Source organism: Syngnathoides biaculeatus, chromosome 19 (assembly GCF_019802595.1).
Source record: "Syngnathoides biaculeatus isolate LvHL_M chromosome 19, ASM1980259v1, whole genome shotgun sequence".
NCBI classification, from domain to species: Eukaryota; Metazoa; Chordata; class Actinopteri; order Syngnathiformes; family Syngnathidae; genus Syngnathoides; species Syngnathoides biaculeatus.
Window position 1 is genome coordinate 2294479 of NC_084658.1, and position 72089 is coordinate 2366567.

The 72089-nt window shown below is 42.2% G+C and overlaps 2 protein-coding genes and 1 pseudogene across 2 annotated transcripts; 2 read left to right on the forward strand and 1 right to left on the reverse strand.

Annotated features, from left to right (window-relative positions):
* Positions 1 to 18056: 18056 nt before the first annotated feature.
* Positions 18057 to 55689, reverse strand: slc35b3 (solute carrier family 35 member B3). The gene is made up of 10 exons (XM_061805545.1): positions 55452 to 55689; positions 48449 to 48682; positions 47930 to 48051; positions 47683 to 47837; positions 33837 to 33944; positions 33658 to 33755; positions 28300 to 28392; positions 21757 to 21868; positions 21511 to 21580; positions 18057 to 20824 (listed from the first exon to the last, which is right to left on the reverse strand). Exons 2-10 carry the CDS (start codon positions 48662 to 48664, stop codon positions 20674 to 20676), a joined length of 1125 nt encoding a protein of 374 aa, XP_061661529.1. The 5' UTR covers positions 48665 to 48682; positions 55452 to 55689; the 3' UTR covers positions 18057 to 20673.
* On the forward strand, positions 21878 to 28290 carry LOC133492816 (uncharacterized). Its single transcript, XM_061805544.1, has 2 exons — positions 21878 to 26851; positions 27027 to 28290. Exons 1-2 carry the CDS (start codon positions 25659 to 25661, stop codon positions 27076 to 27078), a joined length of 1245 nt encoding a protein of 414 aa, XP_061661528.1. The 5' UTR covers positions 21878 to 25658; the 3' UTR covers positions 27079 to 28290.
* On the forward strand, positions 34438 to 34556 carry LOC133493095 (5S ribosomal RNA; annotated as a pseudogene).
* Positions 55690 to 72089: the final 16400 nt, after the last annotated feature.

Sequence of the window (72089 nt, forward strand, 5' to 3'; positions counted from 1 at the left end):
AGGAGCTTAGCCTTCGAAGTGCCTCAGCAGCATTGGGCTCTACGCTAAGGGTATGTTACACCTGCTCATTTCCAGCCTGACAGAGGAGTACAAGTGTCCCAAACCCAGACTGGAAATGATGCTACTGGATTCCAACAATCCCCTTGTAGACCAGACTTCCCCCATCCTGATCACTGGGAGAAAGTGGACTCCACTGGCTAAAATTGAACAGGTAAAAGCAGCAATCTGGCACAAAGACATCGTTGGCTGAGTGCAGGAGGGGTGGAGTGGCCTTGGGCTTGGGGCCAGCGGAGCAGTATGGAGCAAAGACACGAATGCTGAGAGGCAAAAGCTGGGGGTCCAGGAGGTACGTCAGGAAGAAGAAGCAAAAAGATGCGCAGGCGGTGTGTAACTGGCCAAGCAAGGGCAGTGGTTGGCCTGGGAAGGAGTGGATTCAAGAAAGAGCTGTGGGAGATGGACGGATTCAGGGCAAGCTTTTCCATCAGAGCTGTATAGACATCGTGCACTTGACTGTTTTTACGGTGCCATATTGCCAGTCAAACAAAGCTGCTCAGAAGTGTGGGAGTCATTGAACTGGAGCAGATTTTTCAAATTGCCCGAAATCTGTTGTGCTGTTGGTTATCACAATAGATGAGACAGCTCTTCAAAGATATCATTCTATAATATACCAGCTGAAAAGACGATCAATAGATTACTGGTCAAACAAGGCTCCTCAGCAGTACAGGAGTCGTTGGACCAGAGCAGATTTTTCATAATGCCCGAGACCTACTGTGCTGTTAGTTGTCACAAAACACGAGACAGTTCTTCAAATAGATCATTCTATGGAATACCATCGGAAAAGACGAGAAAAGATCGAATAATTTCGGCAATTAAATGGGAGCGGCCAATTATATTTACTGATATTAGTTTTTTGAAGTGTTCTTCAGCCTATTTGTGATATCTTTTACACATAGGGAGGGAATGCTTTCAAATGAGTGAGCCATAAATGCCAAATATTTTAAAACATAATTTCAAAACAGACATACAGTATTTTAAAATCTAAAAACAGCTGTATTTGCAGATTTATGTAAAACCAACATTTGTAAAGTACAATAAGTCTCTGAATTATTTTAAATAACATTGTTAATTTGTTGCTAACCAATGATAACAAAAGTACTTCTTAGCATTAATGTGACTTCTGGTGCTGCATGTCTTTGCTGATGGCTTTATAGTCTGTTTGCTGATGAGGAGGCAGACACCTGCGCCTCATTTTTCGCTGATTCACCCCGGTATTTATAGGACCCAGGGGACGACTGATCTTCACCACATCGTCCCAACTCATGCAAAGTTCCTGTAGTCTCGTATTCTTGATCGTGAACCCTGGTGTACCGACCTCCGCCTGTCCACCGACCGACCCCGTAAGCTTGACATCTTTGATACTCCTGCCTTTTCTGATCGGTCTCCCGTGTACCGACCCCTGCCTGCCCACGGACCTGCTCTCTACGCCCGACGTCCAGACTACCGCTGCTCGCCTTGACTGTCTGCCTGATCCCCGACTTGGAAATGAATAAACACTTTTCCCAAACGGCCTCTGCGTTTCCGGAGTCCTGCTTTTGGGTCCTCCTCCATACCGATGGGTCATGACAATGATGGTATGATGGTGAATAGTTCTTGCAGACAAAGGCATGTCTTTTATTTTTTATTATCTTGTTTTTTATGCAAAGTTGTTAAAATGTTCATTGGAAACATCAAATACAAATGCTTTGGCATACTCCTCATCTGTGAATTTAGACATACAGCAGAACCCTCTCTCTCCACAAAGGCTGTCCGTTCTTGTTGAAAACCTCAGTACTCCTCTTTTTCTTTGAGCGACTTTTGTCAAAAGCGTTTCCATAATTAGTTGTCCCACGTTCAACCCTTCTGCAACTGGACACATCAACTGTCACAGCAGACTATGGGTATCCCACTTGGACAGAAAAGACTCAAAAGAGCCAGATATGGCTTTTGAGCCATAGGTTCCTGACCCCTGCTTTACACGATGGTTAGTTTATGATGTCTTGCTGCCTGAGGGATCAAAGGTCACAGGCATTGCCGCTTAAATGCAACGATTTCTTCAGTTTCTCTGAACCTTTTGATGATGAAATCCCTAAATTCTGTGCAACTGTACATTGAGGAACATTGTCCTTAAACAGCTCCACTACTTTCTCATGCACTTGACTTAGTGAAAGACAAATTACAACAAGAGGGTAACGTGCTCAAACTCCAACATTGCAGAAAGACAATACACCCCTTCACTGTGTTTAACACCCAACTAAATCTGTTTGTGTGCTTACATTGGACAATCGGGTCATATTCCATAATTCATGTTGTAGTCGTGTCACCTGTCCATACCTTTAGCTATTAGACAAGATCTGCTTAATTGATTCCATGCCGTTAATTGAGTATACAAGGCGTGAGATCCAAGGGTAGGTGCGTCAACCCCAAAGGGGGCCACAACACTCGAGGGGTGGCCAACCAGTGAGAGCTCAAGAGCCACATTTTTGCCGTGTTACAGCAGAGACCCACATCAAACACATCCAAAAGCTAAAGAGCCACATCAAACACATGAACATCATTTCCTCCTCACACACATACCTTGGCTCAGCCAGATTTATTGTCAATGTCACACACCAACACAAGAGCAAGAGAAATCAACTTCTACAGTGTACCAAGACCACAGGCCAGAAATTTAAAAAAGTTACACTATGTGCTCTTTCTCACACCGACGAACTACCATGTCAATCAAGTCATGCTTTGTATATCATAACTCTCATCTAATTCACGTATTGTATACAACGAGGATAGTGAGTACCAACAAGAAGTTGGACGAGTGGAAATATCAACTTAAACTTGCTTATCGGCCTAGTATTCCTTAGCTTAGCTTGCAAATAACGAGACACATTTGTGATTAGTTCGTGGCTGTTGAAGCAACATCAAATGTGAGTAACTTCATAACTTGTACGACGAGGGCCGTGAGGACTTGGGAGATTTAACAAGTCTGATCTTAGTATCCAAATTAGTGCCGTATCGTTCGCGTTGAAGGTGCTCGGCCCAAGTTATATTTTTTAACACAGGTAGTATGTGATTTGTGTTCATTTTGTGCTGACTGTGTTTATTGTTATTGCTTTCATTTGACCTTAACTTTAACATAGATTAGGTAGTATGTAAATTGTGTATCTTTTGTTCTGACTTGTTTAGTTGATTGCTTCTTTTTGATTATTTGCAGCCCATTGGGCAGCATATTATTGTGCTACCTGTCGGCTGGTCCCAAGCCCGGATAAATGCAGAGGGTTGCGTAAGGAAGGGCATCCGGCGTAAAACTGTGGTGTGTTTGGATAATGTAGGTCAAAGAAAAAAAATGAGGAAGAAAGCGGCTTAGTCAGAAAAAGAAATAGAGGAATGCACATACCGTACAGCTGTGTGCAGGGACTTTGAATGTTGGGACTATGACAGGAAAAGATCAGAGGTTAGCTGATATGATGATTAGGGAGAAAGGTTAAAATTTTGTGCATCCAAAAGAGCAAGTGGAAAGGGAGTAAGGCGAGAAGTTTAGGTGCAGGGTTTAAATTATTTGATCATGGAGTAGCTGGGAAGAGAAATGGAGTAGGGGTTATTTTAAAAGAAGAGCTTGCTAAGAATGTCTTGGAGGTGAAAAGAGTATCAGATCAAGTGATGAGGCTGAAATTTGAAATTATGCCCCACAGGTAGGATGTGACCTTGAGTTGAAAGAGAAATTCTGGAAAGAACTGGACGAAGTAGTCCTGAGCATTCCGGAGAGAGAGAGAGAGAGAGAGAGAGAGAGAGAGTTCTGATTGGTGCAGATTTCAATGCACATGTTGGAGAAGGAAACAGGGGCGATGAAAAAGTGATGGGTAAGTACAGCATTCAGCAAAGGAACTTTGAGCGGCATTAGTGGTGGACTTTGCAAAAAGGATGGAATTGGCAGTGTTGAACACTTATCTCCAGAAGTGAGTGGAACATAGAGTGACTTACAAGAGCGGAGGTAGAAGCACGCAGGTGGATTATATTTTGTGCAGACGGTGTAATCTGAAGGAGGTTACCAACCGTAAGGTTGTGGTGGGGGACAGTGTAGCTTGACAGCATAGGGTGGTGGTGTGCAGGATGACTCTGGTAGTGGGTAGGAAAATTAAGAAGACAAAGGCAGAGCAGAGAATCAGGTGGTGGAAGTTGAGAAAGGAAGAATGTTTTTTTTGCCTTTCGGAAAGAGGGGTGACAGGCTTTAGATAGATAGAGCTCCCAGAAGACTGGAATACCACTGACAAGGTATTCAGAGAGGCAGGCAGGAGAGTACTTGGGGTGTTTTCTGGTAGGAAAGAGGAGAAGGAGACTTGGTGGTGGAACCCCAAAATACAAGAAGTCATCAAAGGTAAGATATTAGCAAAGAAGAAATGGGACACAGAGAGGACTGAGGAGAGGCGTAAGGAATAGATTGATATGCATTGTCGGGCAAAGGTAGAGATGGCATAGGGTAAACAGGAGGAATATGATGACATGTTCTCCAGGTTGGATACAAAAGAAGGAGAAAAGGAGCTATACAGGTTGGCCAGACAGAGGAATAGAGATGGGAAGGATGTGCAGCAAGTAAAGGTGATTGAGGATAGCAATGGAAATATGTTGACTGGTGCCAGTAGTGTGCTAAGTAGATGGAAAGACTACTTTGAAAAGTTAATGGATGAAGAAAATGGGAGAGTTGGTAGAGTATATGAGGCAAGTGTGAATGACTGGGAAGTGGCTTTGATTTGTAAGGGAGAAGTTAGAAAGGCACTGAAGAGAATGAAAAATGGAAAGACACTTGATCCCGGTGACATACCAGTGGAGGTATGGAAGCACTTTGGAGAGGTGGCTGTGGAGTTTTTGACCATCTTATTCAATAGAATCCTAGCGGGAGCGGAGATGCCCGAAGAATGGAGCCCCCATTTTTAGAACAGTGAAAACTACAGAGGAATAAAGATGATGAGCCACACAAGGAAATTATGGGAAAGAGTAGTTGAGGCTAAACTCAGGACAGAAGTAAGTATCTGCGAGCGACAGTATGGTTTCATGCCTAGAAAGAGTACCACAGGAGCACTATTATTTTTTTGAGGATGCTTGAGGAAAAGTACAGAGAAGGTCAGAAGGAGCTATATTGTATCTTTGTAGACCTAGAGAAAGCCTATGACAGAGTACCAAGAGAGGAACTGTGGTACTGCATGGACAAGTCTGGTGTGGCGGACAAATGTGTTAGAATAGTAGAGGACATGTATGAGGGCAGCAGAACAGTGGTGAGATCTGCTGTTGGTGTGTCAGAAGAATTTAAGGTGGAGATGGGACTGCATCGGGGTTCTGTGCTGAGCCCCTTACTGTTTGCAGTATTAATGGATAGGCTGACAGACTAGGTTAGACTGGATTCCCCTTGGACCATGATGTTCGCAGATGATGTTGTGATCTGCAGTGAAAGCACGCAACAGGTAGAGGAACAGTTAGAAAGATGGAGGTACGCACTGGAAAGGAAAGGAATGAAGATTAGATACTTCATATACTTGGGGTCAACAATACATAGTAACGGAGAGTGTGGTAAGAAAGTGAAGAAATGGGTCCAAGCGGACTGTAACAGTTGGCTGAAGGTTTCTGGTGTTCTACGTGATTATCCGCCAGGATGAAGGGCAAAATTTATAAAACAGTGGTGAGGCCGGCCATAAAATATGGATTACAGACGGTGGCTCTGAAGAAACAACAGGAAGCAAAACATGAAGGAGCAGAAATGAAGATGTTGAGATTCTCGCTTGGTGTAAACAGGTTGGATAGGATTAGAAATGAGCTCATTAGAGGGACAGCCAAAGTTGGATGTTTTGGAGACAAGGTTCGAGAGAGCAGACTTCGATGGTTTGGACATGTTCAGAGGTGAGAGAGTGAGTATGTTGGTAGAGGGGTGCTGAGGATGGAGCTGCAAGACAAAAGAGCGAGAGGAAGACCAAAGAAAAGGTTGATGGATGTTGTGAGGGAGGACATGAGGACAGTGGGTGTGAGAGAGAAGGATGCACGAGATGCGCTTGGATGGAAAAAGATGACATGCTGTGGCCACCCCTAACGGGACAAGCCGAAAGAAAAAGAAGAAGAACTCTCGTCTAATGCAACATTGAAATAAAAATGTAATATTATTGGAGGTTTGAGTCCAACTGTGAATCAATAGGCATGCTAATGTCTGATCTCTGGTCAACGCTGTGGCGGATCAGTTGAAGCACTACCATTTGTTTAAATTTTTTTTTTTTTTTCAGGACACAACATTTCAGCAATGTTACTGAGGGATTTTTTGAATAAATTGCCCTTCATTGTATGATGTTAGCATGGAAAGAGGTGAAAATTTGAAGGTGTGAAATCCGATTAAAAATGTCTTACACAAAAGGCAGATTGGATTGCTTTTGTGCTAAAAAAAAAAAAAAAAGCTCTCCAATGTCCTGTGAATGAACTTTTTTCCTTTAACTGTGCATTTATAGAGCAACATTGACTAATTATTCTGTTCAAAGATCATGATCAGATGAGGAAATTTTGAGATTTTTTTATTAAATGCGCATGCCAGTTTGGTGAAAATAAAGTGTTAACCTTTCCTGCTCTGGTCAAGTAACCGTGGTTGGGAGATGCAGGGGAGACATCTTCTCTGGGGATGAGGTTGTCTTCCTCAGGGTTAACTCCCTTCTCTTGTTGCACAGCAGAGCTGAGTGGCGGGAACGATAAAGCACTCTTTCGTGATCGCTGTTGTACTTTTTTTTTCTTTTCCTTTTCATCCTCCCGCTACACACTCCTGTGCAGTCCCATTTTACTCACCCATCGACAGACATGCCCAGACACACTGAGTTTGCTGCTACAATGCTGTAACAACGATCATATATTCAAATGTGCATACAAGTAATCTAATAAGCGCAAGCAAAGCGAGCTTGCAACTAAAGTAATTAAGTCAAGAAAAGTGGGTATGCATTCACAAAAAAAAAAAAAAAAAACAACAACATTGGGCTGGCTTACTTATTAAGAGAGGTTGTGCATCAGGGTTAGGCTTCATGTGTCCCTGATCATATTTTTGCATGTCAGACAAACAATGCATGTTAAACAAGATCCCTGAGGATGTGTTCGTTTATTTCTAGTGATTTAGATGAAGATCAGACCACATTTCCTGACCAACTGACAATGAAATCTAAGAAACTCCATATTTTTTTTACTCCCACTGTACTTGTTTTGGTTTTACATTTCAAGATATTGCACTTGTAAATCATCCTGTTATAAGCATTCTCTCCACTCTGTTTTTACTTTCATCAAGAGGGCCTTTTGTTTCATTTTGCAAGGAGGATTGGGGGTAGAGAGGTGGTTACCTTCTCCCCCATATTGGACCTCTGTCAGCGGGAATCTCCTTCAAAACCCTGCTGCTGCCTGGAATGCCATCGCCTCACAGTGTCTCTGCACATATGCATGTCATGTGGTGTCAGCAGAAAGGTCCCAACTGATGTTATTGGGCCTGATAGTAGCATATTCCCTGCTGATAGCTATGATTGCCAGACTCAGGTAAAGCTGTGTCTGCATGTGTGAGCGTGTACGTGTGTGTGCGCATGCCCTCTGAGCCCGCCCTTCACTTCATGGTCAGTGCCCTGACTTACTGCTTCATCATGGCAGCTGCAGTTTTATGAGGGTTGATTTCCCATTTATCTGCTCTGCTCCACATACTTCTATACCCTTTGCCCTTGTAACTCCCCCTTATTCATCTAATTCTTGCCTTTTTACATGTGGCAGAGCTTCCAAAAGAAGAGGGTTGACTCACCAAGTGTGGCTGGTGAGGACCAACCAATGTGCCATTTTCCCTCAACAACTTTAATTTAAATACATGGAGAGTGAAGCCAAATATTAGTAGAACAAATACAAATGCAACTTTGAATATATCAACAATGAATGTCTGGATGTGTATGTTAACAGTTTAACTCTAAACCCCCCTTCACTAAAAACTGGCATGTCAAAGGTTAGTGGATAAAGAGTGTATATATTTTTTATCATATATATGTATATATTTTTCATTTTTTTTATCATTCAAGAAATCCTTTATAAACCACAGTTGTTTTTTTCATTGAGCATTGTATTCTATTGTTCCATGCTGTTGTTCCCATCCTTGTATATTTGTTGTCATATGAATTAACAAAGTCACAGTTGGAAGATTTTTTTTTTCCAAGTGAAGAAGAAATATGTGACCAGTGCATAAGGAAAGTCAATCGACCGGAAGAAAATCAGGTATGGGTGCCTAGCAAGAGTTTCAAACTGTGCTGGTCACTTCGAATCGGTGTGTTTTGAGAAAGCTCGAGCAGAAAGCTTTGGATATAGAGGCAAAAGCTGAAATTAATTGCAGTCCAACAATTCGGCCATTGGGACTTCAACTGCCAGCTGGAGAGCTAAATTTCCCAACCACCAAGGTGCAGCAGCGAAGTGGCACAGACGTGACACTATCTACGACTATCATGATTATTATGCACCTCACAATAGGAAAAAAAAACACTTAGTACTGTCGTACCATCTATACTTTTACTTGTATGACAAGCCAAAAGACACACGGCAAAGACTTTATGTTATAGCGCAACTCAACCAAGAGGCACACGATATATTGGAACAACATATATTATTACAGAGCTTGTGCAGTCTCATTGAAACATATATGAATATTTAGTAAAACACATGTAGTTCTGCTAAAAAAAAAATTATTGGCACCCCTGGTGTGGGATTATTACAAGCCATGACTATAAAAAGACATGCTTTTGTCATTCCGTCACGTTGAGCCACTGGCTACTCTTTTTGTAACGTACAGCTGCTCGGCGTCACTGTCTGATCGTCTCGCTTTGACGACGCCAAGCTACGTTAGGTGAACCTGTATGTCGAAATCCTCGTATAGTGTGTAGCTCTTGGAATTTGGATATTGTAATTTCACTTATGTTAGTCCTTGCAGTAGATAGTGTAACCACACCCTTGAGTTTTGGGTATGTTCAGGGAGGATTCCATATGCATTATAAAAACCAAGTTTTTAGCTCAACTATTGTTGAAAACTTGCTGGAAGTTATATGTATGGATTACATTGATAGAATGCAAATATGAACTTTAAGTAACTTTATTCTCTGAACTTTAATGGTATCGCCCTTGTCTTTTAAACACAACACAAAGAGGTGCGGACACAGTGTGGTACAGTAGCAATTATACAGTAATCCCTCAATTTCACGATTATTTAGCACTAGACCCACTCGTGAAAAGTGAAAAACCACAAAGTAAGAGTAAATGGCGTTTTTTTTTTTTTTTTTACTTCATTGTTCCTTGTCGCGCTGGGGATGGCGCATTGCCTTCCCCCGTAATATACAGTACAGTAAAGTGTATAGAGTATTATAAATTTATAATATAAATATAAATTATAAAACACTTAATACATTATATTACTGTATACTTACCATTCATCACTCAAAAACTTGTGCTGAAGCCACTGCCGATGTTTGTGTGTATGTGTGTAGTTACCCGACTGTTTAAAATACATACCTGTCAACTTGTACGTTTTTCTTGTATTTTATAAGTTTTTTGATCATTTCAAATTGTGTACGCCGTATAACAACTTTTATACGGGGAAAAACATGTAATTGTCCCCCCCCTTTTTTTTTTTTTTACCAGAAAACGCACCAAGTACTCTCCTGCCTGTCTCTCTGATCACATTGTCTTTCATAGTCCAGTCTTCCAGGAGCTCCTCCTATCCATTGAGAGCCTGTCTCACCTCTTTCCAGAGGCCGCACACCATTCTTCCTTTCTCAGCTTCCACCACCTGGTTCTTTGCTCTACCTTTGTCTTCTTAATTTTCCGACCCACCACCAGAGTCGTCCTACACACCACCATCCAGTGTTGTCGAGCACTCACACTCTCCCCTACCACTACTTTGCTTCAGTAACCTCCTTCAGATTACATCGCCTGCACAGAATATAATCCACTTGCGTGCTTCTACCTCTGCTCTTGTAGGCCACTATATGTTTCTCCCTCTTCTGGAAAAAAGTGTTCACTACTGCTATTTCTATCCTTTTTGCAAAGTCCACCACCATCTGTCACTCAAAGTTCCTTTGCTGAATGCTGATCTTACCCATCACTTCTTCATCGCCTCTGTTTCCTTCACCAACATGTCCATTACAATCTGCACCAATCACAACTCTCTCTCTGTCTGGGATGCTCAGAACTACTTCATCTAGTTCCTTCCAGAATTTCTCTTTCAACTCTCGGTCACATCCTACCTCTGGGGCATAGCCGCTAATCACATTATACATAACACCCTCAATTTCAAATTTCAGCCTCGTCTCATCACTCAATCTGATACTCTTTTGACCTCCAAGACATTTTTAGCCAGCTCTTCCTTTAAAATAACCCCTACTCCATTTCTCTTCCCATCTACTCCGTGGTAGAATAATTTAAACCCTGCTCCTAAACTTCTAGCCTTACAACCTTTCCACCTGGTCTCTTGGATATATCAATCTTTCTCCTAATCATCATGTCAACCAACACCTGACCTTTTCCTGTCATAGTTCCAACATTCAAAGTCCCTACATTCAGTTGTAGGCTCTGTTTCTTCCTCTTCTTCTTTTGTTGACAAAGCCACTTTCCTCCTCTTCTTTGTCTTCGACCCTAACCCTAACCCTGCAGGTTAATGGTGCTGGGGGCGGACGTTGTTCACCCGGGCTACGACCGATCCGGTATGGGAATTTATTTGCTGAATGCTCATTGTGTTTGGTACAGTTTTATGCCGGATACGCAAACCCTCTGCATTTATCCGGGCTTGGGACCGGCCTACAGATTGCACTTGCTTGTGCCATCCATAGGGCTGCAGATAGTCAAATAAAGACAATTAAATAAAGTCAACACACAATGTACACAATTCACATACTACCTCCGCTAACTTAAAGTAAGGGTCCAAACCCACATGTAGATCAAAGAAAAAGAGATTCAAACCACAATGTCCCGGCAGTGTTTCACCCGGCAGGAGTGGAGTAAGTTGAAGTTGAGGGTTGTGTCCACTTGTCCAGCGTCCTCTAAATCCTCACAGTCCTCGTTATAGTCTTCTTTGTGGTCCAATGTAGGCTTCGCTAGCATTACCTCGTCGCTATCACTAGCCCGTCGCTAGCCTTAGTCTTTTCTTCGCATTCAACTTAAAGTGTATGTCAGGACCTTTTTGGTAATATTATTATAGTTTTTTTATTCAGAATTCAAATCTGAAATCCGTTATGAAGAAAACTTTTATTTTTCTATTGTCGGCAACAAATTATTGCACATTGCTTGATCCCGGAAAAAGATGACATCACAGGGGAATTAGACGACTAAACCAGATACGTCACTAAACATGGCGACCATTGGAGTACATTGTGAGAACGATGGTGAATTTTCCGATATTTCGAGTGATGAACACTATTCTCAAGGGTCCCACGGAGACAGGGAAGAATGCGAGCTTTATAACGGTGTTAAAGGTTATCAATTTGAGTCAGGTAGACAGCACACACGTTTGAATGGAGATGAAATGTCCAGTAACAGAACACCACTTGAGTTTTGATTGAGGGGGGAGGGGCATTCTTCCCAATCACGCCCCTCTAGGTCTCACTGTCATTGCCCACGTAGTCATTGAAGTCCACCAGCAGAATCTCGCCAGAGGGGGTGATCTCCAGCATTCCCTCTAAGGACTCCCAAAAGGATGGGTACTCGGCACTGCTGTTTGGTGCCTAAGTACAAACAACAGTCAGGACCCATCCCCCTGCCTGAGAGTCCAACCCCTCTCAAGAGGAGTGGTGTCAGAGCCCAAGCGTTGCGTAGAGGTGAGTCCAACTACATCTAATCAACACTTCTTGACCTTACGCACCAACTCATGCTCCTTCCCTGCCAAAGTGGTGACATTCCATGTCCCTACAGCTGGTTTCTGTAGCCGGGGATCGCCAAGGTCCCTGCCTTTGGCCACTACCCAGTTCACATTGCACCCGACCCCTCTGGCAACCTCTCACAGGTAGTGAGCCCATGGGAAGGGGGACCCATCTAACCCTTTCGGGACCCGGCCGAGCCCGATGGGTGCAGGCCGGGCCCCACCTCCAGGCCTGACTCCAGAATAGGGCCTCAGTGACCCGGGTCCAGGCAAGGGAAACCAAGATCCAATTTTTGTTGTCATCATAGGGGTTTTGGAGACGTACTTTGTCTGGTCCCTCACCTAGGACCTGTTTGCCATGGGTGACCCTACCAGGGGCATGAAGCACCAGAAAAGCTCCTAGGATCATCGGGACACAAAAACCACTTCACCACAATAAGGTGATGACTCGAGGAAGGGGTGAACAGATTTTCATTTATTTAATATATCAACAGGTGTGCATGTAAATGGTGCATTCCTATGCAAACAGAAGGGAGCTTTTGTTGCCATGAGAGTCAATATATTTACCCAAAAATGGCAGCTTATCTACTCAACTACAATGCATGACGGAGCACCCAGGATTTATTGCCAGTCTGAACCCATGGGTACTGGAGGTCACCTACTTACAATTCCAGGAACAATATTGGCAGCGACTGAATTTTCCACAACATGAGTAAGAGTTATTTTTTAACAAAACAATATTGCTCCATATCAGCCCAGCTTTTTAGCATTTACATTCATCCTTCCATTTTCTTCATCGCTTATCCTCACAAGGGTCACGGGAGTGCTGGAGCCTATCCCAGTTGTCATCAAGCAGAAGGAAGTGGAGATCCCACTGGACATCCCAGAGAAAACACACGCAGGCACGGGGAGTACATGCAAACTCCACACATGTGGCCAGGATTGAACCCGAGTCCTCATAATTGTGAGGCCAACGCTTTACAGCTCTTCCTCGCTCGATTATAAGCAGCATTTGTCCAATCAATGCTTGTTCAAAAAAAGTCTCATTCTGGAAAATTGTCATATTTTCCTACTTTTTTGTGACATCAAGTTGGGAAATTTTTGGCAGAAATAACCTCGTGCCACTTCCATCCTGTTGTGTGCCAAAGATTCAGAGGGCCTAGAGTACACAGGATTTAAATGGTCTAATCCTAATTTTGTTTTTCTTTGTGGAAAGGTTGATGTTTATGTTTGTATATGAAGTAAAGATACACCACAGAAGTAGAATCATAGCATTTCTATTGAACTGGATGTGTATATTTTGTATAAACATGTTACATAACATTATCACAGAATTATTTGGTCTTTCAATAAGAGTACTTTGAGAACATCTGAGGTTGAAATACATGTTGCAGTATTCTCTCTGGTGTCGGAAATATGTTTCATCATGAATAGGCACTTCAGTCTGGTACCTTTTGGAATGGACCAAAGATGGAGATTCAGCATCTGGGGGTTCAATGTCAACCTCTTGCAGAAGATGCTTCCTGCATCATTTGCAATTAATAGAAAAATACGTTTCAAAGTTTAAAAAACAAGAAAAAATGTATTGATAAAACAGTGGCCTAGCTGGTAAAGTGTTGGCCTCACAGTTCTGAGGACCCAGTTTGATCTCAGCCCTGCCTCTTGCCTTTGGTGACCAGTTGAGGGTGTACCCTGCCTCCTACCCGTTCACAGCTGGGATAGGCTCCAGCACTCCCCGCGACCCCCATGAGGATGAGCAGCAAAGAAAATGGATGGATGTATGTATTGATGAAGCGCAGATTTATTTCATTCTATTTAATGGTTCACAAAGTGTTTTTGGTGTCGTGTGAGTGACTAGTATGTAATACTATAATGTTATGTAATATTTTAGTAAAATGAAAAAAAAAACATGCAACAAAATTAATACATAAAAAAACTAAAGGTTTGTATCCATTATCCATTTTCTTAGCCACTTATTCTGACGAGGGTTGCGGGAGTGCTGGAGCCTATCAAGAGGTAGGATACACCTGGAGCTGGTTGCCAACCAATTGACCCCTCCGTACAGGGCACTTAACCACGCCTCCTGAAGTTACGTCACCCCACGTGTGCTAACCTCAGACAAACAATTAGCAAAAATGGCAGCGCAGGAAGAAAAGACGAGAGCGAAATTGTCCGATTTACCATCTGATTTGTCACTCACATTCTTAGCGAATAGTGAAATATCATTGAAAAGCAGACAACAGGGCTTCAAGTATTTCAGCGAGGGGTATCTCAATGGTATTTCCATGCATATCGACGGAGAAACCATCGATATTAGCGCGAGATCTTTCCGGAGTCAGAGGAAGACCGAGAAGCCACATAATATAATATATTATAACCCAAAGACGAATTCGTCATCGACAGTTTCCTATTTTCGTGTCACCTATCACACTTGTGTGCAGAATCTGTATGTTTATATGTATAGCCGTTTGTGAACCGCTGTATGAAGGAAAAGAAGGCGAGGCTTGATTTAAGAGTTGTTTCTCTCGTTTTCTTTGTGTAACGTCACGCGCTCCCCTCAATAATTATTCTTGAATTAGTGCCGAAGCTACGTAAGACCCGACCGAGTACGACAATCACTACTTTATTGTCCTCAAACATCCTTCTTTCAGTCTTGGTGTCTCGGTGCACGTCGAAGGCTTTTAGGACTCGCTCGTCCTGTTTAGCTTAGCTCACTAGCCGCGAACAAAGAGAAACGTTTGTGCAGTCAGGTCCTCGCAAAGTATCGCTCAACACAGATCAAGTGTGTCAATCATTCACACGTAGCTATGTTATGCAAGCGAAGAACTGCTAATTAATTTATATGAGACATGTATTGAAAAGCTTGTCGAAGCGTGTCCAGGTTCAGGTGAAATGTTCACTGCATGTGACAGTCTTGACCAGGTTTGGAAAAATTAGCTCTCTTTGTTTTCACAAAGCTTACCCACTCTCTTCTGAGGCTTGGGGTCTTTGGAAAAATAATGCACACTGTGACCAGAATTATTCGAACTGCGACAAAACTGAACCACACACGTGATGACCATTGTTATGGATTTATTTTAACAATCACTGAGGAATTCTCGAAACCAGCGAGTCTCCGTCACAACACCGGTGCACCTTGAGTGATGTCAGAGGCTCTGCCCCCGAAATGAGTCATTTTTCAAAACTAGGTCAAAGTTTGCCGACTTTAATTCAAAAAGACATATTTTTGGAAAAAAAAAACATCTAACAGGATACATATTTTATGGTACAGTTGAACATATATTTTCATCTAGATATGACAATTTGTATTATAAATTACAAATTACAATCTCTTTGATAAAAAATAACTCTGTCTCCACCTAATCCATGGTGCAGACTGTTGATGTCAATGCATTTAATGCTGCTTTGACAAGTGGAAATGCTTAAAAAAAAGTCATTTCCTTTGGCCTCTACCCTATGTTATCCTTTACTTCAGTTGTATTGAATTGTCTTCTTTTAATTTTTGGCGCCATCCCTCCAAACTTGAAACATCCTCACCAATCTTGATCTTATCCAAACACACTGAGTGAAATGGGCATGGTTCATCAAAAATGTAAATTGTAGTCATGAGGCTGCCAGTTAGAAATATTTTTGAGCCATTAACACGTAAAAAGGTGAGAAGTATCATGTACGCATATTTTGTGTCGATACTTACATATTAGATATTAACCCTGCGAAAAATATTCTATAGCATTTCAATAGAAATCTATAGAATTTGTATGTGAATTTGTAATTTGTATAGAACTTTGGCTGTGAATTTCTACAGAACAAAATGTTACTGTAGAAATTCCACAGAAAGGTTTGAAGAACAGAAAGTGGCACTGAGCTTGATCTCAAATTTCTATAGAATTTGTACTCAAAATAATTTCTGTAGAACAATTTTCAAGTAACAACAGAGTTAATACACATTCTGAAGTCACATAATGAAATGCATCAAGTATTTGTGACAACATATAAAGACTGTCATGACTATGGAGATTTCAAAATAGGCCGCGGGGGTGGCATCCAGCAGGGGCCCCATCGCCACCGACGGCCGTGCTGGCACAGGCTTGTGCTACTTCCATGCCCGTTTCGGTGCGAAAGCGAAGAGGTGCCGCGCCCCTTGCAACTACGACGCGTTGGGAAACGCCAAAGCCCACGCTTCGCAGCGGCTGTGAGCGTGGGCGCGAAGAGCCGGCTGGTGTTCGTCAAGGACACCCTTTCCGGGTGCAAATTACTTTGCGACACCGGCGCCCAGAGGAGCGTCCTGATGGCCACTGCGGAAGACGCCGCTGGCGGGAGTCATGGGCCACCCCTACTGTCTGCTCATGGCTCCCCTATCCGCTTTTATGGCATGAGGACTGTGGACTTGTGTTTCGGGAGTCAGCGCTTCACATGGGACTTTGTCACTGCCAATGTCTCATTCCCTCTCCTCGGCGCTGATTTTTTTTGTGCCCACGGGCTGCTGGTGGATGTATCAAGTTCATCATGTAGGACAAACCCACTATTATAAAGCCTAAATCTTGAAAAATCGGAAACCAGTTGTCATTGTGTGGAAGAGTGCACTACGTTCACAAACCTTTAACCAGTTGGTTGAATTCAATTCAATTCAATTGGCCAACAAAAGACCAAGGAGAAGTCATCTTACCAAATCCGGATTTGAACCATGATTCCATAGTTTTAAAGATGCAGGTTGTGAAAACATCTCACCTGGATTTCCTCCCATTACATCTTGAGTACCAACGTGACCAACAAAAATAAACAGCTGACTTGTTTTTTTTTTTCTCAAGATTGAGTATTAAAATTTGCAGAGGTACCCACACCAACATTTCCAACTTTTCTCTATGGGGATAGGTTTGCATGTTTCGCCTGACAGCAGGTGGTGGTGAGTTGTATGCTGATGCAGTTGAATGAAGGAGAAGAAAATGAAGTCATAGTCTCTTGTGAATGGTGTAACATCTGCTGCAGGGAGGCTAGCCAGCTAGCTAGCCAGCCGCCATCTCAATTTGGAGCAAGCGCACGTGTGTCTTTCGCCATGGGGAGTGTGCGAGAGAGCAGTCAGTCCGGCATGTTTTCGCCTTCGGGCGGCTTTCATGGTTAGCTTCTTTGGATAGGAGTGCAGCTAGCTGACCTAGCCAGCTAGCTAATCTAGACAATGGGGCTTTCCAATTGGCTATTATTGTAGAAGTGATTGACAAGTTGGAAAGGTCCATTGGCATGTCTCATTTAAATCTGTCACTGCATACATATCAACAGTGTCATTCATTGATGTTGTATTTTTATATAAATGTATAATTTGGGATGTCTTGCATTTTGCATTGTTCATGTGTTGTTGTTTAGGGTTCCAAAAAAAAAAAAAAGTGCTGACGCTGCTTACTAAGATAAGGGACACCGTCAGGCATCAAGACCATAGGGCAGCACAAGAAGAGGACATCGACATTGAACAGATAAAATCTCTGGCCGACTTCGTTGTCCTTGATTAGAAGGTGACAGGAGACCAGATTAAGTATGGAAAAAGTTGTTGAGTTTAACTTAACAAACTAGTTCCTAATTTTGCCATTCTTTTTGATTTTGATTGAAAATGTTGGTAACCCTCAAGTAAAATATCAAACAGATCCTGAAGAGGTAATTGAATATTATATATTTTGTACAGAATGTTTTTTTTATCAGTAATATAGTTGAGAATCGGGTGAAGATTTTGTACTTGTTTTAACTTTCACACGATATTGCATTTATTAATACAATTGAATGTATTTTGTGTGCTGTTTGCAGACTTCTGAACAATGAGGTCCTTCAAATGCCCTTTCTATGAACAAAATATGGATTCTTGCATTGGATAGATTCCTAACTGATAGTTATAATGTTTGCCAGACGTAATAATAACCAAGTCTCTTAATTTTGAACTGAGAATGTGTCTTGAGAAACCACAAGGGGACCCTGAGTGATGTATGAACTGCAGTCATGTCATGACTGAAATATGCGCCTGACAGATGCAGTGGCAGGAAACAGGACGGGAGGAACCCAGATGGACAGCAAATATGACATATAGTTAAAGTTCACATAGTGGAATATTTTATTTTATTTGTAACATAATTTAAGGAAAGGTTTGTTCTAAATGACAGAAAAAAGTTATTTATTCTAAATGTTAAACATGCATGTATTACTGTGAGCTGAATAACCTGTTTGTAATTGTCTGTATGATTGAAAGACAGTCTGGTTTCACACTGCATAATAAAGGTTTCTATCATCTATGATGTTTTAATGGCTCAATGATTGAATGTATGTGGGATTGTCACATTAATGCAATTTACGAATACAAAGTAGAAGCAATGTCGTTTCAGTTCTTTCGAACAGTTCTCTAGAACAGAACTGTCTTCAGAAAACAGTTCTATAGAACAATGGTCTTAAAGTACTTGAGTACAATTTCATTAGAACAGTTCTATAGAACTTGGGTCCTCAAGTTATATTGAATTTCTACAGCATTTCCATAGATATTTCTATAGAAATGCTGTAGAAATGTTCTATAGAAAAAGTTTAGCAGGGAACTACTAAACTCCAGAACTTTACATCCAAAACAGGTTTTTAAGACTGTAGGAATTATAGTAGTTTTGAAATAAGCCTCCCACTTTCTAAATGACCAAAAGTAATGGGACAAATTCGATGATTACTACTTCTACTACCTCATTTAGGTGCGCCGGCTGCTGAGCCAGTACAAGAATAACTATAGTCGCTAGCAAATACAGTGATAATAATACAAAATTATGTTCATTTACCTTAAAAATAAGCAAAGTGTACATAATGGAAAGAATAAGAAAAACATTTGTTCATCTACCTTTGGCGTTGAGCAAATATGCAAAGTGTGCATGGCGAACAAAAAGGCATTGTCAGGGACAGAAGTGGAGGCACGCACTTAACTTAATTCCACCAAAATTAATAAATTCAACAAACAGCAAATTCAAAAGAAACATTAACTTTCAATGTTGCGTGAAATACCAATCCAAGGACATTTGCCTTTGACGGCTTTTAATAATCTTACATAAATTTACAAGGCAAACGTCATTCAAGGGAGCGATAGCTCGACTAGGTAACATTTTCTGGATGATTCTTTTGAAATAATTCGTAAATGTCATGGAATTTTGTCAACACTTCTTTTATTCTGGCTGACACAATAGTGGCCCCCCTCTATGCCGCAAACTGCTGGTGTATTGCCTGTTGCATCGTCCCCAGCTCCTTTAGCTCATCTGTCGAAAGATCCACGTGGGGCTATTGGACGTGGAAAGATCATCGTGTGCTCCTGCACTCGCTGATGTCCTCAGCCTTTCCGAGCGAAACAATTTCCTTAACTTCAGGTTCAAACTCAACTTCAAACCTTTAAAAATCCTGTGGCGCAATAGCAGCATGAAGCCACAAGGATGCATGTCTTTTTCATACTTCTTGACAATTTCTTGTTTTGTTTTGATGGACAAAACAACTGTGTTCTTTTCACTGGCATTGGCAATTTCTGGGGGCCCATGGTGAAAAAAGATGAATAAATCCGGAAAGAAATTGTATAGTATGAGTGTGCGCAAGCATATGACAATGGATTCGGTGATGAAGATACAGGAAGTCCATCACTGGAAAAGATTGACTTACCAACCCAACAAAAAAAAAGAAAAAAAACTTAGTCATCACTCATAGCCAATGGAGGGATGTGATGCCAGGAAGATGCTGTGACAGTAGCCAATGGAGAGCAGCTCTATCGCGCCACTTTCAAACCAAGATACAGTACAGGATGTTTACGTTCGTTGGAATCCAGCCGCATTTTTTCCCCTTTCGTATCCTGAATTTCTTTCGTAACTACAGACGAACAATTTTCGGTGAGGCTTTTCGTAACCTGAATCTCTTGTTATAAGAGATTTTCCCTAGTAGAGGTGCCAATGTATCAAATCAAATACTGAAAACTTCAGCATGTTAGAGGAGCTGAACACCTCCATCAGCATTGTGTGATGTCTCGTTGTGGTTTGGGTGGAAATGATTTTTTTTTTCTTTTTGAACAAAAATGTAGTTCCATAATCTTTGAAACATTTTGTTTCATTTCAAAACTACTTGGGTGGTTTAGAGACAAAATGTTGAGAACTGTGTCAGTGTCTCAATAGTTAAGGACATTGACACCACCTAATACTTTGGTGAGTGCAAAGTCACGGAAAGACTTGTTCTAACAATACAACATACGGAGATTGTTTTATTGTTAAAAAAAAAAAAAAGATGGTTCATCCAAACACATAATGATAGCACATTGTAGTATTTGAATAGAACACTCCAAAATCATATTTGATGCAAACATTCAAAGAGCAAATTCTTCATAGTTGAAAAACTTTTAAAATAAATCTACTTTTTCTGGCACGTAGTAATTAATAGTAATTAATGTAAAATATAGTTCTACTGAGATGGGGCTGAGGTGGGGGTAACTTCCTACACAACTTTCCTCCTGCTTTGGTCTTCAGTGTCCACGTTGGCAACACTGTTGATATGGATTCAAAAACAGCCTACCAACAATTATTCCTTCTGATACCAACAACCCTTTCAGTTTGAGGCAGTTTCACTCTGTCCCAGTTGTCTCCTGCTAGAGCAAGCCCCAAAATTCCATAAGGTGTTGTAGTACAGTCATTGGGCATGTGAGGCTGATTGGTGGAAAAAGAACACACATCCTTTGCTCTATGTTGATCGTATGAAGCCCAAAGCCCGTGATCGGATCCACCAATGGACACCTCTCATACATTGTGTGAAAGAAGTCGGACTTTCTTTTCATTCAGCAGCCAGCTCCTAAGGTCCTTGAGTGAGGGAAGCTTCATTCTCTCGCTGTTTTTATTGTAAACATTCAAGAAGATGCCAAAGACAACCAGAAGGCCACCCCAGATGTACCTGAGGAGGGGTTGGGGAGAAGTTGGAGGAGGCAACAGAGGTTTAAGATTCTAGAGTGACCCAAATGTCACCTTTCAAACTGGAACAGGCAGTTTATATTTTTTTTGTATTTGTATTTTTGCAAGAACTCAAGTGTTACACGGCACAATATATTTTCCTTCACTGAAGGAAGAAATTTTTTCCATTAAGGGATTCATCTGCAAATGACTGACCAAAAATAATTATACTTGTAACACTTTGTCTACTCTGAACATGTTGGTATGATACTAAGATAAAATGTAGTTCTACATACAAACATGATGATTTGAGATTGTGATTTTATCACTATACATAGAATTATTTTAGTTTTTAATTAGACTGGATCTCATTAAAGACTAACAAATCCAAAATAAAGTCAGTAAGCATAAAATATGAGTTGCAGTTACTGTGAAAGAAAACTCGTGTTGTGTTGGAACGAAATCATGTTAGCAGTAAGAATTATGACCTTTTTGACAGAGCCGATGAGTAAGTCCACCAGTGAGTCATAGATGTGGAGAGCTGTACATAAAGGTACAGCAATTGGATTGAAGACCAGAAAATAAGGTTCAGGGAAGGCAAAGCTAAGTTTTCTTAGTCAAAGCAGAGTTCAGTGGTCACAGAGTTTAACAGAACAACACTGTCCAAAGGGTAAAGGTGGCAGTACTTACTGAAAAGTGAAGGGTTTGGTGAAGAACATGAAGGAAAATACAATTGACATGGCTTTCCGCCCTGTAGTCACTGCAAAGAAAAACAGTCATTGTCCTGGCAACAATCGTTGCACGAGTTATTTTATATTGATTTTAATTTCAAGCAAACAATTTAAGACTTTCTGATCTGTCTTTTTAATAGATAGTATTTTGAGTGCAATTGTACTAAAAATAATTAAAATCATATCCAGATATTGGAAAACTGACCTGTAACTGCAACCAGAGCATCAAACAGCTTAATCAAAGCCAACACAAAAGAGATGCCCAAAAAACCAGAAAGAGAGAAAAAGAACGCATAGCCATACGTCTTCACAGGGTCCTAAGAGAAGTTGAAGAGATTATAATTAAAAATAGCAGATTCATATTTGTTCAATAGTGCATTTTCTTGTGTATATCTACCCATGTAGAACACGCAATCCTAAAGTTGACCTCAAAATTCTTGAAAACCCTTCTACCTCTGTTTAATACATTTGGACGATGCATGATTTTGGTTCTACCCATATGATCAAAACAAAGCACTATCGATACTTTGTTTTTTCAGAATTATTCAGACGTACTTTATTTAATGGAGTATTTTGTTTTTTAAAAATTATTCAGTAGGACTTTATTTAATGCAGCCCTAAAGGGGATACAAGCCAGTGCAATCTGTAGGCCGGTCCCAAGCCCAGATAAATGCAGAGGGTTGCGTCAAGAAGGGCATCCGACATAAAACAACCAAAAAATTATGAGCATTCATCGAAAGATTAACATACCAGATTGGTCGTGACCCGGGTTAACAACGCCCGGCCCGGCACAGTCAACATGCAGGGTATCGGCGTAAATTCAGCTACTGTGGGTTGAAGACAAATAAGAGGAGGAACGCGAATTCATCGGCAGAAGAAGAGGAATGCACTGAGCCTACAACTCAGTGCCAGGACTTTGAATGTTGGGACTATGACAGGAAAAGCTCAGGAGGTGGATGACATGATGATAAGGAGAATGGTTTATATACTTTGCATCCAATAGAGCAGGTAGAAAGGTAGTAAGGCTAGAAGTTTAGGGGCAGGGTTCAAATTATTTCACCATGGAGTAGATGAGAAGAGAAATGGAGTAGGAATTACTTTAAAAAGAAGAGCTGGCTAAGAATGTCTTGGAGGTCAAAAGAATATCAGATTGAGTGATGAGGTTGAAATTTGAAATTGAGGGTGTTATATATAATATGATTACCGGCTACCCCCCACAGGTAAAATGTGACCTCGGATTGAAAGAGAAATTTTAGAAGGTACTAGATGAAGTAGTGCTGAGCATCCCAAAGAGAGAAAGTTGTGATTTGAAGTGAGACAGGCTCTCGATGGACAGGAGGAGCTCCGGAAGATTGGATTACAATAGCCAAGATGATCAGAGAGATGGGCAGGAGAGTACTTCGTGTGTCTTCTGATAGGAAAGGGGAGAAGGAGACTTGGTGGTGGGACCCTAAAATACAGGATGTCATACAAAGAAAGAAGTTAGCGAAGAAGTAGTGGGACACAGAGGACTGAGGAGAGGCGAAAGGAATACAGTAAAATACGACGGACAAAGGTAGTGGCGATGTGTAGAGCTGTGTGAACTACAGAGGAATAAAGATGATGAGCCACACAATGAAGTTATGGGAAAGAGTAGTGGAGGCTAGACTCACCACAGAGGTAAGTATCTGCGAGCAACAGTATGGTTTCATCCCTAGAAAGAGTACCACAGATGCATTATTTGCCTTGAGGGTGCGAATTAAAAAGTAGAGAGAAGGTCAGAAGGAGCTACATTGTGTCTTCATGGATCTTGAGAAAGCCTATGACAGAGTACCAAGAGAGGAACTGTGGTACTGCATGCTTAAGTCTGGTGTGGTTGGGAAATATGTTAGAATAGTACAGGACATGTATGAGGACACCAGAGCAGTGGTGAGGTGTGTAGGTGTGACAGAAGAATTTAAGGTAGAGGTGGGACTGCATCAGGGATCAGCTCTGAGCCTCTTCCTGTTTGCTGTAGTAATGGATAGACTGACAGATGAGGATAGACTGGAATCCCCTTGGACCATGATGTTCCCAGATGACATTGTGATTTGCAGTGAAAGCAGACAGCGGGTGGAGGAACAATTAGAAAGATGAAGGCATGCACTGGAAAGGAGAGGAATGACGATTAGCCGAAGTAAATCAGAATACAGTACCTTGTGAAAGTATTCGGCCCCCTTGAACTTTTCAACCTTTCTCCACATTTCAGACTTCAAACATATAGATATAAAATTTTAATTTTTTTGTGAAGAATCAATAAGTGGGACAATTGTGAAGTGGAATGAAATTTATTGGATAATTTATACTTTTTTAACAAATAAAAAAATGAAAAGTGGGGCGTCAAATATTATTCAGCCCCTTTAATTTCAGTGCAGCAAACTCACTCCAGACGTTCTGTGAAGATCTCTGAATGATCCAATGTTGACCGATGATAAATAGAATCCACCTGTGTGTAATCAAGTCTCTGTACAAATGCACCTGCTCTGTGATGGTCTCAGGGTTCTGTTTAAAGTGCAGAGAGCATCATGAAGACCAAGGGATACACCAGGAAAGTCTGAGATACTGTTGTGGAGAAGTTTCAAACCGGATTTGGATACAAAAAGATTTGCCAAGGTTGAAACATTTCAAGGAGCACTGTGCAAGCAATCATATTGAAATGGAAGGAGTATCAAACCACTGCAAATCTACCAAGACCCGGCTCTCCCTCTAAAGTTGCACCTCGAAGGAGAAGACTGATCAGAGATGGAACCAAGAGGCCAATGATCACTCTGCATGAACTGCAGAGATCTAAAGCTGAGGTGGGAGAGTCTGTCCATCGGACAACAATCAATCGTACATTGCAGAAATCTGGCGTTTATGGAAGAGTGGCAAGAAGAAAGCCCTTTCTCAAAGATATCCATAAAAAGTCTCATTTAAAGTTTGCCACAAGTCACCTGGGACACACACCAAACATGTGGAAGAAGGTGTTCTACTCAGATGAAACCAAAATTAAACTTTTTGGCCACAATCCAAAATGATATGTTTGACGTAAAAGCAACACAGCTCATCACCCTGAACACATATCCCCACTGTAAAACATGGTTGGTGACAGCTTCATGGTTTGGGCCTGCTTTTCTTTAGCAGGGACAGGGAAGATGGTTAAAATATATGGGAAAATGAAAGGAGCCAAATACACGACCATTTTGGAAGAAAACCTGTTGGAGTCTGCAAAAGAACTGTGACTGGGATGGAGATTTATCTTCCAACAGGGCAAAAGCCATAAAGCCAAATCGACAATGGAATGGCTCACAAACAAACGTATCAAGGTGTTAGAATGGCCAAGTCAAACTCCAGACCTGAATCCAATCGAGAATCTGTGGGCAGAGTTGAAGACTGCTGTTCACAAACACATGCTGAGGGTTGCGTCAGGAAGGGCATCCGGCGTAAAAACTGTGCCAAACAAATATGAGCGTTCATCAAAAGAATCCCATACCGGATCGGTCGTGGCCCGGGTTAACAACGCTCGCCCCCGGCACTGCTAACCTGCAGGGCGTCAGTGGAAATTCAGCGACTGTGGGTCGAAGACAAAGAAGAGGAGGAAACCGGATCTATCGTCATAAGAAAAAGAGGAATGCACAGAGCCTACAACTAAGTGTAGGGACTTTGAATGTTGGGACTATGACAGGAAAAGCTCAGGAGTTGGTTGACATGATGATTAGGAGAAAGGTTGATATTCTGTGCATCCAAGAGAGCAGGTGGAAAGGTAGTAAGGCTAGAAGTTTGGGAGCAGGGTTTAAATTATTCTACCATGGAGTAGATGGGAAGAGAAATGGAATAGGGGTTATTTTAAAGGAAGAGCTGGCTAAGAATGTCTTGGAGGTGAAAAGAGTATCAGATTGAGTGATGAGACTAAAATGTGAAATTGAGGGTGTTATGTATAATGCGGTTAGCGGCTATGCCCTACAGGTGGGATGTGACCCAGAGTTGAAAGAGAAATTCTGGAAGGACCTAGATGAAGTAGTTCTGAGCATCCCAGACAGCGAGAGAGTTGTGATTGGTGCAGATTGTAATGGACATATTGGTTGAGGAAACAGGGCCAACGAAGAAGTGATGGGTAAGTACATCATCCAGGAAAGGAACTTTGAGGGACAGATGGTGGTGGACTTTGCAAAAAGGATGGAGATGGCTGTAGTGAACACTTATTTCCAGAAGAGGGAGGAACATATCGTGACCTACAAGAGCGGAGGTAGAAGCACGCAGGTGGATTATATTTTGTGCAGACGATGTAATCTGAAGATTACTGACTGTGAAGTAGTGGTACGGGAGAGTGTAGCTCAACAGCATAGGATGGTGGTGTGTAGGATGACTCTGGTAGTGGGTAGAAAGATTAAGAAGACAAAGGTAGAGCAGAGAACCATGTGGTGGAAGCTGAGAAAGGAAAAATGTTGTGTGGCTTTTCGGAAAGAGGTGAGACAGGCTCTCGATGGACAGCAGAAGCTCCCGGAAGACTGGACTACGACAGCCAAGGTAATCAGAGAGACAGGCAGGAGAGTACTTGGTGTGTCTTCTGGTAGGAAAGGGGAGACGGAGACTTGGTGGTGGAACCCCAAAATACAGGGAGTCATACAAAGAAAGAGATTATCGAAGAAGAAGTGGGACACTGAGAGGACTGAGGAGAGGCGGAAGGAATACATCGAGATGCGACGTAGGGCAAAGGCTAAACAGGAGGCATATAAAGACATGCACACCAGGTTGGACACGAAAGAAGGAGAAAAGGATCTCTACAGGTTGGCCAGACAGAGGGCGAGAGATGGGAAGGATGTGCAGCAGGTAAGGGTGATTAAGGATAGAGATGGAAATGTGTTGACTGGTGCCAGTAGTGTGCTAAATAGATGGAAAAAATACTTTGAGAAGTTGATGAATGAAGAAAATGAGAGAGAAGGAAGAGTTGAAGAGGCAAGTGTGAAGGACCACGAAGTGGCAATGATTACTAAGGGGGAAGTTAGAAAGGCACTACAAAGGATGAAAAATGGAAAGGCAGTTGGTCCTGATGACATACAGCTGGAGGTATGGAAGCAATTTGGAGAGATGGCTGTGGAGTTTTTGACGAACTTATTCAACAGAATACTAGCAGAAGAAAAGGTGCCTGAAGAATGGAGGAAAAGTGTTCTAGTTCCCATTTTTAAAAACAAAGGCGCTGTTCAGAGGAATAAAGTTGAGGGCAAAGTTTATAAACCGACCATGTTGTACGGATTAGAGATGGTGGCACTGGAGACAACAGGAAGCAGGAAGCAGAACTGGAGGTGGCAAAAATGAAGATGTTGAGGTTCTCGCTAGGAGTGAGCAGGTTGGATAGGATTAGAAATAGCCAAAGTTGGATGATTTGGAAACAAGGTTCGAGAAAGCAGACTTCGATAGTTTGGACATGTCCAGAGCCGGGATAGTGAGTATATTGGTAGAAGCGTGCTGAGGATGGAGTTGGCATGCAAAAGAGCGAGAGGAAGAGCAAAGATCTCATAATAATCAATGATGGTTGTTATTCAATCATCATTCGTTAAAAAAAAATCCCAAATTCTGCCAATGTATGTAAACTACTCAGCACCTTTGTACATATATCCAATCAGATATAGTCAAAACCACAATTCAGGGAGTCCTCAGTCTAAAACAGATCTGTTCCTAGAAAAGCGACTTAACTTGAATTTCGACTTAAGTCTGATTCCACCATTAAAGTCAGAACTTATCCCAAAATACTTTATATAAAAAACAAATACATTGAAATAAACAAGATGATGTACTTAGCATTACTGCTGAGAGGTGGATGGAGAAGAAGAAGGGGAGGCTGTGCTTAGCTATTCTGAACCTGGTCCTCAATCCTCTCCATCTCGACAAGTATCAAAGAACCTTGTTTTATGATCATTGTATCCAACAAAGGAACGGAAACCTTCATCAATGTGCTAAAATACAGGCTTTGTCTTAAATAATTCTCACCGCGGTCGACCACTGAATCTTTGGTGGTGTTGGTGTCTCTCCTTTCTCCAATCGTTTTATGATCTTGAGCTTTGTTTCCATGGTAATGGATTTTCTTTTCGCTGCAGAAGCATTGCGAAAAGACACAGCATTCTTCTTTGGGGTGATAATGTCGAAAAAGGCGGGCAAAAAAAGTAAAGATACTCCCGGGGCACAAACATTGACAAGCATTAGCCAGACAAAATGGTGGACGGGAACGGGCGTTGTAAAGTCGAAACATCTTAGGTCGAGATGGTCTTAACCCGAGGACTCCCTGTATTTAGTTCGTTACTGAGATCTCTCAATGCTATTAGGTACATTAGGCCACAATAAAGATTTCTGTAGCGGTGAAATTGTAGAATGAAATTGTACACCTTTCATAACCTCAATGTGGTGATGGCATATTGGAGTCCAAGAGTACACCTTTCTCATTAGTTCTAGGTGGTGGTGGCATATTGGGATGAAAGTGTACATCTTTTTCATAACCTCGAGATGGCGGGATACTTTTATAAAATGTGCAAGATGACACGCTGTGGCGACCCCTAAAGGGACAAGCCAAAAGAAAAAAGTGCAAGTTTTTTCCAATTTCCTTGATATCTGTGTATCAGCCGCACTCCTGATTTTTTACAACTTTGGGTGGAAAAACATTGTATTATACACAAGAAATTACGGTACATATTCCTGATGATGACCTTTTATCATCACATTAGCTTTACAATTAAATTGCAAAGATGTGTGTACTCACCTCTGAGAAGAAAGCCACAGCTGGTCCCAGTCCACCCACACAGAACAGTCCTGTCAATATGTACACGAACCCGATGGAGTATGAGTACAGCACCTGCAAACACATTGCGCACACACCCACGGGCACACAAACACACACACCCACGGGCACACAAACACACACACAAAACATCCACATCCAAGACTCAAATAGTGGCGACAAAGATTACAGTTATTCCTCTCTACTTTGCGCTTCACCTATTGCGGATTCAGTGCATTGTCCCCCCCCAAAAAAAAACAAAAAAAATGAAAAGCTGGATTGGCTTACAGTACGTACTATATTACGTGAGGCGCATTGATACAACGAGGATTGAAACAAGGCCCCAATGGAACATGTTGACCAATGAAGCAAAAATAAAGAAATAAATTGATTGGTTTCCGGCGCGACATCGACCAATGAGAGCATGAGTGGCTTTATCCCGTAAGCTAATTGGTCGTACATCATCAAAGCCTTACACAGCAATTTCCCTTGTCCCACCAATTTCCTTGTTGTGCACATTGTCTCGTCCATGTTATTGACAGTCTCGCATATGTACTGTATCTTAGTGTTGTATTTGTGATAACTTTTTTTTTTTTTTAAAAGCGATAACATTTTTTGATTCTGTAGTTACAATACCACGTCAGCGTTGTGCCCTGGCAAAAGCTTCCTCCGCGGCGCCCAAGAGATGGTGACTTTGCGTGCACATTTATACTTCTAGAGATCCAGCAGGAAGAATGGGCTCCTATGTGGGAGTACTTTCATACTTTTTGGGATCCAGCGGGAGGAATGGACTCCTATTTGGGTGCACTTTTTCCTTTTTGGGGTCCAGGAGGAGGAACCAACCACTTTGTGCAGCAAAGGGCAGGGGAACCGTGGGACCTATTGTGATGTCCTCCAGGGCTTACGACAGGGCACTTTTCTCCTTGTTGGACCCCTGCATAATGATTCTCCCCCATGACGATGACATGATAAGTTGCATGCTTTTTGGCCAGTAAAGGCTGGTTTTAATTTTTTTTTTTTAATATACAGCCTCAGAAATGTGCCTCACTATGGTTCTGCTTGTCTTTACGTGGAGCAAGAGTTTCCGAGATGGTGGGCGCAAGTTTTTAACATGGATGAAAAGGGGCTTTTTTGGAAGAGGACGGCTACGCGTACTTCTTCAAGGACCGTGATTACGATCATCATATTGCAATGTTGCACATGAGTGAACTTAATGCCTCTTTGAGCCTCTCCTTTGCTGTGTGTGTGTGTGTGAGAGAGAGAGAGAGAGAGAGAGAGAGAGAGAGAGAGAGAGAGAGAGAGAGAGAGAGAGAGAGAGAGGAGAGAGAGAGAGAGAGAGAGGAGAGAGAGAGAGAGAGAGAGAGAGAGAGAGAGAGAGAGAGAGATGGGACTGCAGGTGTGTGGAAACAGCGTGAGCAGTTGTGCAGTTTACAAGTTTAGCGAGGGTGATTAGGGAGGAGTACTGTTTAAAGTGTATGCCAGCACCCAATGCACCTTTTTGGTAATATACAGTTTTTTTTTTTTATTCAGAATTCAAATCTGAAATCCGTTATGAAGGAAACTATTTTATTTTTTGATTATCGTCAACAAATGATTGCACATTGCTTGATCCACCGGAAAAAGACGACAGCACAGGGGGAATTAGACGACTAGACCCGATACGTCACTAAAGGTGACAACATGGTGACCATTGGACTACATTGTGAGAATAACGATGAATGTTCTGATATTTCGAGCGATGAACACTATTGTGAAGGGTCCCACAAAGACAGTGAAGAATACGAGCTTAATAAAGGCGTTAAAGGTTATCAATTTGGCCCAGTTAAGAGAGCACACACGTTCGAATGGAGATGAAATGGCTGGCCAAAAAGGTGCCAAGAATGTAGGGAGAAGGATATGCCTCATGTTGGAAACAAAGACTGGTAAGCATTTGTGAAGTTCATGTTTGGTTTAGTTAGTCATAAACTGCTAAATAGTAAAGGCTTCGAGATCCTGAATGTATACACAAAGTTTTTGGTCCTTTTTTAAAAATATGCAAATGCCGTATATGTAGCAAATAGTGACGCGACTTCCCCGCCGTTCATTGTCCAGAGCGATGGATCTGCCTGTGCTTGTAAGATAAACTATCAACAGTACGATGTGCGTCACTATTTTCCGTGTACAAGGCTTGTTTATTATTGTACCAAAACACAAAGAATATAACGTAGTCCACAGTCTAAGTTGGTAAATTTTCACAAATAAGGATTCCAATGAATGAAATCCATTTAAAATGGTAACAAGTTAATTTGAGAGCAAAAGCTGGGGGTGCTAGAGCCTATCCCAGCTGTTATCATGCAGAAAGAAGTGGAGATCTCGACTGGACATCCTCGAGAACGCACGCAGGCAAAAGGAGAACGTGCAAACTCCACACGGGTAGAACCCGGGTCCTCATAATTGTGAGGCCAACACTTTGCAGCTGCTGCCCCGTGTCGCGCTACTTAAAGCAGCATTTGTCCAATCAATGCTTGTTTAAACAAAGTCTCATTCTGGAAATTTGTTGTGTTGGGAAATTTTTGACAGAAATAACCGCATGCTACTTCCATGCTGCTGTGTCAAAGATTCGTGAAACCTTACCTAATTCAGAAGGCCAAGAGTACGCAGGATTTAAATGGTCTACATCCTGATCTTTTTTCCCCCTTTGTTTAAACGTTGATGTATACGTTTGTATATGAAGTAAACATACACCACAGAAGTAGAATCATAGTACTTTTATTGAACTGTATGCTTATATTTTGTATAAATATGTTGCATAACATTAGCACAGAATTATTATTTGTTCTTTCAATAAGAGTACTTTGAGAACACCTGAGGTTGAAATACTTGTTGCAGTATTCTCTCAGCTGTCGGAAAGAGGTGTTCCGTCATGAATAGGCACTTCAGTCTGGCAACTTTTGGAATGGACCAAAGATGGAGATTCAGAATCTGCTGGTTCGATGTCAACCTCTTGTGCAGAAGATGCTTCCTGTAACATCTGTAATTAGCAGAAAAACAAGATTTAAAGTTTATAAAATAAGAAAAAATGTATTGATAAAACGGTGGCCTAGCCAGTTCAATCATAGCCCTGCCTGTTTGTTTGCATGTTCTCCCCGTGCCTGCGTAGGTTTTCTCTAAGCTCTCCGATGTCCTGACACATCCCATAAACATGCATTGATTGGTGACTCTAAATTGCCCCAAGGTGTGATTGTGAGTGCGACTGTTGGCTGTCTCCATGTGCCCTGAGATTAGCTGGCGACCAATTGAAGGTGTACCCCTGCCTCCTACCCGTTGACAGCTGGGATAGGCTCCAGCACTCCCCGCAACCCTTGTGAGGATAAGTGGCAAAGGAAATAGATGGATGGTTGAATGTATTGAGGAAGCATAGGTTTATTTCATTCTATTTAATGGTTCACAAATTGTTTTTGACAAGTTACAAACAGGTATCCTGTGAGTGACTAGTATGTAATAATGCTTGTTTTAATGTTATGTAATATATTATTAAATAAAAAAAAACCTGCAACAAAATCAATAAATAAAAAACAAATAAAAGGTGTGTATCCATTATCTATTTTCTTAGCCACTTATTCTTACGAGGGTCGCGGGAGTGCTGGAGCCTATCCCAGCTTTCAACAGGCAAGCGGTAGGGTACACTGCCAACCAATTACAGGGCACATTGGGACAAACAGCCGCACTCAAATGTGATTTTGAGTGCCGCACTCAAATGTGATTTTGAGTGCCGCACTCAAATGTGATTTTGAGTGCGGCTGTAGGGGCAATTTAAAGTTTCCAATTAATGTTTTTAGGACGTGGGAGGAAGCCCACACAGGCACGGAGAGAACATGCAAACTCCACACATGGAGGGCTGAGAATGAACACGGGTTCTCAGTACTGTGAGAGCAACGCTATTCAGCTGCTTCACTGTGCCGCCATTTGTACAAATTATCATGTTTTTCTAGTTGCGTATGGTCAAAATATTTGTGGTTATAAAATATTTTTCGCTAATTACAAAGTGTGCTTCTGTCATTCAACCATGTAAACAGTGTTTAACATTTTCAGGAAATAAAAGATTATTAGCATACCTCTGCAATTTGTCTTTTAACAAAAGCTCTTTGCAGTTTTGGTCCTTTGTGTGCGGTGGCTAAGCTTGTCGAAGCGTGTCCAGGTTCAGGTGAATTGTTCAGTGCATGTGACAGTGTTGACCGGGTTTGGAAAAATTAGCCCTCTTTGTTTGCACAAAGCTGACTCATTGTCTTCTGAGGCTTGGGTCTTTGGGAAAATAATGCACACTGTGACCAGAATTATTCGAATTGCTACATAACTGAACAACACACATGTTCACCATTGTTGTGGATTGGTTTTAGCTTTCAATCACTGAGGAATTCTCGAAACCAGCGAGTCTCCGTGCTCATGTAAGTCGCACAATAGCCGGTACACATTGAGTAACGTCAGAGGCTCTGCCCCCGAAATGAGTTGTTTTTCAGGTGATGGAAACTCGGATAAAGATTCTTCTTCTTGTTCTTTTCCTTTCGGCTTGTCACGTTAGGGCTCGCCACATCGTGTCATCTTTTTCCATCTTAGCCTATCTCCTGCATCTTCCTCTCTTACCCCAAATTCCCTCATGTCTTCCCGCATTACCATTATACTTTCATATTAAAGTGGAGGCTACAAAATATCATCTCACGGGCTGCAAATGACCCGCAGGCCACCAGTTTGAGACCCCTGATTTAAAGGATCTAATAAAGCCTTCCGAGCAGCATACCGGTGCTTCGTCCCATTATTGTTCCCACCACCAAGGTGTCTCCCCTGTGTTTCCCGACAACGGTTAGGCGACTGTCGCAGGAAAGATTATCAAAGGTTTTATCATTAAATATTTAAGTAAACCTGTGCTTTTCGGTGGCGCGGCTGTAAAATGCTGGCCTCACAGTTCTGAGGACCCGGGAAGAATCCCGGCTCCGCCTGTTTGGAGTTTTTTTGCTTATTTGCTTATTCTCCCCGTGACTGTTTAGGTTTTCTCCGCGCACTCTGGTTTCCTCCCACATCCCACACCAGTTGCTGCCAGGTTTCAAATCATCAAACTCATTTTAATATCACTCGGAGACAACACAAGGTCATAGAACATATTCATGAAGGCCCCCGCAAAACCTCCGAACCTTTCTATTACTATCAATATGAATGTTAAAGTCTCCCATTGTGACAAAATAGTTGTAGTCAGTACAAACAACTGACACCAGTTGTGGGGAAAAAAAAAAAATCAAATACAGCAACATTTAAAATAAGACTGTCCATTTCAAAGAAATAATATGAAATAAACAACCGGTTAAATACCATTTCAGAATTGGAGCCATTATGAAGTTTCATGGCTTTCTCCTGTACATTTCCAATAGCAGCATCAGCACACAGTGCCAGGGAAATGAGGAGAACCCCTGCAGATCAACAAATATTTTAAACATGCAGAATATATAACTACAATTTTCCCTGTTTAGAACGATAGTGACAGTACTTACCTGTGAAATTGAAGTTGGGTGCTACTTTGCTGTCAGCAAGTGTGAACCAGATAAGTCCAAAACTCATGCAGACAGCAGCAGACACATCAGCCACATTATAGCGTTTACCTGAAACACAGGGAACAGAACAATAATCCCACACCACAGCTGAATGAAAATTGAATGCAGATATCCTTTACTCATTGGTCATCATTCACTAACAGTGCGTATACACAGGTTTGTGCTCATGAAGTATGTTTGCACATTTCATGCACACATTTGTGCTTCATCAGTGTTGACACTTGACTTTGCTTGTAGTGTTCGAACAAATTGTGAATTTTGTAACGAATTGACAAATGCGACTAAATACACTAGTTACCATAGCGGTGATAAGATGATTGGATCACGCTGACTGTATTATGATGACAAAATGGGCGAAAACGTCTTGGTAGTCATTCAAGGCTTCATTGAGGTATGTTCATTTACTTTTCACATCTATGCAACAAAATATTATATAGCCTAGTAAGCTAGTGCTCTTACTCATGTTAATAAGGATTTAAGGAATGAAATATGTTAAAAAAGCTGTCACGTTAATTTGAGAGCAATAGTTGCTCATAATTTGGTTTACGGCAATGCTACCCTGAGAACGCCCGAGCTCGTCAGATATTGGAAGCTAAGCGGGTTTGGTCCTGGTTAGTATTTGGATGGGACACCGCCTAGGAATACCAGGTGCTGTAAGCTTCTCTCCCTGGCTAAATGCAGAGGGGTTGTGTCAGAAAAGGCATACGCCTTTTAAGTGTGCCAAAAAATATGCATCCATCTAAGATGACACTCTGTGGTGACCACTGGCGGGACAAGCAGAAAGGAAAAGAAGAAGAAGCTGGTCATAACTTGCTTCATTTGCTTAATCATAAATATATTTTCACATTGTAAATTGATGCCAAATCTTGGTACTTCTTCTGAGAGCCATAACCAGACAGTACCCAGAACCGTCCAAACCACATTGCTCCTCCTGAATCAGATTCGACTTCCCGACGGTCCCTAGTCCCCAGCATCTCGGAATAGAGCTTACCAGGGAGGCTGAGCAGGGTGATCCCTTATAGTTGGAACACACCCTATGGTCCCCCTTCTTAAAAAGGGAGACCACAACCCAATCTCCCAATCCAGATGCACTGTCCCCGATGACCACATGATGTTGCAGAGGCATGTCAACCAGGACAGCCCGACAACATCCAGAGCCTTGAGGAAGTCTGGACTCCACCTACCCCGGAACATGAGAAAAGTTCTTTCGGAGGTGGGAGTTGAAATTTCTTCTGACAGGAGAATTTGTCGGCCGTTCCCAGCAGACCCTCATAATACGTTTGGGTCTGCCACATCGGACCGGCATCTACCATCGGAACCAACTCACCACCAGGCGGTGATCAGGTGACAGCTCCGCCCCTCTCTTCACCAAAGTGTCTGAGACATGCGGTCGCAAGTCCGATGACATAACAACAAAGTCGATTATCGAACTGCGACCTAGGGTGTCCTGGTCCCAAGTGCACATGTAGACTCTCTTGTGCCTGAACATGTTTTTCGTTATGGACAAACCGAGATGAGCACGTAACTCCAGTAACAGAACACCACTCTGGTTCTGATCGGGGTGGCCGTTCTTCCCAATCACGCCCTTCCAGGTCTCACCGTCATTGCCCACGTAGGCATTGAAGTCCCCCAGCAGAATGATGGAGTCCACATAGGGAGCGCTCTCTAGCAGTCCCTCGAAGGACTCCAAAAAGTGTGGGTATTCTGAACTGCTGTTTGGTGCATAGGCACAAACAACAGTCAGGACCCGTCCCCCTACTCAAAGGCTGGCTACCCTCTCATCCACTGGGTTGAAACCCAACATACAGGCGCAGAGCCAGGGGTAATAAGTATACCCAAACCTGCTTGGTGCCTCTCATCGTGGACAACTCCAGAATGGAACAGAATCCAGTCCCTTTAGAGAGGACTGGTACCAGAGCCCAAGCAGTGCCTCGAGGAGAGTCCGACTATATTTAGACAGAACTTCTTGACCTCACACACCAGCTCAGGCTCCTTCCCTGCCAAAGAGGTGACATTCACGAGATGCATACTCTTGAGGCTGTGCAATTGGGAATTTTGTTGAAAGGCGTGGGTTAAAAAAATAGTCTGCTGTTGACTTTACAAACTCAAAAGTATTTTATCCAAACTTTTTGGTTTCTTTTGAAACTGTTTTCTGTCACGTCTCTGGTTTTGCTCTCCATTTTAAGGCATTAGAGATCATTTCATATGAACATCCTATATATTTTTTTGCCATCTCTTCATCAGGTTTCCCTCTCCAATGAAACTTAATCAAAGTTCACTGTTCTTGTGAACAACGTGTTGAACGACATTTTCCTCAGGCTTTTGTGGAGAAATGCATGTTCAACAGGTGCTGCTTCATCCTCAAATAGGGACTACGTGATTCGCACGTGTTGTTCACAAGATTGAGGATCTCATTAATTGAATGAAACACTGGTATGTTTTTAAACACACCCCTTTCAACAAATTGTTTAAGAGGGTGCTAATCATGAAAGCTGCATTTTGTTGTTTTTCTGAGAATCTACTGCACATACTGGTAACTTATTTGACATGTAGCAATAAGAAATACTGTAGACTGAAAACACTGATTAATCTGGTTTAGCACATTGGACTGGTTTTATTTTTAACACTACTGTATTCCTCTTTCCTCTCTTCGGTCCTCTGTGTCCAACGTCTCCGCTGACCTCTTTTCTTGTAAGACTTCCTGTACTTTGGGTTTCCACCACCAAGTCGCCTCCCTTTTCCGAGGGGAAAATCTTGGCTGGAGTAGTCCAGTCTTCTGGGAGAGCTTCCTGTTTCCTGAGAGCCTGTCTCACCTCTTTTGAAAGACCATACAACACTCTTCTTTTCTCAACTTCCACCACATGGTACTCTGCTCTACCTTTGTCTTCTTAATCTTCCTTACCCACCACCAGAGTCATCCTACACATCATCATCATTTGGTGTCTTTCTACACTCTCCGTACCATTACCTTACAGTCAGTAACCTTCAGATTACTATATTTTCAAGACTATAAGGCGCACTTAAAAGTCCGAATTAATGCAGAGGTTTGCGTCAGGAAGGCCATCCGGCGTAAAACTGTACCAAACATATATGAGCGTTCATCATGCGAATTCTACTGCAGTTAGGTCGTGGCCCAGGCTTCCTACACCCGCACCCGGAAATGTTAATCTACAAGGCGCAGGTAGAAATTCAGATAATGTAGGTTGAAGACAATAAAAGGAGGAGGAAAGCGGCTTAGTCGGAAGAAGAATAGGAATGCACAAAACCAATAGCTGTATGTAGGGACTTTCAATGTTGGGACTATGACAGGAAAATCTCAGGAGTTAGTTGACATGATTAGGAGAAACGTTAATATATTGTGCATCCAAGAGAGTAAGTGCAAAGGAAGTAAGGCTACAAGTTTAGGTGCAGGGTTTAAATTATTTTATCATGGAGTACATGGGGAGAGAAATGGAGTAGGGGTTATTTTAAAAGAAGAGCTGGCTTCTTGGAGGTAAAAAGAGTATCAGATTGAGTGCTGAGGCTGAAATTTGAAATTCCCAGTCAGAGAGAGAGTTGTGATTGGTGCAGATTTCAATGGACATGTGGGCGAAAGAAACAGGGGTGATGAAGAAGTGATGGGTGAGTACGGCATTCAGCAAAGAAACCTTGAGCAGCTGATGGTGGTGGACTTCACAAAAAGGATGGAATTGGCAGTGGTGAACACATATTTCCAGAAGAGAGTGGAACATAGAGTGACTTACAAGAGCGAAGTTAGAAGCACGCAGGTGGTGTAATCTGAAGGAGGTTACCGACTCTAAATTAGTGGTGGGGCAGAGTGTAACTCGACAGCATAGGATGGTGGTGTGTAGGATGACTCTGGTAGCGGGTAGGAAAATTAAGAAGACAAAGGCAGAGCAGAGAATCAGGTGGTGGAAGTTGAGAAAGGAAGAATGTTTTTTTGCCTTTCGGAAAGAGGGGTGACAAGCTTTAGATAGATAGGAAGAGCTCCCAGAAGACTGGAATACCACTGACAAGGTATTCAGAGAGGCAGGCAGGAGAGTACTTGGGGTGTCTTCTGGTTGGAAAGGGGTGAAGGAAACTTGGTGGTGGAACCCCAAAATACAAGAAGTCATCCAAGGGAAGAGATTAGTGAAGAAGTGGGACACGGAGAGGACTGAGGAGAGGCGAAAGGAATACATTGAGATGAGTCGTAGGGCAAAGATAGAGGTGGCAAAGGCTAAACAAGAGGCATATGATGACATGTGCTCCATGTTGGATAGAAAAGGAGAAAAGAAGCTTTACCGGTTGGCCAGACAAAGAGATGGAGATGGGAAGGATGTGCAGCAAGTAAAGGTGATTAAGGATAGCAATGGGAATATGTTGACTGGTGCCAGTAGTGTACTCAGTAGATGGAAAGAGTACTTTGAGAAGTTAATGAATGAAGAAAATGGGAGAGAAGGTAGAGTAGAGGAGGCAAGCGTGAATGACTGGCAAGTGGCTTTGATTAGTAAGGGAGAAGTTAGAAAGGCACTGAACAGAATGAAAAATGGAAAGACAGTTGGTCTTCACGACATACCAGTGGAGGTGTGGAAGCAATTTGGTGAGGTGGCTGTGGAGTTTTTGACCAACTTATTCAATAGAATACTAGCGGGAGAGAAGATGCCAGGAGAATGGAGGAAAAGTGTGCTAGTTCCCATTTTTAAGAACAAAGGTGATGTTCGGAACTGTGGAAACTATAGAGGAATAAAGATGAGCCACACAATGAAGTTCTGGGAAAGAGTTGTGGAGGCTAGACTCAGGACAGAAGTAAGTATCTGCGAGAGTACCACAGATACACTATTTGCCTTGAGGATGCTCGTGTAAAAGTACAGAGAAGGTCAGAAAGAGCTACATTGTATCTTTGTAGACGTAGAGAAAGCCTATGACAGAGTACCAAGAGAGTAACTATGGCACTGCATGCGCAAGTCTGGTGTGGCAGAGAAATATGTTAGAATAGTACAGGACATGTATGAGGGTAGCAGAACAGCGGTGAGATGTGCCGTTGGTGTGTCAGAAGAATTTAAGGTAGAGGTGGGACTGCATCAGGGTTCCGCGCTGAGCCCCTTCCTGTTTGCGATAGTAATGGATAGGCTGACAGATGAGGTTAGGCTGGATTCCCATTGGACAATAATGTACGGATTAGAGACGGTGGCCCTGAAGAAACAACAGGAAGCAGAACTTGAGCTAGCAGCAATGTAGATGTTGAGGTTCTTGCTTGGTGTGAACATGGTTGGATAAGATTAGAAATGAGCTCATTAGAGGGACAGCCAAAGTTGGATGTTTTGGAGACAAGGTTAGAGAGAGCAGACTGATTTGGACATGTCCAGAGGTGAAAGAGAGAATATATTGGAAGAAGGGTGCTGAGGATGGAGCTGCCAGGCAAAAGAGCGAGAGGAAGACCACAGAAAAGGTTATGGATGTTGTGAGGGAGGACATGAGGACAGTGGCTGTTAAAGAGGAGGATGCACGAGATAGGCTTGAACGGAAAAAGATGACACCCTGTGGCGACCCCTAACGGGACAAGCCGAAAGAAAAAGAAGAAGATAAGGCGGACTTAAAAGTCTTAAATTTCCTAAAAACGGACAAGGGACAAGGGGGCTTATCATGCAGGGCGCCTTCATGTGTGCACCGAGGTTCAAAATATGAAACTGACTGGGAGCACTTCCTGCCGACACGCTGGTGATATAAAGGGAAGGCGGACGTGTGAGAGGACAGCATGTGGGAGAAAACGCTAAAAGCACGCCGCCCCCCCAAAGAAGGTATACAATGCCGGTCGGTGTTTTGTGCCAACTACATCATTTTGACGAATGACCCCTAAAAACAGCACCATCGAAGAAACACGTCTACAATGCCTTTTAAAAGAAGACTGTCCAAAATTCATATGTACAATAAACCCTCCAATCTGAAGTAATATTGTGATTACATATATTTTGGACATTAATTGAAAAAAAAATTAAAATAAAGAACCCTTCTGAAATCCACGCATTATCTACATCAGTGCGAACTTTCACAGCCAGACCCATAGGAAACGTCCTTGACCCGACCCCGTGACATTACCGGTGCTTAGCATTACAGACCATTCGTTCTCGGTAGGCCAAGATGCCGACGTGTTGTGCACAAAACTGAGAAAACGCACCCAAATGTGTCATTCTTTAACCTCCCGTGGGGTTGACCTGACAGGATAAAGTTGTGGCTGTCGTAGTTGTGGCTCGTTCGCCAGCCATGGAAATTTGCACACATCTAACAATTACCGGTTATGAGCCGCCTAGCGATAGCCTCTCATACCGGTACTGTATAAGCAACAAGATACTTTATGGGTCTGCACAGAGGCGGAGCTGTGAGGCATTGGCCTCATAGTGTGCCGATGTAAGCAACAAGATATTTTATGAGGAGGCACGGTGGTGCAGCTGTAAAGCGTTGGCCTCACAGTTATGAGGACCCGGGTTCAATCCCGGACCTCCCTGTGTGGAGTTTGCATGTTCTCCCCGTGTCTGCGTGGGTGTAACCTGCCTTCTGTCCATTGACAGCTGGGATAGGGTCCAGCACCCCTGCGACTCTCGTGCAGATAAGCGGCGAAGAAAATGGATGGATAGACATAAAACATAACACCCTCAATTTCAAATATCAGGCTCATCACTTGATCTGACACTCTTTTCACCTCTAAGACAGTCTTAGGTAGCTCTTCCTTTAAAATAACTCGAGTTCTTTAATTTACCCAGCTACACCATGGTAAAATAATTCAAACCGTGCCCCTAAACTTCTAGCCTTAGTGCCTTTCCGCCTTTTCTCTTGGATGCACAAAATAGCAACCTTTTTCCTTATCGTCATTTCAACCAACTCCTGAATTTTTCCTGTCATAGTCCCAACATTCAAAGTCCCCACACTCAATTGTAGGCTCTGTGCTTTCTTCTTCACTTTCTGCCAAGGAAACTCTTTTCCACCTCTTCTTCATCTTCGAACCACAGTAGCTGATTTTTTCCCCGACACCATACAGGTTAACGCTGCCATGGGCCATGATCGGTATGGGATCGTTTCGATCAATGCTCATGTTTGTTTAGCAAAGTTTTCACAGGTTCCAAATGATAGGTAGGTGTGTACAGAGCGATTGAAAAAAATAATAGTTGGGGGGGACGAAGTAATCATCTCAGAAGTAACAAAAGACCCGTGTCATAATAATTAAAGCCCAAGTGTCATCCCTATAAACATACGAAAGTAGATATTGTAATGAAAAATACATATAGCATTATTCACTTCAATGTCTATACGAAAAAATAAATGTGAGCGGAGAGCGCATCATCCATGCACAAAGTTGCAGAAGTGTCATTCTACGATATCCAAGTGGTCGCCATATTGGCTGCATCCTCCATCCGTGACGTCACCCAGATGTTCGCCAATGAAAACACGCGGTGCACCCTAACTATGGGAGACAAACGGGCCCCTTATGACACGGGGCAATATTACACTATTGTCTCGACCCCTCGGGGCAATTTTACACTAAACAATATATGTACTATATAAGCATATATATATATATATATATATATATATATATATATATATATATATACACATACACACACACACACACACACACACACAAACACTAAGCCGCCGCAGTACTTGATGAACACCGTCGAGCCAAGGCGCATTACTGCGTGCACGCAGCCGAGTGAGGCATTCTCGGCTGGGTTCTTCAGATTCGCCGCCGTCTGCGCAGCAGCCTGAGGCCGTCCGACACGCACATCGATATGTTTCGTACGCTGATCTTTTGTCGTTATGAAAGACCGATTATGTGGTCCGCCCCAAACTATTATTTTTTTTAGTAGTTGTATACACACCTACCTGTTATTTGGAACCCACGAAGCTCTCGTCCTCTGCACCTGTGCAATCCTTTTTTCACAACGAACCGGGTCCCTTGCAAACTTATGAAGGGTCAATCCATTCTCCTGAGTGTTCAAGCAATCTCCAGCAATGCAATGAGGCAGCATTTTGGCTAACACGAAGGAACAACGAGCTACCTTCCCAGAGGTAAAACTAATGGAAACAAACGAGTCCATTTGGGGGCATAACATACTAAAACTCATCCATTCCATGACAGTAGCCCTTTAATACAGTACATAAATTGGGGTTATAATGAACAACGTCGTCGCTTGCGGAAGTGGATCGGGCGGGTAGGTGGTTTCGCCGCGTGCGGTATGACAAAGGAACCCCCCCTCCCAACCTTCCACCGGCCAGTTACTTCGCCTGGCATGGGTCCTCCTAAGTATGCTACTTACTGTCATACATACTGTCTGGGAGTCTGTTGTTAGTTAGAAGTGATCCGCATATCATCTAAATATGGCTTGAAACAATAGGGAAATATTTCCCCAGTCACTTCAATTGACTGTGACTCGAAAAGAGCTTCCGTGTCAGAAGGGGTGTCGGAAAAATCCGAAAAACTCTGTTGTTCGACTCCCATAGCAGGTGGCACAGCATCTTCTCAATGGAGACTGGACCAGTGTGACATCTGTAAATGACGTTGCAGGCAATATTGCTTCCACTGGGATGTCAAGTGAGACCTCCGCAACTTTGCGAAAGAATGACACACTCTCATCTCATTTTTTTTTTCATATAGACATTGAAGTGAATAATATTATATGTAATTTTCATAACAATATAAATTGTACAATGTACATGGGGATGTCGGGAGACCTTTAAAAAGCTCCTTGGTGGCAGGGCCCTGGCCGGGGTGGATGAGATTCCCCTGGAGTTCCTAAAGGCTCTGGATGTTGTGAGGCTGTCCTGGTTGACATGCCTCTGCAACATCGCGTTGACATCGGAGACAGTGCCTCTGGATTGGTAGACCAGGGTGGTGGTCCCCCTTTTAAAGAAGGGTGACCAGAGGCTGTGTTCCAACTATAGGTGGATCACAATCCTCAGCCTTCCTGGTAAGGTCTATTCAGGGGTACTGGAGAGGAGGGTCCGTCAGGAAGTCGAACCTCGGATTCAGGAGAAGCAATGTGGTTTTTGTCCTGCCCGTGGAACAGTGGACCAGCTCTACACCCTCAGCAGGATCATCGAGGGTGCATGGGAGTTCACCCAACCAGTTTACATGCGTTTTGTGAACTTGGAGAATTCAATTATTATTATTATGCCACTATTTTAATTTACATCAAAATGACTGACCTGGCAGAGTCATCCTAGTTATAGCCAACTTTTTTGACACTTAGGCGTTAAAATAAAAAAAAAAAAGCTTGTGCATTGTGTATTTAAGGCTTGATTTTCATTCCACTTATTGCCAGATTGTTGTGTGGATTAACGTGTGTTCACGAGCGTCAGTCATAGCTTTATTGAGCTATATCAAGTCAAGTTACAATTTCATGTTCTGCCATGTCCGATTTTTAACATTGTTTCATGTTTTTTTGGACTAAGCCTGTTCCCTTGTGAATAGGGTTAGGGTTCATGTGTATGACGATAAACCTTCCGAAAATCCATGCTTACCTTTCGGATTCCTACATCTGGGTACTACCCACCGCCTCGCTTGTGACTAAATCAAGTTTATTTATCATCTCTGCTAATATTCCGGTGTTTTGCAATGCAAGACCCCATCATGAATTTTGATCTTGTTCTGCACGAGAGAGCATGAATTAATGAGAACTGACAAGAAAATGGCGGCACAATTTCTTCTTCTTTTCCTATCGGCTTGTCCTGTTAGGGGTCACCACAGCGTATAATTTTTTTGCATCTAAGCCTATCTTGTGAGTCTTCCTCTCTAACATCCACAGTCCTCATGTCCTCCGTCACAACATCCATCAACCCTTTTTTTTGGGCTTCCTCTCGCTCTTTTGACTGGCAGCCCAATCCTCAGCACACTTCTACCAATATACTCACTCTCTCACCTCTGAACATGTCCAAACCATCGAAGTCTGCTCTCTCGAACCTTGTCTCCAAAACATCCAACTTTGGCTGTCCCTCTAATGAGCTCATTTCTAATCCTATCCAACCTGCTCACTCCGGGCATGAACCTCAACATCTTCATTTCTGTGACCTCAAGTTTTGCTTCTTGTCGTTTCTTCAGTGACACTGCCTCTAAGACGTAGATCATGGCTGGCCTCATCACTGTTTTATAAACTCTGCCCTTCATCCTCGCGGAGACTGTTCTCTCACATAGAACACCAGACACGTTCCGCCAACTGTACCACCCCGCTTGGACCCGTTTCTTTACTTCCTTATCACACTCACTATTGCTCTGTATTGTTGACCCCAAGTATTTGAAGTCGTCCACCCTCAGGATCTCTTCTCCCTCTGTCCTTCTCATCCATGCACATATACACTGTTTTACTTCGGCTAATATTCATTCTTCTCCTTTCCAGTGCGTGCCTCTATCTTTCTAATTGTTCCTCTACCTGCTCCCTGCTTTCACTGCATATCACAATATCATTTATGAACATCATGGTCCAAGGGGATTCCAGTCTAACCTCATCTGTCAGCCTATCCCTTACTACCGCAAACAGGAAGGGGCTCAGAGCGGATCCCTGATGCAGTCTCACCGCCACCTTAAATTATTCTGACACACCTCCGGCACATCTCACCGCTGCTATGCTGCCCTCATACATGTCCTGTACTATTGTAACATATTTCTCCGCTACACCAGACTTACGCATGCAGTACCACAGTTCCTCTCTTGGTACTCTGTCATGGGCTTTCTCGAGGTCTACAAAAACACAATGTAACTCCTTCTGACCTTCTCTGTACTGTTCCACAAGCATCCTCAAGCCAAATAATGCATCCCTGGTACTCTTTCTAGGCATGAAACCATACTGTTGCTCGCAAATACTTACTTCTGTCCCGAGTCTAGCCTCCACTACCATAACTTACCATAACTTCATTGTGTGGCTCATCATCTTTATTCCTCTATAGTTTCCACAGTTTTGAACATCACCTTTGTTCTTAAAAATGGGAACGAGCACACTTTTCCTCCATTCTTCTGGCATCTTCTCTCCCTCTAGTATTCTATTGAATAAGTTGGTCAAAAACTCCACAGCAACCTCTCTAAATTGCTTCCATACCTCCACTGGTATGTTATCAGGACCAACTGTCTTTCCATTTTTCATTCTGTTCAGTGCCTTTCTAACTTCCCCCTTACTAATCATTGCCACTTTGTGGTCATTCGCACTAGCCTTTTCAACTCTTCCTTCTCTCTCATGTTCTTCATTCATTAACTTCTCAAAGTATTCTTTCCATTTACTGAGCACACTACTCGCACCAGTCAACATATTTCCATCGCTATCCTCAAGTGTCTTTCCATTTTTCATTCTCTTCAGTGCCTTTCTAACTTCTCCCTTACAAATCAAAGCCACTTCCCAGTCATACACACTTGACTCTTATACTCTACCAACTCTCCCATTTTCTTCATCCATTAACTTTTCAAAGTAGTCTTTCCATCTACTTAGCACACTACTGGCACCAGTCAACGTATTTCCATTGCTATCCTCAATCACCTTTACTTGCTCCACATCCTTCCCATCTCTAGCCCTCTGTCTGGCCAACCTGTAGAGATCCTTTTCTCCTTTTTTCGTATCCAAACTGGAGTACATGTCGTCATTTGCCTCTTTTTTAGCCTTCGTGACCTCTACCTTGTCCTATGTCACATAATCAATGTATTCCTTTCGCCTGTCCTCAATCCTCCCCGTGTCCCACTTCTTCTTTGCTAATCTCTTTCCATAGATGACTTCCTGTATTTTGGGGTTCCACCATCAAGTCTCCCTTTTCCTACTAGAAGACACCCCAAGTACTCTCCTGCCTGCCTCTCTGAATACCTTGTCAGTACTATTCCAGTCTTCTGGGAGCTCTTCCTATCCATCTAGAGCCTGTCTCCCCTCTTTCCAAAACATTCTTCCTTTCTCAACTTCCACCACCTGATTCTCTGCTCTACCTTTGTCTTCTTAATTTTCCTACCCGCTACCAGAGTCATCCTACACACCACCATCCTATGCTGTCGAGTTACACTCTCCCCCACCACTACCATACAGTCGGTAACCTCCTTCAAATTATACCGTCTGCACAAAATATAATCCACTTGCGTGCTTCTACCTCCACTCTTGTAGGTCACTCTCTGTTCCTGTCTCTTCTGGAAATAAAGTGTTCACCACTGCCAATTCCATTCTTTTTGCGAAGTCCACCACCATCTGACCCTCAAAGTTCCTTTGCTGGATGCTGTACTTACCCATCACCTCTTCATCACCCCTGTTTCCTTCACCAATATGTCCATTGAAATCAGCACCAATCACAACTGTCTCTATGTCTGGGATACTCAGAACTATTTCCTTCCAGAATTTCTCTTTTAAGTCGAGGTCACATCCTACCTGTGGGGCATCGCCGCTCATCACATTGTACGTCATACCCTCAATTGCAAATTTCATCCTTATCACTCCATTTGATACTCTTTTCACCTCCAAGACATTCTTAGCCAGCTCATCCTTTAAAATAGCCCCTACTCCATTTCTCTTTCCATCTACTCCATGGTAAAATAATATTAATCCTGCTCCTAAACTTCTAGCCTTTCTCCCTTTCCAGTTGCTCTCTTGGATGCACAATATATTAACCTTTGTCCTTATCATCATGTCAACTTACTCCCGAGCTTTTTCTGTCATAGTCTCAAAATTCAATGTCCCTTCACACAGGTGTAGGGTCTGTATCTGACTAAGCCACTTTCCTCCTCCTTTTTTGTCTTCAACCTACATTATATGAATTTCGACCTACGCCTTGCAGATTAACAGTGCCGGCAGCGGGTGTAGTTAGCCTGGCCCACGACCTATCCATTATGGAATTCGTTTGATGAACGCTCAAATATTTTTGGCACAGCTTTACGCTGGATGCCCTTCCTGACACAACCCTCTGCATTTATCCAGGCTTGGGACCGGCCAACTGGTTGCACAGGATTGTGCTCACCGCCGGGCTGCAGATAGTAAAAAAATGCAATCAAATAAACAAAGTCAGCGCATAAGGTACACATTTCACATACTACCTAATCTATGGTGAAGTTAAAGTCAAAAAGAAGTTATCAAATAAAGTCAGCACATAAGGTAAATAATTGCCATACCACCTCGTCTATGTTAAAGTTAAAGTTAAAAGGGTACGTGGGTAAGTAAGGTTCGAGTCTGACAATATCAAGGATATGTAGATTTAAAGGATATGGGAATGAAAGAGATTCCAATCACAATGGCTCTAAGCCCAGTAGTTGAAGGTTGAGTCCACTTGTGCAATTTCGTATAAGTTCTCACGGCCCTCGTTGTACAAGTCGTGTAGGTCGTACAAATTATGTAGTTACTCACGTTCGATATTTCTTCAACAGCAATTTTGATCACAAACACGTCTCGTTGTTAGCCAGCTAAGCTAAGGTAGTCTGTGCCGAGAAGCTAGTTTAAGTTTCCACTTGCCCAACTTCAAATAAGTACTCACAGCCCTTGTTGTATACAATACATAGGTTTTGCAGGTCGTGTAGGTACTCGCATTTGATGTTTTCTTCCTCAGCAAATATTTGTGTACAGGTGCGGCTTGTTCTTAGCGAGCTAGGCTAGGCTAAGCTATGCCGAGCAGCTTCAACACGAACAATACGGCTCCAATTTGGGTACTAAGATCACATGGAGAAGGACTAAAAATATTTTGTGAAAAACAAAAAAACAAAAAAAACTACACCCTAGTTCTGAAATTTAGAAAATCGGAACCATAATTTTTTGGGGCATTATTAAAAAAAAAAAAAAAAAAAAAAAAAGGCAAGACTGACCTTGTACAAATACTCCCCCAATCATGACGGGAATTAGTTTACAGCACTTAAAGATGACCTGTGTTGGGTAGTTCAAGTAACCAAGAGAGGAGTTAGATAGACCAATGGTGCCCACTGTTAGAAATGCAAGGATCATATATATCTTCCCGGGTATCCTGGAGAATTAAAAAAAAGTTAGGAGTTGAAACCAACCAATATATTTGAATTTTTATGAACTGTAGTTTCAAATACAGTATTGTAGTTGTACCTTCTGCGTTTATCGTGTGTGAATTGAAGCTCAACGAGTCCAAAGACAGAGTACAAACCAAACTGTACAAGAGTGAGGTACCAAGCAAAGGGCTTGAACCCCTCCACAGAAAATATTAGCTCCTGAGTGGCAAGACAAACAAAGAAGATAATCACAGTCAGCATTTTGTCACATATTCATGCATTGTAAACATATACTTTCCAGACAAAAATTTACGTATTGCTGGCATCAGGCGGAATCCTTGCTTCTCCAAAACCGCCACTTTTCAGAAAACAAAAATAAAACATTTTTGTTGCCCCATTAACATTACACCACCCAAGAGAGCAAGCCATTTTTAATATTTTAGATTTGCCAATAATTTGTGAAAAATAACAGATCCATGTGGGGGTCGACTAATAATATATCATAAATGTGTGAAAAACATTTCCATTTCCCAAATATGGAAACAGGTTTTGGGTCAACACCAGCTATGTGCTATTTTCAAGGACCAGCTAGATGGTGCTGTATTATGCTTGTTACCTGTAGATAGCCATAAATGAGGTAAAAGAGGAAGACTCCAGCCACACAGATGAAGAACTGTGTGGGCGTACTGAAGTTGCTGAGGCTGATCCCCAGAACCCTCAGTTCCTCCAGAGATTTTATATGGGGGGACATAGTCTCTGTGGATGATGGAACGGATATGGAAACGTGCTTCCGTGAACTGTTGTGCTCAACCAGGCCATATTTAGCACTCATTTTGTCCACTGCTTGTGGCTGTGTGGATAAAAAAATTCCAGTTAATCAAATTTTATTCCATCTGCCGATGTATTAATACTTGAGGCACCGTATTTCATCCTACTAACAGTTTTAATGGATACTGTCTTAGAATAAGTTGTGAAAACAAAATTACACATTAAACGCATTTTCCAATAATAATAAGAATAATGTGATACTTCCTAGTCTAACAAATGTGGATGATGTGGAAGAAAAATAAACTTTAAGATAATGTTTTACTTCTTTGGGGAAAAATAAGTTTCTCGCAATGAAAAGCATGAATGTGCTGCGTACATTTTCAATGAAATTCAATAAGAACAAAAGAAAATGAGCAAAATGTGTTGTCACAGGGAGGTCGCATAATTATTTTTCCCCCCCCAACATAAATCCCATTGAATTTCATTTGCCTCGGGCATGTGGGTACTCAGATATAGACATTTCACAATGATTTTATGGGGAGTACCAAAATTTCATCCACTGACATGAATATGGATGAGGTGGACTCCGTGTCAGTTATCTGTTACATTAGTTTATATCGTCTTTCCTTTTCCTTTCGGCTTGTCCTGTTAGGGATTGCCAAAGCACATCATCTTTTTCCATGTAAACCTATCTGCTGCATCTTCCCTCACAAAACCCATCAATCTTCTCTTTGGTCTTCCTCTCGGTCTTTTGCCTGGCAGCTCATTCATCAGCACCCTTCTATCAAGATACTCACTTTCTCGCCTCTGAACATGTCCAACCCATCAACACTATCTTTATCATTAATCATTCTTACAATGAAGAAAATAAGTATTTGAACACCCTGCTCTCTTGCAAGTTCTCCCACTTAGGAATCATGGAGGTGTCTGAAATTTTCATCGTAGGTTCATGTCCACTGTGACAGAGATAATCCAAAAAGAAAAATACAGAATTCACAATGTATGATTTTTTTAACGATTTATTCGTGATACAGCTGCAAATAAGTATTTGAACACGTATCAGCAAGAATTCTGACCCTCAAAGACCTGTTAGTCCGCCTTTAAAAGTCCACCTCCACTCCATGTATTCTTGGGTTGCAATCAGATGATAATCGCCACAATTTCTACAGACAGGCTAGGCGTTGCAAACATCACCATTGCAAGGTCCACAGACCCACAAGTAAGCGGCGAGCGGCAGATGTTTTCTGCCTACTTTAATTCACTCGACGATGTCGCCAAAGCTAGATATGTACAGAAGATCAAACTCTGTGAAGATATCGATCCGTAGACTCTCCACCACGACGTACCTTCAAAGGATCTGAAAGACCTCCCTGAAGTAGAATATCTGGGCACTAGAAATACACATTCTTAGCGCTTAGAAAATGATCAGAAGAGACTTTTAAATCACCATTTACCTTGTGTACTCGAGCTTCATTCAGATCTGCACGTCATATATTTGCAAGGCACTTTTGTTGCCATTTTTTTCGATAACTCCATTGTATCTTCTCCTTCATAGAATCTAATGTTTGGAACACAGAAAATTTGCTTCCCAATGTCTCTTCTTCCGTGATTTCCACATCCATAGACGCAACAAAAATCTGGCATTGATGACGATGGACAGCTAACTGCTTGTTTGCAGCAATGGCGGTCAAATACCCGGATGAAAAAGTGTGACGCCATGTGCAACCCAGCCATTATCCTGAATCAGATGCACCTGGGTGAGGTCGTTAGCTGCATAAAGACACCTCTCCACCCCATACAATCAGTAAGACCCAAACTTGTAACATGGCCAAGAGCAAAGAACTGTCCAAAGACACCAGAGACAAAATTGTACAACTCTACACGGCTGGAAAGGGCTACGGAGAAATTGCCAAGAAGCTTGGTGAAAAAGGTTCACTGTTGGAGCAATCATTACAAAATGGAAGAAGGTAAACCTGACGGTCAATCTTAATAGGAGTGGAGTCCCATGCAAGATATCACCTCGTGGAGTCTCAATGATACATAGAAAGTTGAGGAATCAGCCCAGTACTACACAACAGCAGTCACTCACATTTGAAAACTGTACGGGTGTGGTCAGTCATGCTCGGAGATATAGTTAGGGGTGTGGTCCATCTGTCATGCTCGCAGCTAAAGTTGGGAGTGTGATTATGGATGGAGTCTCAAGACCTTAAAATAACTTACTGGATTAATATTACATAACTAAATTAAAAATAAAATAAACAAATACTTTACTAAAATAGAAAACAAAAATTTCAAACTCAGGAATGTTAATTTCCAATTTCAACTGATATTAGTAGAACATGATATAAAACAGTATTTAAAATTGTTAATCAATAAAAATTCTTGATCTGACAAACTTTATCTGAAGAAAAGCTAAATGCACAAGCCTGTCAAGGAATAAACATGAACGGTCAATACCCACAATGTTTTGAAAATGCTGAAAGTTTAGTTCAACATAATTGGCTTTCGTGGCAACAAGCTAGCGATACATTATAAGAAACATTCCTGTCAGCAATCATGATGTATTGTTATAATCTTGCGTAATGTACGGCGGTATCTATTGTCAATCCATTGATGAAAGCTATCAGTTGATTAGATCTTCCTAAAGAATGTAGAAGGGAAAAGTTTTCAGTTTCAAGACAACGCGTACATGGGGAAAATGACTGTTCGGATTTAGATATATGGACAGACTAGTTTTACGTTAGAACTTAGATCAAGTCATAGTAAATCACAATATCATACTTATTGAGGGAGTATTGAGACTTATTATAGTTATATCCCAAAAATGTTTTTAGTGTAACAGAATTTCCTTTGACATGCCTCATGATGTTGATGATTTTAAACGTAAATGCACTAACTGCACGTGAAAAAGCTCTGAACGTGCGCTTTTGGCGTAACTTGGGGCCCTGGCTAGTCGTTTTTCATCATTAGCCATTTTATTAACCTAAATAAATATTCATTAGCCACTTTTCTATAATCATAGCCAAAAAATATCCAATCACATGCCAGTCAAATTGAGGTCTACTAACACGACTAACACTCAGGTTACATGCATACAAATAACTTTCAGACGTAAATGTGATACAAGGAATTGTATTTTTATTGGTAACTGAATCTAATAAACATTAAGAATGACAGATGCATCATAAAAATGAAAATTTCTCAATCCTCTTCTATACTCCTGACTGTAGAAAATAACATCACTGTTAAACACTAAGTTTTTGCATGATTCCTGCCATAAAGATTCTCCTCTTTTTATTGCTCAGCCATTTACAGAAACTTGTATCAAAATAAAACAATTCTTCTTCAGGGCCTTCAATTTTAACGATTAACAGTTCATTTACACTTTATGTTTTGAGACAGTTCCTTAGGTATGTCTTTACAATGTTGTGCCTGCTGAAACCACGTTCTACGTTAACTACGTCTTTGCAGTGGCAGCAAACTTGTGATCAGCTGTCTACTGATGCTTCACGAAGTCACTCAATTTCGGCATTGAAGATTTTCAGCGTGTCAGAAGATTTTTTCTTTCACTGTCAATACACCATTGGCAGAAAAAAATTTGAGCCATTTGAATTTAGAAAACCATCCGTGGCAAATCTTTTGCCTCTGCCTCCACAGGATGTAGATTTTCCGACAGCAGACAAAGTTGTGTTGGGCGTCTTTCCCACGTAATGGGCATCCGTCAAAGTTGGCAGCTGACAAGCTGCACTTATACCACTGTCATCCTTTGTTTTTGGGAAGATAATCTTAAAGATTTAGACATTTTCCATAGCATTCATAGGTAGCATGAACCGATACCAACAAAGCGTGGATTTGACGCGGAACCCAGAGGCAGTTGTCTCCGATCTAAACAACTACTCGGTCTACTTCTGGTATAGCTTCTGATGAAACTTTTGTCACGTTAAAGCCAGGAATCAAAGACAAATTATTGTAATATACATAAAAGTCTATACCAGTACAGAATTTATGCTCGGATAAACAGCCAATATTTTTCGCCATTTTAAAACTTTACTCGTCAGACTCAATATATGTTCGCAAATATGGCGAGGGCCCTGTAACTTCCTAACGGTTAACTTGCATTTCCTGTTTCCGGGTGAATACTGATTGTTTTGTAGCAGGCTTGTTTAATGAACAACGCTTATGAAATAAACACGTAAATTAATGTCACAAAATAAGCAACGTCGTTCAATATCTATTTTTTCTACTTGTAACAAATTTTATGCGTGTGATTTTTCGTGCTCGACTGCAGATTTGCGAAAACGAATGGCGCGCGAGCGAGTTCGCGCTCGTCAAATGTGAGTGACTGCAACAGGACTTGGTCAATGACCTGAAAAGAGCTGGGACTACCATTTTCAAGGTAACTGTCTGTAATACACTAAGACGTCATGGTTTGAAATCATGCATGGCACGGAAGGTTCCCCTGCTTAAACCAGCACATGTCAAGGCCCGTCTTAAGTTTGGCAACTACCATTTGAATGATACAGCGGTGTCATGGGAGAAAGTTTACTGGTCAGATGAGACCAAAATGGAATTTTTTGGTCATAATTCCACTAACCGTGTTTGGAGGAAGACAAATGGTGAGTTCCATCCCAAGAACACCATCCCTACTGTGAAGCATGGAGGGTGGTAGCATCATGCTTTAGGGGTGCTTTCTGCACATGGGACAGGACGACTGCACTGTATTAAGGAGAGGATGACCGCGGCCATGTATTGTGAGATTTTGGGGAACAACCGTCTTCCCTTAGTCAGAGCATTGAAGATGGGTCGAGGCTAGGTCTTTCAACATGACAATGACCCAAAGCACACAGCCAGGAAAACCAAGGAGTAGCTTCGAAAAAAGCATATCATGGTTCTGGCGTGACCGAGCCGGTCTACAGACCTAAACCCAAGTAAAAATCTTTGGAGGTACCTGAAACTCCATGATAGGAGTGTTAATTAGTGATGCTTCCCATAACCGTTGAATACCCGAATGTATTGTGCAACCATGGTTAGATAAGTTGTTTTTCACTCACTTGTTTTTTGGTCAAGACGTTTTGACCGTTTCACTATCTTGTTCGCATACGAAAAAAGAACATTGTTGTGGGATGTCTTGACAGTTATGGCTGCGTAAGATGTTTTTCAGAGCCTGAAGGACACTCTTAAGTGTCAATAGTAAATCAGGAAACAAACGTTGCGGCGCCAGGGTGGACGGGTAGGCCACCCGCCCTTCCTCTCGCACGCAACTGAAAAGTATAAGAGAGAGATGCAGAGTACAAACAAGTAGAGTCTGCTGCGGGTTGCGTATGAACGCCCAGCTGGTTGACGAGCGGAGCTCTGCCTGGGTGTTGGCTCTCCACCTTCTCGGCATAGATAAGAGGCTCATATGATGATTTCACGCAATGTCAACTGTATTTCGAGAACTTGCATTTGGTCTAAATAAATATGCCAGTTATTTAGGCTAAATAGCATTTGGGAACGTTGGTCTTTTGTTGAGTGTCGTCTTTGTCTCCTGAGCGCCGACCAGCACCGATCCTTTCAATAAAACACTCGATGTTTCTCAGCGACAGCCCAGAAACCTGTTTGATATAGAGAAGATCTGTGTGGAGGAGTGGGCCAAAATCCCTCCTGCAGTGTGTGCAAACTTGGTGAACAACTACAGGAAACGTTTGACCTCTGTAATTGCAAACAAAGGCTACTGCACCAAATATTGAGATTGTTTTTTCAAGTGCTCAAATACTTATTTGTAGCAGTATCACACAAATAAATCGTTGAAAAAAAAAAAAATCATACTTTGTGATTTCTGGATTTTTCTTTTCAGATTATCTCTCTCACAGTGGACATGCATCTACGAAGAAAATTTCAGACGCCTCCATGATTTCTAAGTGGGAGACATTGCAATATAGCATGGTGTTCAAATACTTATTTTCTTCACTGTAAGTGCTGGACATCCTTCCCATCGCTCCCTGTCTGGCCAACCTGTAGATATCCTTATCTCCTTCTTTCGTGTTCAACCTGGTGATCATGTCGTCATATGCCTCTTGTTTAGCCTTCGCCACCTCAACCTTGGCCCTACGTTGCATCTCAATGTATTCCTTTCACCTCTCCTCAGTCCTCTCAGTGTCCCACTTCTTCACTAATCTATTTTCTTGTATGACGTCTTGTATTTTGGGGATTCAGAACCAAGTCTTTTGTCCATCGAGAGCCTGTCTCACCTCTTTCCGGAATGCCACACAACATTCTTCCTTTCTCAGCTTCCACCACATAGTTGTCTGCTCTACATTTATCTTCTTAATCTTCCTACCCACCACCAGTCAGCCGACACTATCCTATGCTGTCGAGTTACACTCACCTCTACCACTATTTAACAGTCAGTAACCTGCTCCAGATTACATCAGGTACAAAAAACATAATCCAACTGCGTGCATCTCTCTCAGCACTTGTAGGTCATTCTATGTTCCTGTCTCTTCTGCAAAAAAGTGTTCACAATTGCAATTTACATTCTTTTTATAAAGTTCCCCACCATCTGTCCCTCAAAGTTCCTTTCCTGGATGCCTTACATACCCATCACTGCTTCATCGCCTCTGTTTCCTTCACCAACATGCACAATAACAGCTCTCTCTCTCTGTTTGGGATTCTCAGAACTACTTCGTCTAGCTCCTTCCAGAATCTCTCTTTCAGAATCTTAATCTTACCGTCGCTAATATAAATGAGGTTAGTCCAGCACTCCCCGTGACCATTGTGGGGATAAGCGGCTGAGAAAATGGATGAATGGAGGGATATCAAAACCTAACATATATAAGACTTTGCGCTATCATGCAGAAGTGTGGCATTACCTCAACCTTCCCGGTTGATTTACGTTGTCTTATGTTCCTCCCGTGGTGTTATTCCGGCGAAAAGCATAACTCCCAAAATCCCAAAGTAATTTTTGACGGTGATAAAATCCTCCTAAATCCTTGTAGCCGTTAGCAAGATATCAATTTACAAACAAATTAAAAGAACCGCTTTGCAACGAAGTGGCAAGCTGCAACAGGATAAGCAGCCAACAACTTCCGGAATTTGGTGACCTCTGAACTGGAACACGACTGGTCGACCACGGACACATGAATATCTAGATAAAACAGAATAATGACATTGACCGTCAGTATACCGTGCTGACATAGCGTCCATGTTGGAAAGGTCAACGTCCACATAGAAAGCAATGTTCTTGCTTATTCCTCCATCCTTTTTCATGAAGACTATTATTTTGCCAAATCGTATGCTATCCAATCAAATATTTTCGAAAAGCAAAGAACAATGCTCCTGTTTTTCATGTGAAAGGGACTCAGTTCCCTTGTCTCAATTGACGCCATTTTACTCAACTGTATGTGGAAGTATGTACTAACATTAGGCTTTTGGTTTTCTTGCCAAATACATACAGTGCAATATGCTAAAAACGTCGACCTTCCTATCTGAGTTCATGTTTGATTATTATTGTTTGTTTTTATGCGTGTTTATTTTAGTAATGTATCTATTTTTTTTATTTTTACCTACTTATTTGTTTATGTATTTAGTCATCCATCCATCCATCCAGACATTTTCTTCACCGCCTGTCCTCTCACAATCGTCGGGGGAGTGCTGGAGCCTATCCCAACAGTTAACGAGCAGGAGGCAGGATACAACCTGAACTGGTTGCCAGGCAATCGTAGGGCACATAGAGATAAACAGCCGCACACACGATCACACCTCGGGGCAATTTAGAATACCCAATTAATGTTGCATGTTTTTCGGATGCTAGTAGCAGCGAAAACAAGGAGGCTCCGGCCAACCCGATTGTACAATAAATAAATCCTGCTGAATTTGGACTGAATGTTGTGAATACTCAACGTGGGACGCCCCTGGTGACAACTTCCGTGGACTCAGGATCATCATCTGTGAAGTCTTAAGTCCCCAATTTGGAGCTGTATTCGTTCGCGTTGAAGCAGCACGGCCTAGCTTATCCTAGCCTAGCGCGAGGGGGAAAACATCATTCGCTAGTACCTACACGACCTGGAAAACCTACGTATTATATACAACGAGATCTGTGAGTACGAGTAGTGAGGAAGTTGGACAAGTAGAAAGGCCAACTTAAACTTGCCCCTTGCCCCAGACCACCTTTGCTATTAGCTGGATAACAATGAGATGCGATTGTGATCAAACCGTTGCTGTTGATGAAGCATCGAACGTGAGTAACTGCATAATTTTGTTCAACCTACACAACTTCTACAACGAGGATCGTGAGGAATACTCAACCTGCAACTTCTGGAGTGAGAGCCATTGGTTTGAATCTCTTTCAAACCCATATCCTTTACATTTTCATTCTCAAACCTTCTTAACCACATACCCTTTTAACTTTAACATAGACTAGGAGGTATGTGAACTGTATTACTTATGTGCTGACTTTGTTTATTTGACTGCTTCTATTTGGACTTTAACTTTAACATAGATTAGGTTGTATTTGAATTGTGTACCTTATGTATTGACTTTGTTTATTTAATTGCTTATTTTTTACTATCTGCAGCCCGTTGGGGAACACAATATTCTGCGACCTGTTGGCCGGTCCCAAGCCGGTTGCGTCAGGAAGGGCACCCGGCATAAATCTGTGCCAAACATATGAGCGTTCATCAAATGAATTCCATAATGGATAGGTCGTGACACAGGCTAAATGCGGCTGCTCCTGGCACTGTTAATCTGCAAGGCAGAGGTAGAATTTCAGATAATGTAGATTGAAGACAAACTAGAGGAGGAAAGCTGCTTAGTCACCAGAAGAAGAAGAGGAATATACAGACCCTACAGCTGTGTGTAGGGACTTTGAATGTTGCGACTATGAAAGGAAAATCTCAGGAGTTAGTTGATATGATGATTAGGAGAGGGGTTGATAAATTGTGCATCCAAGACAGCAACTGGAAAGTGAGAAAGGCTAGAAGTTTAGGTGCAGGGTTTAAATTATTTTATCATGGAGTAGATGGGAAGAGAACTGGAGTAGGGGATATTTTAAAAGAAGAGCTGGCTGAGAACATCTTGGAGGTGAAAAGAGTATCAGATTGAGTGCTGAGGCTGAAATTTGAAATTCCCAGTCAGAGAGAGAGTTGTGATTGGTGCAGATTTCAATGGACATGTGGGCGAAGGAAACAGGAGTGATGAAGAAGTGATGGGTGAGTACGGCATTCAGCAAAGGAACCTAGAGCAGCTGATGGTGGTGGACTTCGCAAAAAGGATGGAATAGGCAGTGGTGAACACTTATTTCCAGAAGAGAGTGGAACATAGAGTGACTTACAAGAGCGAAGTTAGAAGCACGCAGGTGGATTATATTTTGTGCAGACGATGTAATCTGAAGGAGGTTACTGACTGTAAGGTAGTGGTGGGGGAGAGTGTAGGTCACTAGCATAGGATAGTTTTATGTAGGATGACTCTGGTAGCAGATGGGAAGATTTAGAAGGCAAAGGTAGAGCAGAGAATCAGGTGGTGGAAGTTTAGAAAGGAAGAATATTGTGTGGCCTTACGGAAAGAGGTGAGACAGACTCTAGACGGACAGGAAGAGGTCCCAGAAGATTCGAATATTACTGCCAAGGTATTCAGGGAGGCAGGCAGGAGAGTACTTGGGGTGTCTTCTGGTAGGAAAGGGGAGATGGAAATTTGGTGGTGGAACCCCAAAATACAGGAAGTCATTCAAGGAAAGAGATAAGCGAAGAAGAAGTGGGACACGGAGAGAACTGAGGAGAGGCGAAAGGAGTACATTGAGATGCGACGTAGGGCTAAGATAGAGGGAGCGAGGGGTAAACAAGTGGCATATGACGACATATACACCAGGTTGGATAGGAAAGGAGGAGAAAAGGATCTCTACAGGTTGGCCAGACAGAGAGATAGAGATGGGAAGGATGTGCAGCAAGTAAAGGTGATTAAGGATAGCGATGGAAAAATGTTGACTGATGCCAGTCGTGTGCTAAGTAGATCGAAAGAGTACTTTGAGAAGTTAATGAATGAAGAAAATGAGAGAGAAGGTAGAGTTGAAGAGGTAATTGTGAATGACCAGAAAATGGCAATGATTAGTAAGGGGGAATTTAGAAAGGCACTGAATAAGTTGAAAATGGAAAGACAGTTGGTCCTGATGACAAACCAGTGGAGGTATGGAATTTGGAGAGGTGGCTTTGGAGTTTTAGACCAACTTATTCAATATAATACTAGCAGGAGAGAAGATGCCAGAAGAACAAAAGAAAAGTGTACTAGTTTCCATTTTTAGGAACAAAGGCGATGTTCAGAACTGTGGAAACTACTGAGGAATAAAGATTATGAGCCACGCAATTAAGTTGTGGGAAAGAGTAGTGGAGGCTAGAGTCAGGACAAAAGTAAGTATCTGTGAGTAACAGTATGGTTTCATGCCTAGAAAGAGTACCACAAATGCATTATTTGGCTTGAGGATGCTCGTGGAAAAGTACAGAGAAGGACAGAAGGAGCTACATTGAGTTTTTGTTGACCTAGAGAAAGCCTATGACTGAGTCCCAAGACAGAATCTGTAGTACTGGATGCGCAAGTCCATTAGAACAGTACAGGACATGTATGAGGGCAGCATAACAGCGGTGAGATGTGCCATAGGTGTGTCAGAAGAATTTAAGGTGGAGGTGCGACTGCATCAGGGATCCGCTTTAAGCCCCTTCTTGTTTGCGGGAGTAATGGATAGGCTGACCGATGAGGTTAGACTGGAATCCCCTTGGACCATGATGTTCGCTCATGATATTGTGATCTGCAGTAAAAGCAGGGAGCAGGGGGAGGAACAATTAGAAAAATGGAGGCACGCACTGGAAAGGAGAGGAATGAAGATTAGCCGAAGTAAAACAATGTATATGTGCGTGAATGAGAGGGGCAGTGGGGGAAGAGTGAAGCTTCAGGGAGAAGAGATAGCGAGGGTGGACGACTTCAAATACTTGGGGTCAACAATACAGAGCAATGGTGAGTGTGGTAAGGAAGTGAGGAAACAGGTCCAAGTGGGGTTGAACAGTTGGCAAAGGTGTCTGATGTTCTATGTAACAGAAGAGTCTCCACTAGGATGAAGGGCAAAGTTCATAAAACAGTGGTGAGGCCGACCATGATGTACGGAATAGAGACGGTGTCACTGAAGAAACAACAGGAAGCAAAACTTGAGGTAGCAGAAATAAAGATGTTCTCGCCCGGAGTGAGTAGGTTAGATAGGATAAGAAATGAGCTCATTAGAGGGAAAGCCAAAGTTGGATGTTTTGGAGACAAGGTAAGAGAGAGCAGACTGGTTTGGACATGTCCACAGGCGAGAGAGAGAATATATTGGTAGAAGGGTGCTGAGGATGGAGCTGCCAGGCAAAAGAGCAAGAGGAAGACCAAAGAAAAGGTTGATGGATGTTGTGGGTGAGGACATGAAGACTGTGGGTGTTAATGAGGAAGATGCATGAGATAGGCTTAGATGGAAAAAGATGACACGCTGTGGCGACCCCTATCGGGATAAGCCAAAAGAAAAGAAGAAGTTTTTGGAATGTGAGAGGAAACCAGAATGCCCGGAGAAAACCCACGCAGGCACGGGGAGAGCATGCAAACTCCACACGGGGAGGACAGGGATTGAACTCTGGTTCTCATAACTGTGAGGCCAACATTTACCAGCTGCACCACCGTCCCGCCTTATACATCCATCCATTTTCTTAGCCGCTTACCCTCATGAGGGTCGCGGGAGTGCTGGAGCCTATCTCAGCTGTCAACGGGCAGGAGGCGGGATACACCATGAAATGGTTGCCAGCCAATCACATGGGATATGGAGACAGACAACAGTCGCACTCACAATCACACTTAGGGGCAATTTCGAGTGTCCAATTAATGTTGCATGTTTTTGGGATGTGGGAGGAAACTGAAGTGCCTGGAGAAAACCCACGCAGGCTCGGGGAGAACATGCAAACTCCACACAGGCGGGGCTGGGATTGAACCGGGACTTCAGAACTTTGATCCTCAAAAGGATCACGGGAGTGCTGGAGTCAATCCCAGCTGTCATCAGGGTGGAGGCAGGGCATCGAGCTCTTGCACCTATGTCATAAAATCACGTGATTTTTTTGTTCGATGGGGCAAACTAACAAGCTTAACAATCAATTATCAATTACTACATGCAACACAACTGCAAAAAAAACTGTTGCATTATCTAAATGTGTCACACACACATCAAACAGAAATATGATTTCATTGGGAAATGCTTTCGCTGATGGAATAATAAAGAAAGGTGCATCGGGGAAAAACTCAAATTATGATGATGACACTACAAATCCAGAATTGTATACATTATGAGAAATTCAGCAAAAACAGAACAGCATGCATGGGGGAAAAAGAGGGCAATACTAAAAAAAAAACATTTATGTATGACCAAACAATAAACCAGTTGTACCAAATGATAAATTGAGCCATGAGCTCACGCATGTCTCAACAGGAGGGATGATGGGAGTTCAGGCAAACATTGTACACAAACATTATGATGAGAGGACAGGAGGACAGGTCAACATTATACACACACATTTTGCACACAAAAAATAAAGTAAAGATTCTCCAAATTGTCCACATATAATTTATTTAATTAAATCAAAGTGTGAGATTTATTAAACAAAATGTATGTTTATCACACATTTGCTGCAAAGAAGAAAAAGCTTCAACTCGCAAGAAGAACGCATTGCAAACATACATTTACTGCAATTAGGCTTGGCAGGATCCAAATAGACATGCAGTAAGGTCCAATGACGATGGGGCAAACTAACAAGCTTAACAGACATGATCAAATCAAAGGGCACAGAATCGCTCTGACTAGGAGTTACTCTAATTTACACACAAAGCGGAGAGTCCCACAGCAGTGAATCCAACTCACTAACACAAGGCAATGAACTGGCAAATGACAGTGACAAAAACTCCCACTAAATACTTGGTCTAATTACAGGGCCCAATGTGAAACAGCTGTGGCAGGTGACAGGTGTCAGAGGTAACACCACCCGGAGCAGTGGCCTGGCCACACCCCTCTTAGCAGTGGCCAAGCCTTGCTCATGACAGTTAATTCTGTTGAGACAAAACGACAATATGTCTTATAGCACGACACCCAGTTTTTGTCTGATACCGTTAAACATTTAGAAGGTGATAATAAATGAAGTTGGAAGAGAGGATTCATATTTAATGCCAAAGTCAATGTTTTCACCGATAAGAAATTTGACTGTTAATTCGCTTCCCATTGTCTTGGACAACTGGACTTACACGTATATCTGGTGAATAAATCATCAAGATTTACACAGAAGAGTCTGAAACCGTATAAAAGTCTGCCCGCATACAAATACTTGGTTTCTGCTTTGTTTGACTGGCAAGCCATCAATCTTTTCTTGTCTTTTCAGGTGGTATTGTATAGAATGATATCTTTGAAGAACTGTCTCGTCTATTGTGACAACCAACAGCACAACAGGTCACAACAGTGAGGAGACGGACTCAGATTCACACCTCGGGGCAATTTAGAGTATCGAATTAATGCATGTTTTGGGGATGTGGGAGGAAACCGGAGTGCCCGGAGAAAACCCCGAGGCATGGGTAGAACATGCAAACTACACACAGGGAGGGCTAGGATTGAACTCGGGTCTTCAGAACTGTGAGGCCAACGCTTTCCAGCTGCTCCACCGTGCCACCCATTTATTTATTTTTTTGTTTGTTTATTTATCATAAAAGGTGCAGAGTCCACGTGTCCCCTCATTTGACGTTTGCAGTTTGGGGAGTTTTTTAGACTTCCAACCTCAACATGAATTATTTCACGATTTAGCAAAAAATAGAGCTCAATTAATACCGACAATATCATTAGGCTGATCGATTTTAATTGCTAACAATAATTCTCTTCATAATTTAAAATGAGTCATATTTGAGTTTTTTTTCTTTTTTTTTTTTTTTTACATGCGGCGTTTCTGTAAATTTGGAGTACTAGGAGACCGGTCTATGTATTTTGAGGCTATAAACGGCAAACATCAAACTCCAGTACATTTTGTAAAATACATATTTTTGGTATTATTACGCCATATAACCACAGTAACATGAGTAGATTATAGTGAAGAAAACTGTGGCGTAACTCTCACAGAAAACAAATCCGACTCTATGCCAGCAATGTGGACCAAACTCTGACACTGGTCATACGAGAACCGCACAACCTGGATCAGGGGGTTTAGTACCCCATACTCCCAACAGACCCCATCACAGGACTCCCCAAGGGATACAGTCAAAAGCCTTTTCCAAGAACACAAACCACATGTAGACTGGTTGGACGCTCGTCCATGCACTCACAAGGATCCTGTTGAGGGTGTAGAGCTGGTCCACTATTTCCCAACCAGGATGAAAACCATGTTACTCTGCCTGACTCTGAGGATTGACTTCTTGACGGATCCTCCTTTCTAGCACCCATAAATAGACCTTACCAGGAAGCCCGAGGAATGTGATCTCCCTGTAGTTGGAACACACCCTCCGGAAGGAGTACTGTCACAGTCTGGCAATCCAGAAGCACTGTCTCCGATGTCCATGCAATGTTACAGTGGCATTTCAACCAAGACAGCCCCACAACATCCAGAGCCTTTAGGAACTATGGAATAATCCACCCTGGCTTGCCACAAGGAGCTTTTTAACTTACTCGGTGACCCTAACCCCTGAGATAAGAGAGCTTGCCTCAGAGAACCCAAACTCTTCTTCCTCATTGGATGTTGGATTAATTGGATGTAAAGTTATCTCATATTTGCTCTCTTGGATGTTTTTAATGCTTCTTTGCTTAATGTGATGCAATTAAGAAGCCCATTGGTACCATGGAAATTTTTGCTATGATGTGCTTAAACAATGTGATGCAATCAAGTTACATTGGGTGCCGTGGAATCATCAGACAGAGGTGCCACGGAAATATCAGACAGGGATGCAGCAGACAACATAAAGACTGACGATCTCCAGAGGATGGTGAAGACATTGCAAAACTCACATTGGGTATTTTTGTCACGGTTAATTTGTTTGTCACATTTGCTTTATTGTGATGCGGACTACGCTAAGGAATAAAAATGAGGATTCAGGGAGATGTGGGAAGAACAGGTTGGACATTGTGAAAGAGAAACATCCCACGTTCTCGCGAGCAAGAAGTTCCTCTTGTCTTCCTTCCTTGAGAAATTGTACTTTAAATGTCCTGGGTTGGGTGATCCTGGCTATCACCGGATGCTATATTACTGGATACGTCACTGGCCACGTCTCTGAATAAGCTGTCCCTGACTAAGCAAAAGGCTGCGTAAACCTGACATCAATGTGGTCTTTCGAGCTGGATCCCAAGATGCCTGAGGATTCCAGCGGGTGTGTTGAATACCAGAAAGACCGTGGCCATGGCAGACTCCTTCTGAGGCTAAAAACCCATTCCGGGACTGGTGTGCGGCCCCTCGTCTGGTATCCGACAATTGACGGGATCCAGAGACAGATGGAAAACAATAGGGTGAGTCCCATTTGGTTCAAAAAGAGTGTAACCAGTTCAAACAGTAAATGACGGGGAGTCATTAAAACGTGTAAGGTGACATGATTAAACCATGTGGATACTAGTCAATGGCAAGTAATTTGAGGGACGGTGAAGTCCGATAAATTCTGCAAGAAGTAGGGTGACGGAGCCCTGTCGCGCACTTAAAGCCCGACTGACATGAAAGGGATGATTTTCATTATGTTTTTAATTTTTAAAAAAGGCATCCAGAATGGACCTATCCGTTTTTACACCACACAACATGATTTTTACGTATATGGCTTTTTATAACTCCTGCCATGAAAATCCTCTCGAGGGATTTGTTGTGGAGAAGAAGCAGGAAAAGTGACGTTGTCAGCAGGAGCACACTCAGGTGGTCTCGTGTTTATACTAGTTTTACCTGGTAGAAGGTAGCTCTTTATTCCTTCATTTTAACAAAAATTCTTGCTTGTTGTATTGCTGGATATTGTTCGAACACTTGGGAGGATGGGTTTACTCTTCATACTTTTCAAAAAGACCTGGTTCGTCGTGAAAAATGGATTGCACAGGTGCAAAGGACGAGAGCTTCGTGGGTTCCAAATAACAGGTTGGTCTGTATGGAGCTACAGTAATAAAAACAAACAATAGTTTCTGGGGGGGATTACGGAATGCTTTCAGAACGTGACAAAAGATCCGCGTCCGTAAATCAGGGGTGCTAAACGTGTCGATGTGCCCATCGGTGCGCTTTGGCGGCGCCTCGTCCGCCACAGACGGCTTTACATTTGGTCTCAAAATTTCAAATCTTTGGTTTATTTAAATGATGTACCGATAGCTTTAAGGAAACGTGAAAGACAGTAGTTCTTTTAAAACATCTGTCTGAGGACGGGCACAAAGCAAAACGAAACTCCAAATTTGCTCAGAATAGGTTAAACATTTTACAAGCTGATGAACAAATGAACAAATTATGTCATTTTTGGGACTGACAATTTAATGCTGAATTTCGGTGCCAAATTAACCAAATTCACAGCTCCATTACACAAAATTATGCAATGATGAAGACTTAAAAATGACATCATTGTTGAGATGGAGGGCGAAAGCGGAAAAAACATTTTGCAACATAAAACAAGCATTCGCAAGAAGCAAAATCTTGGCTTTGACAAATTGTGATGAGATTTTTTTTTTTTTTATCAAATGATCAATTTCAAAGGTCTCTTTGTGACTTCATAGAAATAAGTGCACTAACTGTTTTGTTCCACTTTTTGCTAAACAAGACATTTTTATCCCAATAGAAAGCTGTGCAACTCTTAACCCACGAAATTTTGCCATTTCCTGAAGATGGAACAAAACATAATTGTCAAGAATTAGCAAAGGGGGGGGGGAAAAGAAGCAAAAGCAGATGTGACTTGAAAGAACAGCCATTCCGAATATGGAATGTTGTGTTCGAATTTGGGGAAACAGAATCAGAATATGATGTAGCCTCATAAGAGACAATTTTAAAAGCACAGAAATTGCCACCACTTTATTCTGAAAAAACAGCAGAATGAGTAACACTAACTGAGACATGTAAACTAATGAAAGAAAAAAACAAGGATTTATGCAGACATCCAATATGCATTTGCAACGGTTCACATTTTTGCACAATACTGGAATAAACATGGATGATTTCATCCACAGGCAATGTATGCAAAATTGTTAGTTCAATTACTACATGCAACACAACTGCAAAAAAAAAACTGTTGCAGTATCTAAATGTGTCACATACACATCAAACAGAAATATGATTTCAATGGGAAATGCTTTCGCTAATGGAATAATAAAGGAAGCTGCATCGGGGAAAAACTCAAATTATGATGATGACACTACAAATCCAGAATTGTATACATTATGAGAAATTCAGCAAAAACGGAACAGCATGCATGGGGGAAAAAGAGGGGAATACTAAAAAAAAACATTCATGTATGACCAAACAATAAACCAGTTGTACCAAATGATAAATTGAGCCATGAGCTCACGCATGTCTCAACAGGAGGGATGATGGGAGGACAGGCAAACATTGTACACAAACATTATGATGAGAGGACAGGAGGACAGGTCATTATACGCACACATTTTGCACACAAAAATTAAAGTAAAGATTCTCCAAATCGTCCACATATAATTTATTTAATTAAATCAAAGTGTGAGATTTATTAAACAAAATGTATGTTTATCACACATTTGCTGCAAAGAAGAAAAAGCTTCAACTCGCAAGAAGAACGCATTGCAAACATACATTTATTGCAATTTAGAAAATGCTTCTGTGCACAAAGAAGAATGCTTTGCTCAGCCCATAAATATAGTTATCGTACATATTGTCATGATCCTGCCGCTCCAGCACAAGCTGTGCGGGTGCGCTAATTGGGAGGCACACACCTGTGCCTCATGCGGGCTGATTATCCCCCGTATATTTAGGACCCAGTGACGACTGGGCAGTCGCCAGTTCGTTGACCTTCATGTCCCGTTCCAGCACTCTTGTTTCCCCGATCGAACCTGTGTGTACCGACCTTCGTCCGTTCTCCGACCAACCCCGTAAGCCTGACTCCTTCGATACCTCTGCCTCGTTGATTGCTCTCCCGTGTACCGACTCCTGCTTGTCCGCTCATCTGTCTTCGCCCGACGTCACAACTACCGCTGCTGCACCGGACTGCCTGCTGGATTCCCGACCTCTGCGTACAATAAACATGTCTCTTCTTGAACTACCTTGTGTCTTCCGAGTTCCTGCATTTGCGTCCTACCTCTCGTTCCGATGGGACGTGACACATATTTGATTGTGTACATATCGTAACTTTCCAACAACATGCAGCCACATAGTCACACAGCAGACAACATAAAGACTGATGATCTCCAGAGGATGGTGAAGACATCTCAAAGATTCACATTAGGTATTTGCTTTGTTTGTCACATGTGCGTTACTGTGATGCGGACTGCGCTAAGGAATAAAAAATGAGGATTCTTGGAGATGTGGGCTTAATGCTTTGGCGCTTGTGAAAGTGAAGCATCCCACGTTCTCCTCACGAGCAAGAAGTTCCTCTTCCTTCCTTGAGAAATTGTACTTTAAATCTCCTAGGTTGCATTAGCCTGGCTATCACCGGATGCTCTATGACGGGACATGTCACTGATCATGTCCCTGAAGAAGCTGTCCCTGACTAAGCAAAAGGCTGTGTAAACCTGACAGATGTGTCAGTGGAATTGAGGAGGTCTTCAAAGTACTCCCCACCAAATCACAACATCCTGAGTCAAGATAGCAGCACCCCATCCTCACGATACACATTCTCCTGAACTCAAACCAAAACACAAGGAACACAAAGTCAATTTTATAGACATTTTCATAGGATCTAAGAGGAATGTCTACAGAAACAGGATAATGCAACACATGAAACAACACAAACGAGGATAGACAAGCTTTGGCTTCGAAAACGGTGTTATGCTGTGTAGATAAGCATTGAATGGCCAGATAAGTATCAGGAATCCCTTGTGTCATTCATTTCATCTAAATACACTGTAATCTCTACTTTTAGTTGACTGCAAATATCGATTAACAAGTGTTGACAACGATCGAGGCAGGCGGGTTGAGCATCTGGGTATGGCCAGAGAGCAAGTTGTCGTCAGAGATTGAGATGTGCCACAAAGAGCAACAACGTGCAAGGAAGTTTGCCATCGAGTCCGCTCTGGAACAGGTCTGCCTCACCTTGCGGGAAGTGACACCTTTCACACCCCTTGTCCTCTTCTGTTACCAACTTGTGAAGCTCAGACAGGATGGCAGACATTGCTTCCTTGATCATTATTTTGAGTTTAGGCTTAATTTGGTTCAAACCAGTGGATATATAGAGTATCAATTATTGAATTTCAGATTACAAAAGCATTTTACCTCTGTGTTGACTAGTCCCACACTTATCTCTAATTCCCATGACGTGACATGGCAACCTATTTGACAGTGCAAAAGGTTTCAGTAAAACAATCCACAGTACTCCAACTATTGCAAACCCAAATTAAAGACAGCACACTCCCCGCTTCATATATTATTATTACATCACTACAAATGGCAGTAGAAATATGCAAGGCACAGCTACATAAGATAATTTCAAAGAAAGGAGACACCTTGAGAAACCAATCACAGAGGCACCTTGGCTGTCCCTTCCCTGATGGTTTGAATTTCCATCTTACCAACTACAATGGGCAGACAGCGTCACAGAGTTATCAGGGTAAACGGAAGGCAATGGGGTGTGCTTCTATATCAGTGAAAATGTATCGACGTCACAGAGCTCAACACACTGCAGGCTGGACATGGAGTCACTGGTTCTGAACTGTAAGTCATTCTACTTGCCGCACAGGTTCGCTTCTTTGATATTTGTGGGTGTCAACATTCCTCATCAAGCTAACATGAATGTCGTACTGTTAACACTTGCTGAACAAGTAAAACATAAACAAACATAAAAACCAGCACCAACATTTACCCTTCATTATTCTTGGGGACTGTAGCAAAGCTAAACTCAACCACGAACTCCCTAAATATAAATGACACATTGGCTATCCTCCCTGGGAAAACAACATCCTATACCACTGCTATATGATATTAAATGACGCATACCCTGCTACACAACCGTGCAGGTCTGGGTTTGTCTGATCAATGCTTAATTCACCCAATAACAACAAAGAGGTGGATCTATGAAACAAAGTTAATACTTCAAGAAACTTCATTTGGCAGCCAAAATGACTGAACGGATGGTGTCACATCCTATATCACTTTCTGTGTAAAAGTGTGTATACCAAGAAAGACATTTTCCAGGTTAAATAATAACAAGCTATGGTTCACTGCCAAATGTCAAAAACTTTGCCAGGCTAAAGAGAACCTCCATCACACTGTCAGATAGATAGATAGAGTCCTGTAAAATTTCACTGGAAACCAAGTGACTAAAGAAATTACTAATGCAAAGAGAAATTATGCATAAAAAAATGGAACAACAACGATTCAAAGTCAGTCTGGTGTAGATTACAATTGTTTACCATCTTCAAGTGACTATCTCCCCAAGCAGAGAACAATGCTGGATTAGGTAACGACTTGAATACCTTCTACTGCAGATTTGAAAAGAACACTTTCACACCCCATAGTCACCCAGTCCCACTACTGACAGCCATCACACCTCTGACACCCCCTCCTGCATTGATCATTAATGAACAGAATGTGAGACACATCTTCACATGACAAAAGACGAACAAAGGGGCGGGCTTCAAATTTGTGTCCCTATGCTCCCTCAAACACTTCACAGATCCACTCGCTCCAGTCTTCACACAGCTTTTTAATGTTAGTACTGTATTTTAGCCTTCCATTTGATAAAACCTGAGTGAGGAAAATTAAGGTCTGATCTTAGAAAGTAAAATAGACAAAGTCCTTGAGTAATTCTCTTTCAAAGGAACTCTAAGATCTATTTCAAAGAAATTCTATGGCCATTTGGGGCTTTTACAGTTAGCCACTTAAAGAGGTGACCTAGTAACAAATCTGGATTTATTTATTTATTGGACGCAATTATTCAATGCCCACAGACTTCCCGGGGGATACATGAGAAGGGGACCTCCTCTCCATACCCATAGGGGAAGGAGGACGTTTTAGGAAAAGAACAAAGGTTGAGGGGGTTCTTTTTTTTTGGTGGGTGTAGCTGTGACACCTCTTAATAAAACAATTACTCCAAACTTCAGTCTCAGTACTTCCTCTGTTTGCTGCTCAGACTGAAGGCCAAAATACACTTCAGGTGTTGTCACTAAAAGAATTTGCAAAGGCCTTCTCCAGTGGTAGCACAGAGGGCCGCTCGAGTTTCCTGTAAGCTTAAAAGTAAGTGTTTTCTCACAATATGTACTGGTGGCCGTGCAGTCCTTCCGCTGGGTGGAACTGTGGCTTCGGAATTTGGCCTTTGTGAGCCGTCGGTGGTAGCAAGGTTGTTGAAGACTTCTGAGACAAAGTGGGGACTGTTTGTAACTGTGTTTCTTTGCATGAGTGCATGTGTTCGCAGTATAAGACTTCCCTGTGCATTGGGAGTCTACATAGCTCCCGCACATGTTTGGAGGTCCGGAATTATGTGGTGTCTTCGTCCAGCCATTCAGATGCCGCATGAGTGTGGCGCTCGGGAATTAGGTTGAATTAGGAGAAGCAGATGTAAACTAATGGAGATATAAATAAATGAGACATCGAAATGGCATTACAATTGCCACAACAATGATAATTTATAAAAGCAGGCAATGTTGAATATGTATTCTGTGTGATATGATATTACATTCTTAATCAACAAATGTACTATTTTCTGCCTTGTGCAATTGTTGGGACACTCATATTCTGCTGGTCCAATCAATAACAGTATTAGTAATTTATTTTTGTAGACACGATTAATCACTTTAACCTGCCCCCTTTGTGCAACTGTCATTGCACTGGTCTATTACGGGAACCACAAACAGGTAAAGTGACTGTACAAGCTTTACACAATGTGGGACGTTGACACAGTTATCTTGTACCTGTTCTAAAAGAAGAAGATCTTCCATCTTGCACAACTTTTATAAGGAATAGTCCCTTATAAATCGAAATGTCTCTTGTTCTTTGTTGTTGTTGCTTTGTTGTTCTTTGTTCTGAATCTCGTACCAGGGCAGCACCGACTGCCGGAGAACATTTCCTTGGGTGTTTTTTTTTTTTCACAGACTTGGCCAAATAAAGCTGATTCTGATAGGCAGATAAACGCCTTGGTGCATACACATTAGTTATAAAATAATTATGAAATGATGAGGAAAATTAGAAACGGGAACACTAAGTGAGAGAGGCAGAGACAAATGTATGGTTGTTCTGATACAGGATGAAGGAGGACCATGGTGGCTGTGCAGAGAATGCGTAAGCAAATAGGAGCGTTGCCTGTCTGATTTTGACCCCATGGTCAGATTTGTACGATGGTGGGTTGTGATGTTGAGGATGTCGGAGATGTTTTGATGAGATTAGAGTTGTGGCACAGCTGATTTGCTGAAAGATGGTCATGCATGCGGATGATGATCGGCCACAGTTAGCTGGCACGTGCAAGGAGGGAAGAGCATCTGTTTTGTTATAAATACCTTGCGAGAGGTGAGCTCTGTCTGTGTTTGTAATGGTCCCCCATTTGAGTGGTGAAGGGAGAGCACAGTCTGAGATGTGCCCAGCTGGGTGACTGGCACGCTACTGAGTGGGGATTGTCTCCATGGAATGGTGGACTGGGGTCCTGTGGGGAGGAAGAGCTGGAGAGTGCTTGCAGGCAAGACTGACCAGCTTGTTCAGAAAGTGAATTATTCAGCTTCTCCCAAGAACAACAGAGGCCAGCCTGGGCCCACTCCCCGCTGGGTGCATAACTTCACAAGGGTTCAGTATAGAATGTTAGCTTGCCTTGCCCGAGCGTAAAACAGCAGGCTGGAAGAGTGCATAGCACTCCGTTATGGAAATCGTAGTTACCCTCGGAGGAACAAGGGATTTGATACTATGGAAATCCTGGCACCTTTCATGAACGTTGACAGCAAAGAGAAAGTGGTGGAGAGGGAATGAGTGCTTGGGGGATTTGAATACCTTGCTGGAGCAGCAAACCCGTGGATGAGAGGAAAATGGGAATTGTAAAAGTGTAATACAGCAATAAATAAAAAAATGCTGTGCAAGGGAGAACAACAGAACCTCCCTCCCGAGGGACGGTAGGGTGAGATTGGCACCTTCTAAGGTGTATGTTCTAGAGGGAGCATCCAAACGTTTAAGGCCAGAGTGGTTTTATTCACAAACTCCTTGTGTTGGTATATAGAGTAATCCCTCGTGTTTCCCGGTTAATTGGTACCAGAACCAACTGCGAAAAGTGAAAAACCGCGAAGTAGCGGGGATGTATGTTTATAAAGTGTGTACCGTTGTCTGAGCAGATGAGAGCGGGGAAACCGTGCGTTGGAATCCAGTGGTTCACCAAAGCTT

Excerpts from the sequence above, each read along its gene's own strand:
- slc35b3 (XM_061805545.1), bottom strand. The coding sequence starts at position 48,664 with ATGAGTGCTAAATATGGCCTGGTTGAGCACAACAGTTCACGGAAGCAC. Across the intron at positions 47,838-47,929 it reads ACACACGATAAACGCAGAAG|GATACCCGGGAAGATATATA; the intron begins GTACAACTACAA and ends TTAATTCTCCAG. Across the intron at positions 21,869-28,299 it reads CTGTGGCTTTCTTCTCAGAG|GACCCTGTGAAGACGTATGG; the intron begins GTGAGTACACAC and ends AACTTCTCTTAG.
- LOC133492816 (XM_061805544.1), top strand. The coding sequence starts at position 25,659 with ATGGGTAAGTACATCATCCAGGAAAGGAACTTTGAGGGACAGATGGTG. Across the intron at positions 26,852-27,026 it reads AGCAGGAAGCAGAACTGGAG|TTGGCATGCAAAAGAGCGAG; the intron begins GTGGCAAAAATG and ends CTGAGGATGGAG.